The sequence below is a fragment of the Schistocerca piceifrons genome, chromosome 8 (assembly GCF_021461385.2).
Source record: "Schistocerca piceifrons isolate TAMUIC-IGC-003096 chromosome 8, iqSchPice1.1, whole genome shotgun sequence".
In the NCBI taxonomy this organism is placed as follows: Eukaryota; Metazoa; Arthropoda; class Insecta; order Orthoptera; family Acrididae; genus Schistocerca; species Schistocerca piceifrons.
Window position 1 is genome coordinate 404,303,904 of NC_060145.1, and position 72,089 is coordinate 404,375,992.

General features: G+C 42.4%; 1 protein-coding gene across 1 annotated transcript; it reads right to left on the reverse strand.

The window, feature by feature from the left end:
• Nucleotides 1-13,726: 13,726 nt before the first annotated feature.
• Nucleotides 13,727-43,856, reverse strand: LOC124711916. The gene is made up of 4 exons (XM_047242170.1): nt 43,790-43,856; nt 23,742-24,035; nt 17,254-17,454; nt 13,727-14,572 (listed from the first exon to the last, which is right to left on the reverse strand). Exons 1-4 carry the CDS (start codon nt 43,835-43,837, stop codon nt 14,318-14,320), a joined length of 798 nt encoding a protein of 265 aa, XP_047098126.1. The 5' UTR covers nt 43,838-43,856; the 3' UTR covers nt 13,727-14,317.
• Nucleotides 43,857-72,089: the final 28,233 nt, after the last annotated feature.

The window sequence follows — 72,089 nt, forward strand, 5'->3', positions numbered from 1 at the left end:
CGTGGGCAGAGGACATTATCATACCTACCTAACTTCGAGGGTGCAGCTGATCTGTAATGGTGGGTGTATGTCAGATATTCTGAAAGTGGTTAGTTGTTTATTGTTTTCTGTGACTCTTCAACCCACCATTTTTAAACCTTTCTCTTTCTAGGCAAGCTAACAATGCAATAAACAGCTCAACACATTTGATTAAAATCATCCAGTATATCATTAACTAAACAAAAACTGCTACAAGACTGACTTGCAAAACCTGTCACAAGACTATGACTGAAACAATATGGCTACCACCATATTGGTCATATTTTACTTTTTACTTTACATGTGGCAAGGGCCTTATCGACCATACGCCTGCTCTATGAGCCTCTTCCACTTCTGCCTGTCCAATACCCCCAACCGTGTGGGGTTTTGTAGTCCCCCATCGGGCACCTTCCCAGGTGGTGGATAAGGGAAAGCTGTCTAGATATAGAGAATACCGGGGAAATAAAATACCTGGGGTTTACCAAAACCAGCACGGGCAGGAGAAGCTTGCTCAGCCGCAGTGAAGGCATTCCTCTTAGGGGTAGAGTACCCCAAAATCAAGACTCCTCGTCCTCCAGGTTGGGGTTTGTGCTGAGGGCTACCAACCCACTCATGTAAAAATACTCAACGCCAGCCTCGGAAACAGGACAGGATTTACTGGAACAAAAACTGGCAAAGCTACAAGGAATTCTCTTTTGGATATTGCTTATATAACAATTTAAAAGTAGCATTTATAATTTAGTACTGAAAAATAGGCATTTATGTTGTGATATGCATGTTGAAAATTGTAGAAAGAGATAAACAATATCTTTAATTGTCTTTCATGTTACTTATGTGAATGAAACATACAAAATTACACAAAGTTCAATTCATTGACAATGGCTTTTGTTTAGTATACAAATTACTGAAAAATGATACTGAGCTAAGATAAGTAGCAGAACTCCTTAATTTCATAATCAAGCTGACTGTGTGGTACAAAATTATTAGAGACACAAAAAAGTTAGTTGGTGTTTACAATAAGTCGATACAATGTGCGACATGAGTACTGAGTAGTTTGGTATTGAAATGTTGTTGTATTAAATGCTTTTCATATAACTAATAACTTTCATAGAGTAAAATCGTGATGTCTTTATTCTAGGAATACTTGTGCTATGAAAATTACCTAAATGTTTTTATAATCAATTAATTTCATAATCAAGCTGGCAGTGTGGTACAAAATTATTAGAGTCACAAAAATGTTAATTGGTGTTTACAATAAGTTTGAATAATATGTGGCATGACTACCAAGTAGTCTGTTATTGAGTATTTTAGAGTAATTAGATATAAATGTGTGGTTCGACTCTGCCACATTACAATGAGGGGAGACAACAACATCTTCTTCTTGCTTTTTTTCTTTCCTTTTTTCAGCATTCTGTTGCAGCACAACATCTCAAACACTTTGATTCTATTCTGTCCTGGTTTTTCCATTGTCCACATTTTGCAATCATACAGTGCTGTGCTCTAAACATGCGTTCTCAGAAATTTGTTCATCAAACAATGGCCTATGTTTAACTCTAGTAGAATTCTCTTGACTAGGAAAGCCCTTGTTGCCAGTGCTAGTCTGTTTCTTTATGTACTCCTTGCTCCACCCGTAATGGGTTATTTTCCTTCCTAAGTAGCAGAATACTTCAGTTTCATCTACTTTTCTTATGTCCATACTGGTAGCATTGTACAATATCCTCATTCCAAATGCTATGCTATTTAATTCATTTGCAAGATACTGTATATATTATCCCCATGATAGATTTTTATCTAGTTGCATTCTGAGGAATTTCACACAGCTAGCTTCCTGCAAATCCTGGTTTCTGCGACTCACCTGAATATCATTTAATTTTGCTTGTTTTGTTTTAAACTGCATTAACTGAGTCTTTTCCAAGTTTAATTTGAACCCATTTAAATCAAACCAGGTATGTAATTTTTCTAAAGTGTTTAGTACAGTGTGTGGAATTTGGTCAGTACTGTTACTTTCATTGATTACAGAGGTGTTATCTGCAAAAAAGGCTGATTGACATTCAATATTATGCGACAGATCATTTACGTAAAACAGAATCAGAATGAGACCTAAGACAGAAACTTGGGGTACTCCATGTGAAATGGTCTTCCATTTTGAAGTATAAATTCCTATCTCTGATGATATAACCACTCTTTGTCTTTGGTTGGTTGGATAAAACGTAAATCATTCTAATACCGTGCCCCCAAATTCCATACTTTTCCTGTAGCAAGGAGTGATTCACACTATCAGAGGCCTTTGATAGGTCACAAAAAATTCCTGTGGCATGCAGTGAATTGTCTAGAGATGGGCTAATTTTATCAATGATATGTAGCAGATACTGTGGTTTTGCCTTTTTGAAATCCAAGCTGATTTTTTGAGATTATTTTAAATTTTTCTATGATATTTTGAATTTGTATGGCCATTACCTTTTCAAATATTTTTGGTAGTGATAGAAGAAGAGAGACTGGGTGATAGTTTGCCATATGTTCTTTTGTGCTCTTTTTGCACAGTGGCTTAACTACTGTGTACTCCAGTGTGTCTTGAAAATAACATTCTTGAGGAGACTGGTTAACTATTGTAGTTAGCGGTTGTGCAATTATTTTACAGACCGTTTTTACACTTTTTTTGGTATCCCATCCCATTGTTCTGGTGTTTTATTTTTCAATGATAGTATCACATTTTCTATATCTATTACAGTAGTTCTGGTAAATTTACTGAAAAATTAATGTTCAAATTGCTCTCTGTTGAAGAAATTTACCTTGTCTGGGTAACAGTCTACAGTGATGTTTCATTTGTTTGCATTTATAAAGAATTCATTAAATAATTAAAAAATCTGAGCAGGATTTACAATAGTTTTATCCTCTATCTTGCATTCAGAAATATCATGGCCTCTACCTGTGGCACTTGTTTCAGCTTCGATCACTGACCATAATGCCATTGATTCGTTTCCCATATCCAATATAAATCTGTTATTTTCCAGTTCTTTGCCTGCCTTTAAAACTTTTTTAAAAATACTTTGGTAATTTTTTACATAGGTAACAAAATCGGGACTTTTCTTATGTTTTAGTTCCCTATGTAGCCGTCTTTTTCTTGCACTTGAGATTTTTATTCCTTCAGTAATCCACTTTACATTATTTCCTACTTTTTTATGACGTAAAACAGTGGGGGAAGCATCATTAAAAACATGAAGGAAGTTTTCCAAGAATGTACAGTAGCAAAATTTTCAGAGCATGAAATACTATGATCTACAGTCCACTCCACCTTATTTAATCTATGATGGAGTAAGTTCCTATTTTCTTTGCTGAAATGGTTTTGATGTAGGTTTTTTTCGAGGAAGGTTCTATTGTTCTTGGCACTCCGTAAACAGAGCACAATGATCAGAAAGTCCTAAATCTAAACGAAACTTATTTGCCTCACTATTAATGTAACTGGTTTAAAATATTATCTATAAGTGTTGCAGACATTTCGTTTACTCGAGTAAAATCAGTGAATTTTGCACGGGAACCCGAAAAGTGAATCATATTTTTTTGAGTTGATGGCTTTACTGACAAATTTTTACAATACACACTGGAATTTCCACAAAAAATGTTTCGTTATTTCTGCTTTTGGAATTCCATACACAGATAAAAAATTACAATATTTTGCCCCAAATCTACACAGCAGCTTTCAAATATATGTTCTTCATTAAGGGAATTGAAACCGAATCTGGCTCTGTATTCCATTGATCTTTCCACAAGTATGCACGATCCTCCTAATGTTAAATTACTCCTACAAAAGCTGCTGGCAATGTAAAAATTATCAAGGTTATTTAAGATTTTGATACTCTCCTTTGTAAGCCAGTGTTCATTGAAGCATATAACCTTGATGTTTGGTATTTCTGACAAAATGATTTACAAGTCGTTTGAGTTTTATTTCTCTGTCATTTGTATAGTTTGAACTTAACCCATTTATGTTGAAGTGCATTACGAATGCATTGTTATTTTTTGAGGTATTCGTAACAGCATCTGTTTTGAAACACTGTTCATGTATTTTTGTTTTAACTTTGTTGCTAATTTTTACACTCCCATCTCTGCATGCTACTGTCTCTTACTAAGTATGAGCTTACAAATATCACTATACATATTGCTGAATGCTGCCGATCCTAGAGTGTTTAGATGCAGCCCATCTTGTTCTACACATTTATCGCTGATAAATTTATTCGAATCTACGAAAATTGCTCCAAGTCTGTTGCATGCGCTCTGATGTGATTGTTTATCCTGTCTATGTATGTATCACTTACCGTATCAATCTTCTGTGCAGGATACTACTGATGATTAGCTTTGATGCTGGGTACACGTTTCTTTGCCGTCCAGATTAGATTTCGTGCTTCGTGTACGATCTCTTCTTCACTGCTGTTTTTCACTGAGTTCATCCCCACATGGATGAATACACCTTTATAGTTTTCATTGTGATGTACCAGTAGTAATGCATGTTCTTGACGTGATTTTTTTAACTGATGTATACCTTTCCCTGGGCGGACACCAATTTTCGTATTCACCATTATTCGTGCAAACAAAATTGACACTCGGCGTGCAGGCTGAGGGGAGTGACTGTAAATGGGAAATGCCTTTGCAGTCGCTCCCATCAGCCAGCGCCGAGGGGCAACTTTGTTTGTATGTATAATACTGTAACGTTTTTAATTAATGAATCACCAATTATTAAAGATCATTTCCGGTGCTTTGTCTGCCATATTCTTGTAGCTTCCTACCTTTGCATTTGTACGTTATTGCCACCCACTTATATTTAATTGTAGGTTCGACGTATTTTTTACTTCTTTCTACGCAGCCTTCGTCATTATCATCACTTTTTTCGGCTCGCAAGTCACTTTTAACATTTTGAGTTAAATGTTTTTCATTTCATCGTTTCGCATTTTCTTGTTTCAAGATTACAGTTTCTTTTCTGAGAGTCTCAATGTCACTATTTACGAACTTGATAACTTCGTCTTTTGTGTCCATCGGGTTGAGAAAATCTTCACATTCATCACTAACACAGTTACAACATGACCACCTAATATTGTCATTTATGAACTTGAGGTTCACATTTGCACACTTTTCGTGTAACCAGAAGTTACATTTCACACAGAGGATGCCTTTAATCACATTTTTTTGCATTCTTCACAAGTTGAGTTGTTATGAAACAACTTTTTAGCTGAGACTGAAGTGTCGCTGCACTGTTCTATTGGCACCATCTTGAGAAGCTGCTTTGAGTTAGTAATAAGGTATGGAATTGTATTTTGAGGTAACTCAAACCATATGTGTCGAATAATACAACTTCAGAAAACCACCATTAGAAATATGCACAATGTAGGGCGAAGAAATCAAGTTGCTCACTCCTTAAAAATCCAAGTATATTAGGCTAAATGTCTCCTCAGCTCATCAACACACATATATGACCTGATCTTTGTACACAGTAACACTGTTTTATTTGTAGCAAATCATTTTAAATATGAGTAGACCACCAGAAATCAAAGTAAGTTTGTGCTGCCTTCCCACCATTTCCAACTTTATGCTCAAACTCCATATTATATGGGTATGAATATTTATAACAAAGTGAAAGGAAGAGAACTGCTCAGAATAAGTTCAGAAACACTGAAAAATACCTTATATGAGAAACTAGTGCAGAAATGTTACTGTTCAGCAGAAGAATTTATAAATGACAAACTGAAAATTTTAGCAGGAAGGAGCAAGTATTAAGGATTGTTAATTCTTAAAAGTTTGTTACCTTTGAAGAAAAATTATTAATTGATAAAATAAATAACTATTCAGTGCCATATATTATATTACTGATATTGTAAGGAAAATTGTAAACCAGCTTTTGTATTTTGATGAGTCTCCTGTACATTAAGTCAATGGTTTTTAAATTGTGTACTATGAGACAAACTTCTATTCTATTATATACTTCGTGATCACGAATTCTGGTGTTAAGTTTATAGCTGTTCTCATTTCTGCTACATCTTTTTACTTTCCTCTTTCTTTGATTTACTCTAAATTCGTATTCTGCACTCGTTACACTGTCCATTGCGTTCAACAACCCTGTAATTCTTCTTCACTTTAACTGAGGACAGCAATGTCATCAGCAAATCATATCATTTAACCTTGAATTTAAATCCTACTCTTGAACCTTTCTTTTATTTCCATCATTGTTTTTTCGATCCATAGACTGAGCAATAATGGTGAAAGACTACACGTCTGTCTTCCATCCTTTTTGATCCAAGCACTTCATTCTTGGTCTTCCAGCCTTACTGTTCCCTCTTGGTTCATGTACATTTTTTGTATTACCCATCTTTCCTTATAATTTACCCCCATTTTTCTCAGAATTTTGAACATTTTGCACTGTCAAACACATTTTCAAAGTCAACAAATCATGCGACCGTGTCTTTATTCTTCTTCAGTCTTTCTTCCATTATCAGCCATATCATAAGAACTAGACAGGTGCCATAACCTTTCCTAAAGTCTATCAGATCATCATCTAATAGGTCCTAAATTTTCTTTTCCAGTCTTCTGTATATGATTCTGGGCTGCAACTTGGATGCATGAGCTATTAGGCTGATTGTCTGATAATGCTTATACTTCTTTGGCTCAAATGGCTCTGAGCACTATGAGACTTAACTTCTGAGGTCAAATTAAACCTAACTAACCTAAGGACATCACACACATCCATGCCCAAGGCAGGATTCGAACCTGCGACCGTAGGGGTCGCTCGGTTCCAGACTGTAGCGCCCAGAACTGCACTGCCACTCCGGCTGACTATACTTCTTTGCTCATGCTATTTTGAACTGTGTAGATGATGTTTCTCTGTAAGTCTGATGGTATATCGTCATTATCATACAGACTACACACCCAACATAAATATTCGTTTTGTTGCCACATCTCACAGTGATTCCAGTGGAATGATATCTATCCCTTCTGCCTTATTTGATCTTAAGTCTTCTGAAGCTCTTTTAAATACAAATTCTGATTCTAATACAGGATCCCCTACCTCTTCCTTGTCAACTCTTGTTTCTTCTTCTGTCACAACATCTGACAAGTCCTCCCTCTCACAGAGGCTTTCATCGTACCCTTTCCCCCTATGTGCTGTCTCATTAACAGCAGAGTTCCTGTTGTGCTTTTAATATTTACCATCCTTGCTTTTAATTTACCTGAGGACTGTTTTGACTTTTCTATATCCTGAGTCAGTCTTTACAATATTTGTTTCATTTTTGATTTCTTTGCGTTTTTGATGCAGCCATTTCACTTTAGCTTCCGTGTACTTCCTAAGTGACTAGCATTTGTGTATTTCTGAATTTCCCTCAAAACTTTTGTAATCCCTTCTTTTGTCAATCATCTGTTCAGTACATTGCTAATAATATCTGTTATGATAAAAAAATTTAATTATTTTCGAATTTTCAGTTTGAATTACATGTTGCCAATAGTGCGTGAACATCCTCACTGAACATATTATGTACAAGGTCAGTCCATGTGTCTGCCAGAATTCCATGTCTATGTTGCTTCCTAGAAGGTGCTTATCACAGCAATAAACAACGATTAATATACTTTAAACATCCCTGAATTAGTATGTGGATGAATGAACGTCTCATGAAGTGATTAACTGCAGAATGTAACTTGACAGTCAGCCGACTGAAGAAACGGCAGAGGCTTACTGAATCGTATTTTTATCTACAGCTACATCTACAGGATTACTCTTGAATTCACAATTAAGTGCCTGGCAGAGGGTTCCTCGGAGCATCTTCAAACTGATTCTCTACCGTTCCACTCTCTATCACCGTGCGGGTAAAAACGAAGACTGAAATATTTCCGTGCTGGCTGTTATTTCTGTTATTTATTATGATGATCATTTCTTTCTATGTAGGTGGGTGCCAACAAACATTTTCCCACTCTGAGGAGAAAGTTGATGATCGAAATTTCATGAGCAGATCATGCCGCAACGAAAGACGCCTTAGTTTTAATTATTACTACCTCAATACGCGTATCATATCCGTGAAATCCTCTCCCACGTTTCAGGTAATTACAAAACGAGCTGCCCTTCCTGGAACCTTTCCGTTGTCCTCCGTCAGTTCTATCTGATGCGGATCTCACGCAGCACAGCAATATTCTAGAAGAGGGTGGACAAGCGTACTGCAAAGAGACCCTTTAGTAGACGCCAACAAATTGCAGTCTTTGATTTGGTTTCCTCACAACGTTATCTATGTGATAATTGCAGTTCAAGTTCTTCCTAATAGTAATCCCTAATTTCTGTTCCTCTTCGAAATTCACAGTGGTGTAGACATTGGCGCTCTGGTTGATGCCGTGCTCGTTGATTTCAGGAAGGCATTTGACACCGTCCCACACTGTCGTTTAGTGAAAAAAATACATGCTTATCTAGTAAACATAATTTACGGTGTACGCCAAGGAAGTGTGATAGGACCGTTACTGTTAACAATATATATATAAATGATCTAGTAAAAAGCGTCGGATGTTCTCTAAGGCTGTTCGCAGAAACGCCAGAAGGTAGTAATGATTTCCAGAATGACCTCCAGAGAATTGATGAATGGTGCAGGCTCTGGCAGTTAACTCTGAATGTAAATAAATGTAACATATTGCGAATACATAGGAAAAGAAATCCACTACTGTGTAGCTAAACTATTGATAACAAACGGCTGGACTCAGTATCCGCAAAAAATATCTATGAATAATTATCCATAGCGACCTTAAGTGGAATGACCATATAAAATATACAGTGGGAAAAGCAGGTGCCAGATTCAGATTCATGGGATGAATCTTAAGGAAATTTTAAGGAAATGAGTGTTCTTGAGTATTATTCATCTATCTGAGATCCCTACCAGATAGGGTTGATAGAAGAGACAGAGAAGATCCAACAAAGAGGGGCACGTTTCGCCAGAGGATTGTTTAGTCGGAACGCGAGTGTTACGGAAATGCTCAACAAACTCCATAGGCAGACATTACAGGAGAGGCGTTGTGCATCATGGAGAGATTTGTTACTGAAATTTCGAGAGAGCACTTTTTGGGAACAGTCGGACAACACACGAGGGCTATTCGGAAAGTGAGGGACGATCGGTCGCGAAATGGAAACCACTGTGAAAATCCGACGAGGCTTTTCACAGACGTTTAGTCAGTGTCTCTAGTATGCTGATCCATCGCATCAAGACGCTCTTTTCAATTGTGAGAGCACTGTGAGTGAGCAAAGGTGCCTAGAACAACAATGTCTCCCGCCAAGTAGAAGGGCCTGCTGAGAGGCTTCGCCTTAATGAATGCATCCCACCTAACACAACTGCCACGCACTTCCTTCTTCATGGCAATTCTTAGCCGCACTCTGCAGGGGCAGTGAAGACGCTCCTGCAGCCTTTTCAGTGAGAAGTATTCGATCACCCACAAGACAGTCCTAATTGACTCGTCCTGAGTATCATCTCTGTTCACATGAAACGCTGGATACGAAGACAACACTTGGGCGCAGGCTACGCGCTATAGACCAGCATAGAGAATTATTGGAAAGCAGAGGCGGCTGCCTTCTATGACGATGGTGTTGGAAATTTGGTATAACGCTCAGACAAATGTCTAAGTCAGAGCGACGACTATGTAGAAAAGTACGTGGAGGGTGTAGCTAAAGGTGCAAAGTAAACAGTTTTGATTTTCACTATGGTTTCCATTTAGCGGCCGATCGTTCCTTACTTTCCGAGCAACCCTCGTATTACTTCCTTCTACATACGTCTCGCGGAATGACCATGAGGAGAAAATTCAAGAAGTTTGGACCAGTAAAGAGGGTTACTGATAATTATTCTACCCACTCGCTATTCACGATTGGAACAGGGTTGGAGGTCTCAGTTAGTGGAACAGAAAGTACCCTTCGCCACACACCATCAGGTGGTTTGCGGAGTATGGTGTAGATATAAATTAAGTATTTAGTTGAATTTAAAGCTTTATGTTTGCATGTTTCATCCTATAACTGAAATTTAGCAGATTCCTTTTAGAACATACATGGATGACTTCACATTTATCATTATTTAGAGTCAGTTGCCACTTTTCGTTCCGTACTGGTATCTTGTCTAAATCATTTTATAATTTGTTTTGAAGAGAATAGAAGCTTTCGAAATGTGGTGCTATAGAAGAATGCTGAAGATTAGATTGGTAGATCACATAACTAATGAGGAAGTATTGAATAGGATTGGGGAGAAGAGAAGTTTGTGGCACAACTTGACCAGAAGAAGGGATCGGTTGGTAGGACATGTTCTGAGGCATCAAGGGATCACCAATTTAGTATTGGAGGGCAGCGTGGAGGGTAAAAATCGTAGAGGGAGACCAAGAGATGAATACACAAAGCAGATTCAGAAGGATGTAGGTTGCAGTAGGTACTGGGAGATGAAAAAGCTTGCACAGGATAGAGTAGCATGGAGAGCTGCATCAAACCAGTCTCAGGACTGAAGACCACAACAACAACAACAACAATTTGTTTTGATCATTTGGTGACTCTGTAAAACAGTAAATGACAGCATCATCTACAAACAATCTAAGACGGCTTCTCGGATTGTCTTCTAACTCGTTTAAATAGATCAGGAACAGCAGGTGGCCTTTAACACTTCCTTGGGGGACGCCAGATAATACTTCTGTTTTACTCGATCACTTTCCGTCACTTACTACGAATTGTGACCTTTCTGGCAGGGAATCACGAACCCAGTCACACAACTGCGACTATTATTCTTTGGCACGCAATTTGATTAGGAATCGCTTGTGAGGAACGGTGTCAAAAGCCTTCCAGAAATCTATCGAATCAATTTGTTGTCCTCTGTCCATAGCACTCATTACTTCCTGAGAATAAAGAGTTAGTTGTTTTTCACAAGAACAATATCTTCTGAATCCATGTTAGCTGTTTGTCACTAAATGGTTTTCTTCGAGGTGGCCCATAATGTTCGGTCATAGTATATGTTCCAAAATCCTATTGCAAATCGGCGTTAGCGATACGCGTCTGTAATTCAGCGGGTTACTCATATTTCCTTTCTTGGGTATTGGTGTGCAACTTGCTACTTTTTAGGTACGGATCTTCCGACGAGCGGTTACATACGATTACTAAGGGTGAAGCTGTTGTATCAGCCTACTATGAAAGGAATCTGACTGTTATACAATCGGGGCCAGAGGCCTTGCCTTTATTAAGTGATTTGAGCTGCTTTTCTTCACCGAGGATATCTACTTCTAAGTTACACATGTTGGAAGTTGGAATTCTGGAATATTTACTTCGTCTTCTTTGGTGAAGGCATTTCGGAAAACGGAGACAGAGTTTTGTTGCGGAAACTATTAAATATCACCAATAAGTCTCATTTGTGATTGATATATGATAAAATGAGCTTAAATGAGTACGGATACAGAAAATTCCTGGCAGATGAAAACGGTATGCCGGACAGAGACTCCAACTCGGGACTTTTACCTTTCGCGAGCAAGTGCTCTGCCGAGTGAGCTACCCAAGCACGACTCACGACCAGTCCTAACAGCCTTGATTCTGCCAGTACCTCGTTGGCAACGTTCCAAACTTCACCGAAGCTCTCCTGTGAGCCTTGAAGAACTAGCACTCCAGGAAGAACTGGTACACAGTTTTAATCTGCTAGGAAGTTTCATATCAGCGCACATTCCGCTGCAGAGTGAATATTTCATTCTGGAAAATCCACCAGGCTATGGCTAGGTCTGATATTCTTTCTTCCAGGAGTGCTAGTTCTGCAAGGTTCGCAGGAGAGCTTCTGTGAAGTTTGGAAGGTTGGAAACGAGGTATTGGCAGAATTAAAGCTGCGAGGACGAGTCATGAGTCGGGCCTGGGTAGGTCAGTCGTTAGAACACTTGCCCGAAAAAGGTAAAGGTTCCGAGTTCCAGTCGCTGTCCAGCACACAGTTCAAATCTGCCAGGAAGTTTCATACCAGCGCACACATGTCTGGCTATGGGTGCATTTTTCACAAATACGTGATGGCACCTATGCGTATAAGGAGCAAATAGTGTCCTTTGGTATAGGCATTCATGCTGCATTCGCCTGGTTCCAAAGTTCATCTGTGGTGGTTGGCAATGGGTCATAGGGCTGTACCCGTCATTCCACCATATCCTACATATTTTCGATTGGCGACACGTCTGGTGTTCTGTCAGGTCATGGCAAAATGCTGACGTCCTGTGACACCAAGAGGGTACATGTTCATGCAGCAGCATGTGGTCGTGCATTGTATTGCTGAAAAATGGCATCTGGTGTGTTATGCAGAAAGGGTATGGCTTGGGTCCCAGGACGTCATTTACGTAAGGCACACTGGTCACTGTGCCCTGGACACGCACCAACTATGATTTGCGGTTGTACCCAATAACACACCACACCATAAGACCTTGAGTTGACGCAGACCTTGAGTTGACGCTGCATATCTCGTGCGAATTCAGTCACTGTGATACCGCTCCCTCTGTCGACGGCGACCGAGAATGCGACCACCGTTTTCAAACTAACACAACCTGGACTCATCTGAATGCCACTCCTGTACCCAGTGACGTCTTTGAATACACCATTGCCGTGTAATATGTTTCTGCACATTCATCAAAGGCAGGCGGAGAAGTGGACGGCGGTGCGCACGTAACCCACGCCGTAATGAGCGGCGACGGACTGTCAGCCCTGATAGTGTACGATGTGTTCCACTGTTACCTCAAGAGTTGAGGAGGATGCAGTTCTCTCGTGTACTGCCATGCGGATGAGGTGTCGATCTTCTCAGGGGTGGTCGGCGGGGAGGGAACCGACCCACCTCATCGTGTTCTACGGCCTTCCGGAACCATTCTGCACACACCCGTTGCACTGCGAAACACTTCGTCCTACACGAGCAGCAATTTCCTGAATAGATGCATGATATTCTCTCATGCCAATAATGAGCCCTCTATTAAACTCACTGCACGTCTGCTCAAATGGCTCTGAGCACTATGGGACTTAATATCTGTGGTCATCAGTCCCCTAGAACTTAGAACGACTTAAACCCAACTAACCTAAGGACATCACACACATACATGCCCGAGGCAGGATTCGAACCTGCGACCGTAGCAGTCGCGCGGTTCCGGACTGAAGCGTCTAAAACCGCTAGACCACCGCGACCGACGTACGTCTGCTCCAGTCAAACTGATCCATTACCTTCGGTTTATTGCGACGACGAGAGCCGCTGGCACATTTTACTCGTAGGTGGTGGTGCGTTGCGATATCGATATTGACCATGAGCCCCCATGAAGACATGGTTCAAAAGCTACTCATTTCTGCAGAACATACCAATGTACACCTCCTGTGAATATGAATGTCGTATCACTAGTCGTTCAGGGTGCTCTGTTTTTTTTTTTCTGAACATGGGTGCATGTTACCTATAAAGTCAATAGTGTTAGAGTCGAACATTTCGCATATGAACAGCTCTACACTCCTGTAAAAAATACAAGGACGATTGCAGTATGCTTTCGATAAGAGGAAGAAGTAAAAAAGATTAGATCTGCTCAACTGAGCCGGCCGGTGTGGCGGAGCGGTTCTAGGCGCTTCAGTCTGGAACCGCGCGGCCTCTACGGTCGCAGATTCGAATCTTGCCTCGGGCATCAATTAACTCAAAAATCTTGCAACGACAAATCACCATAACCCAAGAGTAATTGAGACAATGTCAACATTAAGTAACTCGGAGCATTACGGACCATTTTAATAGCATCAAAAAAGAATTACACATGCTATTAATTAAACAGAGGCAGTATTTAGAGTTAATGGCAATGTGAGACCAGAGGACAAAACGTGTTGTTTAAGCCAGTTTCCATAATTTTAGTTGCTAGTGCTGATTTCGCACCATTCCTTACATTTGTCGGTACAATACTTAGGGATCTAAGTACAGTAACTTAATGAGAAATCACGGCAGGAAATAGTGTTTTGCAAGTTTGAGATGCTGATCATTCCTGTAAAAGTATGGTGAGAGTCCAGACTGTGTCCTTTGTTTATGTTGAGCAAAACGTTGGTGTTCCTACTGTGCATTGTAGTCTCCAGTCCGCGCGCGTGCTCTGCGTGCGTGTGTGTGTAAACTTTGACAAACTAGAGGAACAGCACTCCGTGTTGAGAACACTTTTACAGACACTGCCTTTTTTGAAACATTTTTCCATGATCTTCATTGCGTATACCCATATATTTGCTCATATACTTTGCGTGTCTAATAACTGCACAAATTTTGCCTGAGTGGCACAGATACTGCACTATGACGAGAGGCGTGCCTACAGGTGGTTAGAGGTCCTCGCGGGGCGTGTCCCGGCGCCCCTCTGCGGCAGCCACGGCGCTGGCCGTGCAACGCCCCATGTCCGTCAGCAGGTCCTGCACCTCGAGGTCCAGCGGAGACCCGGCCGGCAGGCACTTCTGCACGAGCGCTTCCACTTGGTCCGCCACGGCGTCGGCATCTTCCGCGGCTGCCTCTTTCAGCTCTGCAGTGCGCGACAGCAGCTCTGGACCGAGCTCCACTAACAGCTGCGAGCGGCATTGAATCTGCAGCACACAGACCCACACAACAACGTGTAACTACTGCTGTTTTCTGATATATGTCAAAAATAGTCATCTGAGTTCGTCATATTATATATTCTGTACAAATGAAGACAGATACTTGGGGTGAACTGTAACGTACGCATAGGACTATTGTCTCCTACCTTCCAAACTTTACAGAAGCTCTCCTGCGAACCTTGCAGAACTAGCACTCCTGAAAGAAAGGATATTGCGGAGACATGGCTTAGCCACAGCCTAGGGGATGTTTCCAGAATGAGATTTTCACTCTGCAGCGGAGTGTGTGAGGTACTGGCAGAAATAAAGCTGTGAGGACGGGGCGTGAGTCGTGCTTGGGTAGCTCAGTTGGTAGAGCACTTGCCCGCGAAAGGCAAAGGTCCCGAGTTCGAGTCTCGGTCCGGCCCACAGTTTTAATCTGCCAGGAAGTTTCAAGTTGTAACTTAATTGTGCCTGTTATAACGGAGAACGCAACACGTCTTTTGTTGCTGTGTCTCTGCCACCTTCTCTCGGCGCACATTAGCTAGTGAAACAGCGGCGGGCTATCACTCCCAGAGGGAGCGCCACCGACAAGCAGTTGAACCTAAACTTACAACAGGTGCCAAAGTAATCTTTTAGTTTCGATGCGTAAGTTTCTGTCTCCTTTCATGGGGGAGGTATAGTCTACTGGCGCTGGACATCAGAAGAAACACTTTAACTTAGGCGTATATTTTAATGTTGAAAATGGAGTGACACATAAAAAAGCGCGTAAATTTAATGATAGGATCATTCAAGGGATGAGCAGAATCCTTTAAACCAATGGCAGAAATGTAACGTGAAATCCACCACTACTCCAGCACAATAATAATAATAATAAACTGTCGTCGATATGAAAGTAACAAGTGATATAGCTAAAATGAGTAAATATGAACAAACAAACAAACAAACACGGCAGTTAAAATAAGAAAATGAGTCACAGGTGAATTACGCTCTACTCACAGCAACGGAAGGGAGCTGCAACTACTTTAGGGTTTGAATAAGAAACTAGAATCACAGAATTATATCGTAACTAAAGCAGAAAAGAGTGCCACGGTAGTCATAATAGATCGCACCTCGGCAAGAACAGTGACACAATTGAAAAATACGATACTTGAGAAAATTCGACTTCAAGAATTAAGTCTATAAAATATAGTGAAATTGTGTGAGCTTCCTTTAAAGCTGGAGTAAGTATTGTTGACACTAAATTTCATCATATTTTTCGCTGAGACACTTCACACGTATTTTTCAGAGAGAAAAAAAGGCGTTTTGGAGGGGCACATTGGTGTTATTCCTGGTGCCATGTTGCGGGGACCCATTGGGTATGACGTCAGGTCTCGGCTGGCAGTGATTGACGCAGCTCTGACGGCACTGTGATACTTCACAGATATCCTGCATCCTCATGCGTTACGTCTTACGTAGCAGTATTTTGGTGCCATTTTTCAACAAGATAATGCTCGTCCACAAACGCTAGGTGTCTCTCTGAACTGTATGCATGATGTTGTTGTAATCCTGTAGCCAACAAGGTCGTCAGATCTGTTCCCGATAAAACATGTGTGAAACCTTCTCGGACGTCAACTCCATCCCATTGGCAGTATCCAGAATATAAAGCATCACTTACAACAGTTGTGGGCTAGCTTGACTAAGAAGGGAATGCAACGGCCTTGCGACACCATTTCCAACCAGGCAAGTATATGCTTCGAGGCCAGAGGAGGTGTAACGTCATTCTGATAATCAATCTGCCAACTTCTTTGTAAATTTGCTAATCACTGAAATAGTGTCACATACTCTCACAGCCGGTGGGGTTTGATTTCCTTTTCTTCTACCCTTTTGGGTACTTCACTTTTCTTGTCAAGCGGTGTAATTCTGTTAGTTTTAGTGTGTACTGGCGGAAGATAAGATGGAGACAAATTGTAGGGTAACAGTGGTAGTGAATGGTGAAGTACGGTAGTTGATGCAGTCTTAATTAACAATAGAAAGTTATGGTGAGGGAAAATAGAAATCTGTTAGCTATATTAGTGCATTTTCTATTTATCATTAAATGCCACAATACAGAAAAAACTGTCTGATGACGGTAATATTTTGAGTACGAATGAACACAACTTGTGTTTAAATTGTAGGTAACAGGCTACAGCGTAATAAATAAGTAAATAAATACATAAATTTGCCTCAAACACAAGTCGCACCAGCTACCACTGAACAATGTGGATTATTCAAGGACTCGAAACCGGAATGTTGCCTTCCACAGGAACTCCTCTTACCAACTGAGCTATTTAGGCACGATGCACGTCCAGCTCTCAGAACTTGACTCTCCTGCCTTCCAAACTTCAAGGCAGCTCTCCTGCATACCTTGCTGGACTACCACTGCTGAAAGAAAGAAGAGACGTTCTGGAGGAAGTCACGCTGTGAGGATGGTCCGTGAGCTGTGCCTGGATACCTCAGTCGGTGTGAGTTTGGGTCGTGAAAGGCAAGGTTCCAAGTTCGAGTTCCGGTCCAGCATATAGCTATAATTTGCCAGGAAGTTTCAGAACATGCACGGTCTGCTGCAGAGTGGAAGATTGCTTCTGGATGCAGGATAACCATTTCGGGTGCTACGTAACACCATTGGATGAGTGTTATAACAGCTACTCATATGACTCGTTAGACATGTTGCTTACCTTGACGAGCGTGTCGTCTAGTTTGGAGCAGCTTTTGGCATCCGCGATGAGTCCCCGGGCCGTGCCGTTGAGTTCCTTGATGGCAGCCAGCAGCCTTACGCCACCCATCAGGCAGCTAAGGGTTTCGCTGCCCAGCACAGCCTCCAGTTCTGCCAGGTGCTCACGTTCCTCCACCAGGCACGACGTGAAGTTCGTAGCTGTCTGCAAACAGTCGCGTCCCAAGGTTCGAGAAGTAGCAGGAAATTAACAGCTTGTAAGCCCCTTATGCATTATTTCCCTTATGGTTCATTTACATTTAGGTATTGGACTGATTGATGAGTAGCAGTTCTCATCTATAAACTGCACTTGAATCAATTAATTCCAGAACAGCACACATTCACCATATTTACTTCTGAGAAAATCAATAATTTTTGTATATCTCTGAAAATATTTAGTTTATTACACCGATATTTTGTGTGCGGCTAGGTAACGTATGTGTATATAACCTTGTTTAATATAAGTGAAGTCAGATGAAACATTTAAGTACAAAAACATAAAAAGTCTGGTTTTGGTGCTGATTCTGGAAGTCACAGCCCAAATTAAGTTATCTAGGAAAAAATAAAATTTATTGTGAATTAAATGTGTGTACAATAGCGTGAATAATACATTCGCCATTCTAATCTGAGTCCCTGACTTCAGGCTTCACTTCCTGAATCAGCATGTTTCTTCTTTTGCGTTTCACATTCCTGCATCAGTTCTTAAGAATTCCCAGTGTCTACCTTAGGAGCTTTTATTGCTATGTCATCTTCATAAGTACAACAGATAAACATCCGATGATTAAGAATCTGTTTCTGTCGGAACTGAAATGAATCGGTGACCAGGCCACTAGCGGTATTGCTTACCATCACACAGTCCTTACGGCGCTCGATGATTTCACACGTCCCCGCTTTCGACTTCCATTGACGGTGACCAATATTTTATACAGGGTGATTCGGCAACCCCTACCCATGAGTTTTATGCAACTTGCAAGGCCTTCAAATACCACATGCAAGATTTTCATGTTTTCTTCAGCTTAGCGCAACCTATTGGTCCTACAGAAAAAAATGAACGGGACCATTTTGTAGGAAATTGGATGTAGCGAAGTGTTGTGTTGGATACGTTATCGCTAGAGGATGTAGTTTTCTAATTATTCAAGAAAAGAATACAGAAGTTACCTCCAAACCCGTGTTTCTTTAATAACTCAAAAACCATGGTTTCCAACAAAAACGCATCCTAAAACAAAATTTAACTACATCAAATTTTCTACATAAACTTCCTGTTTATTTTTTCTGTAGCATTAATAGTTGGTGCGTGGCGAGTGACAGAATACGAAAATCTCGTGCGTGATTTTTGAAAGTTTGCGGGCTACATAAAACCTATCGGTTGGGGCAGCTAAATCACTCTGTGCGTTATTTTTCAGAGGAATGGCTTCTTTTAAACTGGAGGAAAAGGCTTTGCAAGCTTTGAACGTAGATTGCTCAGAATCAACAACGCTTATGTTACTAGCAATTTCCTTCATAATTTTATCCATTTATTTGCTGTGTAGACAGTATTCCCCTTTCTTTTTTCAGCTGTATACAGGCAGAATTACAGTCACAAGGCAGGGAAGTGGCCTAGTTCATGGACCTGTGTTGTTGTATCACTGCCTCCACTTTTGTTGTAATTACTTGAGAATTTTTTGCTGTTTTGTCAGTAATTTGACTAGTGTGGGATGAATACACTGACGCCAGTAACTCGAATAGTGGCAAAAGGTGGATTTCTGCTGTTTTGGAATGGCTTCTTTCGTTGGTAACGATGATCATGTGCCTTAAACGCGAGCGTGGTTGTATTTCATGTTTTAAAAGTTGAGAGACAAACCTGAAATGAGAAGAGTTTTACAGTAGAATTTATGTCATGAGTTTATTTTGAAAATAGTTATATCTATCTGTTCGAAGTCCCATCCAGTCTAAATATCACGATACTTTTTGGCAGAGTCGAATAATCAGAATGTTAGTCATCTGAAAGTTAATTTAGCAGAGCCTGGTTATCTGCCCGTATGACTCAAAATCACAAAACTTCATAGTCAATGTTTTAAATATGTTCAACAGTCACCGTACGACCCTTCAGATGCAAGCAGCCATCGATGAGGAGCTTCAATTAAGTTGGCATGTTGTTATTGATGATGATGATGATAATTTGAAGTTCAGGGCGACGGCAGGTTTGATACAGCACACAAAGTTAGCCTATTCTCTGCAAATCTCTTTATCTCTTCATAATTACTGCAAACTACATCTCTTTGAGCCCACTTATTGTGTGCAAATAGTTTTACATCACCATCCTTTCATGCCACATTTCCCTCCATTACAAGATTAAGTGGGTATTGTTTTGATACTTTAGGATGCATGCTCTTGACTTATCCCTTCGGTTACTTTTGTTGTACCATAAAGCCAGTTTCCTCGTAATTTGAATCAGTGCCTCGTCTTTAGTTAGTCAATCCAGCCTTCAGTACACTTCCGTAACACCAAGGAACAAAAGTTTCTATTTTCATCTTGTCTGTGTTTTTTACCGTGTACGTTTCACTTCTGTACAAGGCTGCCCGTCATATAAATACCTTCAGGAAAGACTTTCTAAAATTTAAATTTACATATTCGACACTTAGAAATTTCTCTTTTAAAAAGCCCTTTCCCTGCCACCATCAGTTAGAATTCGATAGCCTGTACTGCGGCCATGATCAGTTATTTTGCTGCTCAAATAGCTAAGCTCTCAACTACTTCTACCGTCTCAATCGCTAATCCAATTCCCTCAGCTTCACCTAATTTAATTCGACTGCATTCCATTATCTTTGTTTTACTTCTGCCGATCAGCTTATAATCTCTGTCTGTTGAATTAAACTATTCTGCCTAGTCTTTAGCTGCTTCTGACAAAATTACGTCGTCAGCGGACATCAGAAGCTTTTGTTTTTGCTTCTTGGACTTAAATATCCGCCTCATATTTTCCTTGCTTCCCTTCTCATTGTACACTGGCTTCAGTCCTGTGTCTCTTCCTTCTCAACCACTGCTTTTCTTTCACATAAATGAAATATATTCGCAGTTGCGAGTAGGGACTGCCATTAGCTGTATCATGGAATAACGACAATTAAAATTTGTGCTACACCGAGACTCGAACCCGATTTCACCACTGATTGCCATCAGTCTATCCGAGTATGCTTCACGGACAGCCCCAAACGTTGATATGTCGTCAATCACGCGTATACCACCTGCACTCGTAAATCCATTATGTATATTCCCGTACGGGGGAGACATTTTAATTGAAAGCCTTCTGCAGCGATATTGCACTGCAACACCGTACGCAACTCTTTCATGTCTTTCGACTCTTGTAACAGCAGTGTGGATTCTGTACAGGTTGCAGATAACTCTCTGTTCCCTGTTTTTTTTTTATCTTTGTTAATGGAATATAATTTTTATTTGCCTATGTTTATTAACTAATCCTCTTACTGATTTGACCAAATTACAACCATCGTTGCAATATCAGGCTATAGAGTGGTGAGGTGTTGACAGATGTGAAAGCCGGCCGCGGTGGTCTAGCGGTTCTAGGCGCTCAATCCGGAACCGCGCGACTGCTACGATCGCAGGTTCGAATCCTGCCTCGGGCATAGATGTGTGTGATGTCCTTAGGTTAGTTAGGTTTAAGTAGTTCTAAGTTCTAGGGGACTGATGACCACAGATGTTAAGTCCCATAGTGCTCAGAGCCATTTGAACCATTTGAACAGATGTGAAAATTACCGAACTATCAGTTTAATAAGTCACGGCTGCAAAATAGTAACGAGAATTCTTTATAGACGAATGGAAAAACTGCTAGAAGCCGACCTCGGGGAAGATCAGTTTGGGTTCCGTAGAAACGTTGGAATATTTGAGGCAATACTGACCCTACGACTTATCTTACAAGATAGATTAAGGAGAGGCAAAACTACGTTTCTAGCATTTGTAGACTTAGAGAAAGCTTTTGACGATGTTGACTGGAATACTGTCTTTCAAATTCTGAAGGTGGCAGGAGTAAAATACAGGGAGCGAAAGGCTATTTACAATTTGTACAGCAACCAGATGGCAGTTATAAGAGTCGAGGGGCATGAAAGGGAAGCAGTAGTTGGGAAGGGATTGAGACAGGGTTGTAGCTTCTTCCCGATGTTATTCAATCTGTATATTGAGCAAGCAGTAAAGGAAACAAAAGAAAAATTCGGAGTAGGTATTAAAATCCATGGAGAAGAAATAAAAACTTTGAGGTTCGACGATGACACTGTAATTCTGTCAGAGACAGCAAAGGACTTGGAAGAGCAGTTGAACGGAATGGACATTGTCTTGAAAAGAGGATATAAGATGAACATCAACAAAAGAAAAACGAGGATAATGGAATGTAGTCGAATTAAGCCGGGTGATGCTGGGGGAATTAGACTACTGGCCATTCAAATTGCTACACCAAGAAGAAATGCAGATGATAAACGGGTATTAATTGGACAAATATATTATACTGGAACTGACATGTGATTACATTTTCACGCAATTTGGGTGCATAGATCCTGAGAAATCAGTACCCAGAACAACCACCTCTGGCCGTAATGACGGTCTTGATACGCCTGGGCATTGAGCCAAACAGAGCTTGGATGTCGTGTACAGGTACAGCTGCCCATGCAGCTTCAACACGATACCACAGTTCGTCAAGAATAGTGACTGGCGTATTGTGACGAGTCAATTGCTCGGCTACCATTGACCAGACGTTTTCAATTGGTGAGAGGTCTGGAGAATGTGCTGGCCAGGGCAGCAGTCGAACATTTGCTATATCCAGATAACACGTACAGGACCTGCAACATGCGGTTGTGCATTATCCTGCTGAAATGTAGGGTTTCGCAGTTATCGAATGAAGGGTAGAGTCACGGGTCGTAACACACCTGAAATGTAACGTCCACTGTTCAAAGTGCCGTCAATGCGAACAAGAGGTGACCGAGACGTGTAACCAATGGCACCCCATACTATTACGCTGGGTGATACGCCAGTATGGGGATGACGAATACACGCTTCCAATGTGCGTTCACCGCGATGTCGCCAAACGCGGATGCGACCATCATGATGCTGTAAACAGAACCTGGATTCATCTAAAAAAATGACGTTTTGCCATTCGTGCACCCAGGTTCGTCGTTGAGTACGCCATTGCAGGCGCTCCTGTCTGCGATGCAGCATCAAGGGTACCGCAGCCATGGTCTCCGAACTGATAGTCCATGCTACTGCAAACGTCATCGAACTGTTCGTGCAAATGGTTGTTGTCTTGCAAACGTCCCCATCTGTTGACTCAGGGATCGAGACGTGGCTGCACGATCCGTTACAGCCATGCGGATGAGATGCCTGTCATCTCGACTGCTAGTGATACGAGGCCGTTGGGATCCAGCACGGCGTTCCGTATTACCCTCCTGAACCCACCGATTCCATATTCTGCTAACAGTCATTGAATCTCGACCAACGCGAGCAGCAATGTCGCGAAACGATAAACCGCAATCGCCATAGGCTACAATCCGTCCCTTATCAAAGTCAGAAACGTGATGGTACGCATTTCTCCTCCTTACACGGGGCATCACAACAACGTTTCACCAGGCAACGCCGTTCAACTGCTGTTTGTGTATGAGAAATCGGTTGGTATCGTTCCTCATGAGAGCACGTTGTAGGTGTCGCCACCGGCGTCAACCTTGTGTGAATGCTCTGAAAAGCTAATCATTTACATGCCACAGCATCTTCTTCCTGTCGGTCAATTTTCACGTCTGTAGTACGTCATCTTCGTGGTGTAGCAATTTTGATGGCCAGTAGTGTAGCTTAGCAAATGAGACACGTAAAGTAGTAAAGGAGTTTTCCTATTTGGAGAGCAAAATAACTAATGATGGTTGAAGTAGAGAGGAGATGAAATGTAGACTGAAAATGGCAAGGAAAGCGTTTCTGAAGAACAGAAATTGATTAACGTCGAGTTTAGATTTAAGTGCCAGGAAGTCATATCTGAAAGTATTTGTATGGAGTGCAGCCATGTATGGAAGTGATACATGGACGATAAGTAGTTTGGACAAGAAGAGAATTGAAGCTTTCGAAATGTGGTGCTACAGAAGAATGCTGAAGATTAGATGGGTAGAGCACATAACTAATGAGGAGTTATTGAATAGAATTGGGGAGAAGAGGAGTTTGTGGCACAACTTGACTAGAAGAAGGGATCGGTTGGTAGGACATGTTCTGAGACATCGAGGGATCACCAATTTAGTACTGGAGGGCAGCGTGGAGGGTAAAAATCGTAGAGGGAGACCAAGAGATGAATACACTAAGCAGATTCAGGATGGGAGATGAAGAAGCTTGCTCAGGGTAAAGTAGCATGGAGAGGTGCACCAAACCAGTCTCAGGACTGAAGACCACAACAACAACAACAACAACAACAACAACAGAGTGGTGAGGTTCAAAATTGGCTACCTGCTTGGCGATGAGCGTGAGCTCCTTCGCGAGCTTCTGGAGAGCGTCGTCGGCCTGCTGCACCAGCCCCCCGCCACGGTCCAGAGCCGCCTGCAGGGCGGCAGTGGGTGTGGCCTTGCGGTCGCCGCCATGCGCCCTAGCGGCGCGCCGCATCTCGTCGAAGACGGCGCGCATCGCCATCTGGATGGCGTCGCCCCTGTCCGGCGCCGCCGCCACCACCTGCCGCAGGATCTCCATCTTCTCCGGGTCCATGCCCTCGATGGGCACGTCCTGGCCGACGGCAGCCTCAGGCACCTGCAACAACGCTCTGTCTCAGCTCTGCAGAGGTCGTGCTCACCATATGAAGGGGCAGAGACTCCTTTGGCACAGACTGGATTGAGGAATATCTAGCAAGCACAATACACCATATTAATATCAGATGTAATTTTCAGACGTAAAAATATTAGCTTCGTACATAAGTTCCTAGCGTCGTTCTATAAAATAAACATAGCAGATACACATAACAGATACCTCAGTCATGAATAATATAAGGGGCGTTAAAAAATAATCGAGCCGGAGTCTGGAATCCACAAACCGGTGACAGGAGGGTAATATCGTGGCGTGTGTAACGCGGTGTGGTCCCGACCAGGGTGCCTATTCTGTATCTTTCCGCCATTGTGCCGATCGTTTCGGTACTCAAGAGCACCGAACGGGTTCCCAGGTAGACGCCCTGTTTCTTGACTTCCGCAAGGCGTTCAATACAGTTCCCCACAGTCGCTTAATGAACAAAGTAAGAGCATATGGACTATCAGACCAATTGTGTGATTGGATTGAAGAGTTCCTAGATAATAGAACGCAGCATGTCATTCTCAATGGAGAGGAGTCTTCCGAAGTAAGATTGATTTCAGGTGTGCCGCAGGGGAGTGTCGTAGGACCGTTGCTATTCACAATATACATAAATGACCTTGTGGATGACATCGGAAGTTCACAATGGAAACTTGTACTGAAATGCAGGAGGATCTGCAGCGAATTGACGCATGGTGCAGGGAATGCCAACTGAATCTCAATGTAGACAAGTGTAATGTGCTGCGAATACATAGAAAGAAAGATCCCTTATCATTTAGCTACAATATAGCAGGTCAGCAACTGGAAGCAGTTAATTACATAAATTATCTAGGAGTTCACATTAGGAGTGATTTAAAATGGAATGATCATATAAAGTTGATCGTCGGTAAAGCAGATGCCAGACTGAGATTCATTGGAAGAATCCTAAGGAAATGCAATCCGAAAACAAAGAAAGTAGGTTACAGTACGCTTGTTCGCCCACTGCTTGAATACTGCTCAGCAGTGTGGAATCCGTACCAGATAGGGTTGGTAGAAGAGATAGAGAAGATCCAACAGAGAGCAGCGCGCTTCGTTACAGGATCATTTAGTAATCACGAAAGCGTTACGGAGATGATCAACTCCAGTGGAAAACTCGGCAAGAGAGACATTCAGTAGCTCGTTACGGGCTTTTGTTGAAGTTTCGAGAACATACCTTCACCGAGGAGTCAAGCAGTATATTGCTCCCTCCTTCGTATATCTCGCGAAGAGACCATGAGGATAAAATCAGAGAGATTAGAGCCCACACAGAGGCATACCGTCAATCCTTCTTTCCACGAACAATACGAGACTGGAATAGAAGGGAGAACCGATAGAGGTACTCAAGGTACCCTCCGCCACACACCGTCAGGTGGATTGCGGAGTTTGGATGTAGACGTACTCGAATTAGAGTCCCATCTTTATTCAGTATGCATTTCGGTAGCGATACAGTTCGGGTCTAGAGAACCGAAGCGCTGCTGTCGGTTCGCGTCGCGCAAGCCAATCAAAAGCAAGCGGCCGCACATCCGCGCATGCGCACTGCAGCGCGCACAGCGCCACAAACACAAAGTGGCTAGCTGACGACACAGGCGCGCTATTCTTCGCAGTATCGAACTTGCGTTTTCGCAGTACAAAGTGTTGCTAAAATACCAGCGGAAATGTCGGACGAAAATTATTCTCAGCTGAAATGCATAGAAATTTTTAAGGTTTCCTGACCGCATGTTTCCATGCATGCATAATAACGATAGTGTTTTTGACTGTATTCTGCAGATTGTAAATTCCGCATTATGTCATCTTATTCTCATTCACACTGACATCGTGTTTTGGATTCTACGTTTCGGAAAATGAGTTAGGAATAGTGTGTAGTACCATATTGCACTGATACATCTATAAAAACACCCGGAAAATTGATTGAGAGTTTCAAAGAATAAGAAGATAAACAGAATGTAGTTGTAACTCGCTCCTAGAGATCCAGATGATTAAGTAGCCCATTTCCCTATAAGATACGTCAATGATTTTGGTCTTAAAAACAAAATTTTAAAAACGCGTTTTCGAGAGCTCCTGCAGTTCATCGAAGTTTGTAAGATGCATCTCATGAATGAAAATGTTTCGTATATGGTGCTACAGTCTAAAAATATTCCGGCGGAGATCTTTCATCTCTGTTTACTGTTGTTGAGGATTCGATCGCAGATAAAGACTTGTGACAAGCACGATTATGAAGATGACTGCTGCTAGTTACATTCCCAGTAATTTAAGTTGTGCTCTTAGATTCCTGTCTAACCGCATACTCGGAAATCGCTACATATTCGGAAAAAATTGTGAATTATTTCTGACAAGAAAAAATATAAAGGTCACTGTCAGTTGTTTCACTCACAGCAATTTCATCTCCAACAATTTCATATTTCGTATTTTAAACACACAGAAATCACGAAATCATTACTGAGGAAGTGCGCTATTACATGTAAGTAACATTGCAGAATTACACGAATAACAATGTCTCAGAACGTGTTGCATATATGAAGAGAAAAAAAAATTTTGAATCCATCCGTGCGCGAACCCGTGTTCTTACGCGCAAAAAAAAAAAAAAAAAAAAAAAAATGGTTCAAATGGCTCTGGGCACTATGGGACTTAACTTCTGAGGTCATCAATCCCCTAGAACTTAGAACTACTTAAACCTAACTAACCTAAGGACATCACATACACCCTTGCCCAAGGCAGGATTCGAACCTGCGACCGTAGCGGTCGCGCGGTTCCAGACTGTAGCGCCTAGAACCGCTCGGCTACACCGGCCGGCTCTTACGTGCAATCCCGCGCGCTAACCACTTCGCTGTGCTAAACAACAGCTACGTGCGGCTGAATTCTTGTACTATTACTAGGCTGAATCCATTGCCAAACGATGCTGCGCAAGTCAGAAATGCGTAATAGTTTGAAAGGTTTCTAATATCAGGCTTCACATAATTGCTTTTCATTATTACTTGAAAGTTATAAACACGTTTCCATAATTACTAACTAAACCATTTGTGGGAAAAAGTACACAACGTCACTAGTAACGTCAGTTCACACTCATGTAATATACGTAAGCAGAGCCGATGTCTTGCTATTTAATGATCTATAAACTCTTATTTGCATTAAAATAACACGTATTTTGAGAGAATATTGACCGAAAACGTTTTCTTTTTGGATGTAATCATTCACAGTAACAACATAACCTAACCATATTTCTAACACAGGAAAATAGTCTATTGTGAACTCACTTTCCAACTGGATGCGTCCTCTGGTGATTCTTTAGTAACACAATCACTAAATCCAAAGCTAAAACCGCTAAATATGTTTAAAATAACAAATTATAAGTGTACATAAACCACAGCTCACCGATCGACATGGCCACACCGAAATCCAAAACCTCTCGGTACAATTGTCGTAAAATCGGTGGGAGGACCGTTCGGTAACAGGTTCAGAAGCTTACTGAATAGGATATTTTGATAAAGAACCGAAAATGACGTCACTACCGAAACAAACCAACTACACCGATCGATATGATCGATACAGAATAGGGCCCCCGAGCGCGGAAGTTCACAGCCCGTCGCTAAAGAGCACGAGTGCACGTCACGTGACCATACAGAGCTAGCACCAGGATGCATCAATCGTCCAACTCCGCCAGTCGCATTGCAAACAGTGACATAGAGACGTCAAAAGAAGAGCAAAGAGAGGTTGTTCGTTTTCTGACAGCGGAAGGAGTAGGAGGAACGGACATTCATTGGCGAATGCCACAAGTGTACAGCGAACACTGCACGTCCCTTGCAAGGGTCAAGGCGTGATACAAGCGCTTCAGGAAGGACAGGTGTCGTCAGCCGATGATTCACGGCCTGGAGCACCACACTGCATTACCGACGACATCGTCCAGCTGGTGGATGCACTCATTACCCAGGTCCGCTGAGTGACAGTGAAAGCCATAGTCGCCGTGATCGGATTGAGTGTCGGAAGTGTTCACAGCATCATGAAGGAACGACTGCACATGCAGTGTGTGCTCAACGGGTGCCCCACATTCTTCAACCACACAAGGAAGCATGTCGAATGGCCCACTGTCTTGCTCGTCTGCAGCGCTATTCTCGGAAAGGGAATTCGTTCCTGGCACGAGTGGTGGTTGGAGATGAGTCATGGTGTCATCACTTCGAACCGGAATCAAAACGACAAAGTCTCTAGTGGAAGCATCCAGGATCACCACCACAAAAAAAAGCCAAGGCCATCCATACGAGTGCAGTGAAGGTTATGCTGACGTTCTTCTTTGACCAAGATGGCCCCCTTCTGATTCACTTCCTGCAGCAAGGGACAACAGTGAATGCACAGCGTTACTCGCAAACCTTAACCACCCTTCGCCAAGCGATCAAATCAAAACGACCTGGCAATCTCACCCGTGGGATCATTCTGTTCCACGACATTTCAAAGCCTCATACGGCCAACAGAGTCGCGGCACTCCTGCAGAAATTCAAATGGGAGGTTCTCGGCCACCCTGTGATTACGCCAGTTTTAGTCCCCTTAACAAGGTTCTGAGAGGCAAACGATTCACCTCGGACGACGAACGTCCAACTACGCGCGGAACTGGTTAACATCACAGCACTGGTGTCACAGTGGAACAAGTGTCTTAACAGCCGGGGTCAATACTTCAAACATACAGGTACTGGTTTCTGTAATTATGCCTCCGGCTCGTTTCTTTATGAACGCCCCTTACATATTCTCCTTCTCTATTTACAAGAGTCTGCCATCGATGGGATAACTGTAGAAATCACGTAGTTCTGACGCAAAAAACACGCCGAGCCATGTTCGGAGAGCATTTTCATCCGGAAAGGAAGTTCCTTGAAAGTTGTTCGACAGAGAACAGAGAAGGTGAAAATCTGAGGGTGCAAGATCAGGTAGGTGCAGAATGACTTCGCAACCCAACTCCTGTGTTGTGTTGTTTGTCAGTCAAGCAGAATGCCGGCCGTCGTTGCGGTGGCGTAGCATCACTTCAAGCAGTCTACCAGGTCGTCGGTCTTGGATTGTGCCTGAAAAATATCTAGGTTGTTGACAATAAATGTCAACAATGTTGGTTACACCTCGGGGAACAATTTGTAGTAGTGAGGGAGGACAAGTCACTATCACAAATTTTCATATTCAAGGTTATTCTTTAATGTTGTTATCACACCTCAGACATAATTTTCTGTGGTACGACAGGAAGTTATCAACGTGAGGAGGAGTTGATGGGAGAATGTACAGTGTTAATGTATGTGGGATCTTTATGGAAGCTCTCCTTCGAATAGTATTTTCTGGAGTTGAGAAGCAGCAGGCGGTTTGGTTATTTAACCGTAAATCTTGCAATGGGCATTCGGGGATTGCAAACTGCGAGGGAGAGGAACATCTCAAAGCACTTACCGGAGAAAGAATGCTGGTCCCAAGAATTTCTCGCACCATTGTGCGAGCAATGCTTTTGGTCAAAGAGGCGAAAAGCAGCCTACCCCGGATCTACCTGACAGGCGTTTTTGGCCAAGGCAGGGACAGGGGCGCAGAACAGAAACCAGGTCGTCTGCCTGAAGCGTTTCGATAGTGTCGCAAGCGCCCATTGTGTATGGAACAGGCGTCCATAAAATCTGCAAGTTTTCATGTCCTTGGGTCACATGTTATAGACGGAGCCCTCGGATGATTTGGCCACGGAGCATGCTCGGATAGCCTCATGGTAATGCGACCGCTGATAACAAGCGGAAAGTCGGGTTCGAGTCGTTATTTCATTATACCGCTGATGATTGTCCTTATTCGCAACTGCGAATACATTTCGTGTATATGAAAGAAAAGCAGTGATTGAGAAGGGAGAGAGGGTCCTGAAGCCTGCCCTTAAATTAATTCAGTCTGTAAAATGAGAGAGGAACCAGGGAAAATTTGGTGCAGAAATTATAGTTCAAGGAGAAAAAAAAATCTTTGTTTGCTGGCGACGTAATTCTGTCAGAGGCACTAAAATACTTGGAAGAACAGTTGAATTTAACGGATGGAGGTTAAAACATCATCAACGGAACTAAAGCAAGGATAATGAAATGTAGTCAAATTAGGGGACGCTGAGGAAGTTAGATTAGCAAATGAGACAGTAAAAGTGGTCGACAGCTTAGCTATTTGGGCAGCGAAATGACAGATCATGGTCGTAGTAGTGGCTATCAAATGCAAACCGACGGTAGCAAGGAAAGAGGTTTTGTAAAAGAGAAATTTCTTAGCATCGAATTTATAAATTTAAATGATAGAAAGTATTTTCTGAAGTTATTTTCATGGAGAGAGGCGTTGTACAGAAGTGAAACGTGCATGGTAAACAATATAGACAGAATCGTCCCTATACGTGCCCAGTTTTTTGGGAACATCACGCCTTCGGAAGAATTTTAGGATGGAACGCAACATTTACGGCGGCTGTGAAATGATCTATGTTGGGACACAAAAGCACTTCGCTTAGCTTAGCCAAGGCCTCTGGCCAGACACTCTGTAACATTTGGCCCATCAAGACAATGATCTCTGTGATAAATGTGGGAAATGATAAGACAAATAAACCTTAGTCTTTGCCAACCAAACGCCACCCAGTCGAGTACTAATTATGTAATACTTCTCTTTGTGCTGGCAACAGTTCATGATTTATTTGTCATTCCCTTAACTTGTGTTGTCTTTCCTACTTTATGATTAATAAACTCTTGCCATGTTAATAGAAACTTATAACCATGTTGATACACTTTAACAACACATCACTAATTGGGTACAATTATGACAGAGTCACCTTTTTATTAATTCTCCTCAGCATTCAATTTTTATTTAAGAATCTGAGAAAAGTGATAACCTCCAATGCTGCCTAGTAGCAGCAACCAATGTCAAAGGGCTGGTTTAATTTAGCAGACGCATGGCCAGGTAGACAAGTGGAAGTTTGCAAGTTAAGGCGATTGCTGTTAGGACGTGAACTTGCAGTCGCCAGTAGGGGGTTGGATTGTTTGGGGGAGGAGGCCAGACAGCGAGGTCATCGGTCTCACCGGATTAGGGAAGGAAGGGGAAGAAAGTCGGCCATGCCCTTTCAAAGGAACCATCCCGGCATTTGCCTGGAGGGATTTAGGGAAATCACTGAAAACCTACATCAGGATGGCCGGACGCGGGATTGAACCGTCGTCCTCCCGAATGCGAGTCCAGTGTAGTCGCCAGTAGTCTTTCAAATCAGACTGCAAGACCAGAGTAACCTTGCTGTACACCACACCGTCGCTGTTTCACCATATACATGACATTACCATTTGTGTAAGCCCACTAGTCTTTGTACGTATGGTTACTGCTTTGTTTGGGCTCAACTATTCGTTCCTTTTCCTTATGTTGGCATGGCAACATCATTTCTCGTCAGCAGTAACGCTACAGAGCCACTTGACAACGAGGAAGTAGAGATGCACAAACGGCCATCCACTGATTTTTGTGATTTTGGCTTAGAGCATGCGGTACCCATACACCCGATTCATGAACCTTCCCCACTGCATACAAGTGTCGCACGATGGTGGAATGATCGCAGCTGATCACTTTTACCAGTTCTCGACTACACTGACTTGCATCGTTATGGATTAATGCGTTTAAATGATCTTCATCAAACCCCGAGTCCGCTCCCGGTAACTGAGTGGTCAGCGCGACACAATGTCAATCCTAAGGGCCCGGATTCGATTCCCGGCTGTGTCGGAGATTTTCTCCGCTCAGAGACTGGGTGTTGCGTTGTCCTACTCATCATCATTTCATTCCCATCGACGCGCAAGTCACCGCAGTGGCGTCAAATCGAAAGACTTGCACCTAGCGAACGGTCGACCCGACGGGAGGCCCTAGTCACACGACATCTTCATCTATCAAACCCCGGAAATCTTCATGAAAGTGGAGAGTCATTAATGTCAAATCGAGCCTCCTTAAAACGAGAAAACAATTTTCTTGCCATGCTCTGCCTTATACACGCCGCAGATGTGTCTGGCTGCCTCCGCTGCTGTCACCCCTATATTGAACTCAAACGGAAGAAAACGTCGTAAATGTTTCGATTTCTCCACTTTGCACTCCATTTTCTAGCATCCACATCTCCACTCACTGTCTCCAAATGACAAGATCACAATATACACTATGTGACCAAAAGTATCCGGACACATCCAAAAACAGACGTTTTTCATGTTAGGTGGATTGTGCTGCCACCTACTGCCAGGTACTCCATATCAGCGACATCATTAGTCATTAGACGTCTTGAGAGAGCAGCTCCGCGGAACTCACGGACTTCGAACATGGGCAGGTGATCAGGTGCCACTGTCTGTACGCGAGAGTTCCAGACTCTTAAACATCCCTAGGTCCACTGTTTCCGATGTGATAGTGAAGTGGAAACGTACACGTACACGTACAGCACAAAAGCGTACAGGTCGACCTCGCCTGTTGGCTGACAGAGACAGTCGACAATAGAAGAAGGTCGTAATGTGTAACACACAGACATCTATCCAGACAATCACACAGGAACTTCATTAGGATCCACTGTAAGTACTATGACAGTTGGGAGGGAGGTGATAAAACTTGGATTTCATGGTCGAGCGGCTGCTCATTAGCCACACATCACGCCCGTAAATGCCAAACGACGTCTCGCTTGGTGTAAGGAGCGTAAACGTTGGACAATTGAACAGTGGAGAAACGTTGTGTGGAGTGACGAATCACGGTACACAATGTGACGATCCGATGGCAGGGTGTGGGTATAGCGAATGCCCGGTGAACGTCGTCTGCCAGCGTGTGTAGTGCCAACAGTAAAATACGGAAGTGGTGGTGTTATGGTGTGGTCATGTTTTTCAAGGAGGGGGCTTGCACCTCTTGTTGTTTTGCGTGGCACTATCACAACTTACGCCTACGTTGATGTTTCTTGATTCCCACTGTTGAAGGCCAATTCGAGGGTGCCGACTGCATCTTTCAACACGATCGTGTACCTGTTCGTAATGCACCGCCTGTGGCGGAGTGCTTACACGACCATAATAACTCTCGCGTAACGGACTGGCCTACACAGATTCCTGACCTGAATCCTTTGGGATGTTTTGGAACGCCGAATTCGTGCGAGGCCTCCCCGACCGTCATCGGTACTTCTCCTCAGTGCAGCACTACTTGAAGAATGGGCTGCCATTCCCCAAGAAACCTTCCAGTACCTGATTGAGCGTATGCCTGCGAGAATGGACGGAACGTAACAAGTAGCCTCAGACCGCGTAGCTATCTTCGTTGTCCTTAGGTGCATTATGTGTTGGTGGCAGTAGACTCGTTCGGCAATCAGTTTCAAATGCCGGTTCTCTAAATTTTTTCAACACTGTTTCTCTAAAAGAACGTCGCCTTCTCTCCAAAGATTCCCATTTGGGTTCCCGAAGCATCTCCGCAACACTTATGTGTTGTTCAAACCACAAATCTAGCAGCCCGCCTCTGCCGATACGGATCCCTATCACACTTCCCTGGGGCACTCCTGACGATACCCTTGTCTCCAGTAAACACTCGCCGTCGAGGGCAGAATACTGGGTTCTGTTATTGAAGAAGTCTCCGAGCCACTCACGTATCTTTGAGCTTGTTCCATGTACTCGTAACCTTCGTTAACAGCCCGCAGTGGGGCATCGTGTCAAATGCTTCCCGGAAATCTAGAAGGATGGAATGTGCCTGTTGTCCTTCATCCATAGTTCGCAGTATATCGTGTGAGAAAAGAGCAAGCTCAGTTTCCGCAGCTTTGTTTGTCTTATGAACTGGATTTCCAACGACCGTTCCTTTCGGAACACATGCAAGAACATCGTAATAACGCGAACATGTTCCAAAAATACAACTGACCGACGTAGAGATATAGGCGTATAGTTTTGTGCCTTTGTTCGACGACCTCTCCTGAAAAAGGAAATGATCTGTGCTTTTTTCAGTCATTAGGAACGAGGAACGCTTTACTGCTCTAGAGATATACTGCTGCTTTGTAGAATCGAATTGGTTCTCCGATCAGGTCAGTGTACTTGCGTCTCTTGAGCGATTTCAACTTATTTTTTGTCACTGTGTCACTTATTTCAATATCTGCCATTTTGTCGTTCGTGAGACTATTTGAAGGAGGAACTTATAGCGGCCCCCTGCCTTAATATGATGAAAATTCAGTTTTATGTTAGTAAATAAAATGTCACATGATTTAGGAGAATATAACTTCTCATCAAAACATTTCAATGATGTTCGCAGGGTGGTCGTCACAACGGTGAATAATACTGTTTCAAAGATAAAGTTTATGGCTATTCACTTTTGTTGTCTAGGGTATTATATAAGAGGTCCAGATTTTTAAAAAAGGTATGGCTGGAGACATCTAGTAGTTTTATAAAAGTCATCACACGTTTTTATTCCTCTTTAAAAAACACACCTAAAGTTTACATGGTGTCTCTGACAAAACAGTTACATCTTGTACCTCAACCTCTTTGGTTCTGCGAACCACGCGTTTATATACAACGGAATTAGCCGGCACTAAAACCACTGACCGACGTGACTTTCACAACTACACTGAGCCAACTGCCTGCTGGTCTTAGACAGTGCTCGTATTTATAACCTTCGAAAGAGATCAATAAATTATCTCTTTTTTTAGAGTCAATTAAATTGTTTTAAATGGATTATTTACATCAAATAGTTACGAATGATTCTGGTGCTCAGGTGTTTACATTAAAAACATAAATGGTGCATTTTACAAGTAATTACAAGTGTCAACCAAGCGAAATACCTGGATTAAAAAGTGTTAAATTTGGCCTTTCTCATTTGCATAATATTGGAGTTAAAAAGTGAAAATCTGTAAATTACGTGAGTATACAGAACAAAAGTATTATTAAACTTATTTGTTTTTCATACTGAGTGTAGTGGATAATCAGGTTTTCCTGGCCAAATTTTATAATGAGCAATTTCGTAGTCACATATGTTGACACTATGAATAACCCTATGTGAGCAAAATATAACAGTTCCTAATGAAATATTCCTGTAAAACGGTTTAAATAAATGTACCTTGCTTTTGCAATCTCTTTTGGATCGAAATATTATATATTAATGACACTGAAAAACATTGCATCATAATTGCATCCATACGAAATTTAACTAATTTGAGTTTAATTTTCTGAAAAATCCTAATTTATCCTCAGTATCGCATACTTCCATACTTCTTTTCCCTCCTATCGAGATCATTACAAATTACAATCCGATCTTCCTCTGTAAAACAGTTTTAGTCGTCAGGCTCATTTTTTCTGATGTTCCAGCAGATAGTTGCAATCTCGTTTGTGAAATATTAAGCAGTAAAGGAAACCTAAGAAATATTGGGGGATGAATTATTCAGGGAGACGAAATAACAACTTTGAGGGTTGTGTATGGCATTGCAGTTCTGCCAGTGACAGCAAAAGACTTGGGACAGCAGTTGAAAGGAGGATATAAGGTGGATTTCAACAAAAGCAAAATAACGATAATAGAACGTAGTCGAATTAAAGTAGGTTAGGCTGAGGGAATAACTAAATAGCTGGAGCGTTTGGTATTTTACGGTGAGCTGTCCTGCTCAAAACACTGAAATATATCGACTGTCTCAGGTATTTCTACAACAGCCTACGAGATTATTGCATAAACAGGCAGCTGAAATGGGAATATCCCAGGAAGAAAATTAGAAAATTGAATGGGAATATTGAGAAAACCCATACGTCCAAGAAATAAACTTTTCAGGAGATACAAAAAAGGATATTAGAGATTCGTGGGTCTTTGAAAATATCCATGTGCGAAGCATACAACAGCTACCACCGTCACAACTTAGCAAAAGATGTCGCAGAGAACCGGAGAAACTTCTGCTCTTATGCAAAATCAGTAAGCGAGTCTAAGGCTTCCATTCATTCCCTTGTTGACCTGTCTGGTGTGGAAAGTGAAGATAGCCAAACGAAAGCCGAAGTTTTTAATTTCACTTTCAAGAAATCGTTCACATAGGAGACATTCGGACAGACTCCCGTATGGGTAATAATAGTAATAAGCATCCCCGTCATAGAGAAACAAGTTAAAGGTTTGAAGGAAAATAAATCACCAGGTGCGGATGAGATCCCAGTTCTATTTTACAAAGAGTACTCTACGGCATAGTCTCCATACCTGGCTTGCATCTGTCGTGAATCTCTCGTTCAGCACCAAGTCCGAAGCGACTGGAAAAAAGTGCAACTGATTCAGTATATAAAACGGGTAAAAGAACGGATCCGCAAAATTACAGACCAATATCTCTTCTGTTTGCTGCAGAATCCTTGAACATATTCTCAGTTCGACTGTAATAAACTTTCTTCAGACTGAGAAGCTTATGTCCACTAATCAACATGATTTTGGAAAGCATCGCTCGTGCGAAACCCAGTTTGCCCTTTTCTCACATCATACACTGAGAACTATGGGTGAAGGGCAACAGGCAGATTCTATATTTCTTTATTTCCGGAAAGCATTTGACACGGTGCCCCATTGCAGGCTGTTAACGTAAGTATGGGCATATGGAATAAGTTCACAGATATGTGAGTGGCTCTTCTTAAATAATAGAAATCAGTGTGTTGTTCTCGACAGCGAGTGCTCGTCAGAGAAAAGGGTATCGTCAGGAGTGTCCCAGGGAAGTGTGATAGGACCGCTGTTCTTCTCTGTATACATAAATGATTTGGTGGACAGAGTAGGCAGCAATCTGCGGTTGTTTGCTGATGACGGCATGGTGTACGGTAACGTGTCGAAATTGAGTGACTGTAGGAAGATACACGACGACTTACACAACATTTCCAGTTGGTGTGATGAAAGGCAGCTAGCCGTAAATGTGAAAAAAAAATTAATGCAGATGAGTAGGAAGATCAAACCTGTAATACTCGGATACAGGTTACTAGTGTCCTACCTGACACAGTCGAGTCATTTAAATATCCGGGTGTAACGTTGGTGTAGATGTAGCGTCTTTTATTCATTATCAAAAACGTTTTCGGTCCCGGGTTCGAATCCCGCCACTGCTTAAATTTTGATTAATAAACAGCGTCGGTGGCTGAAGACTTACGACGTATGAAGTCACCCTCATTCTGCCGACGGGCTTGTCAAAGAGGGCGTAGGAGCGGACATAGGTTCAGGGCACTCTCTTGTCCTGTGGGTGGGAAACTGCATATGGATAACAGACTAAAAGAACATAGCTAAATAAATAAATAAAGGCATCGAGATAGGTCAGGACAGCATGGGCGAAATGTTGTCATGTGTTACCTTGTTGAAAGATGTCAAGGAGACCTTGAAGATAGGGAACAGCCACCTGCTATGCAGATTACCATTGATGTCATTCACATATTATGACGTTGTGTACCCAGTGGCACACCATACCATCACAAGCCAGTCCTGCATGGAAATGACGGATGCAGTCTGGCAACGTTCTCTCACCTTGGAGCATCTATACATGGGTACACCAGATCATGATGCTGTAACCAGAAGTTGGACTCATCTGAAAGACGACATGGTGCCGTTTGAATCCAGCTGTGTTTGCACAGCGGTGTCAGCGTCCCTCTTTCTGCTGCCGCCTTAAGGAAGCTGCAAGAATAGTCGCCGTGCTGGCAGTCTGTGTCGCTCCAGACGCCGCCGCAGAGTCCGTGCAGATACTTGTATTGCGGTAAACAACCGCTTTTCTTGACCTGAGGAGTGTGTTTTGCCTGCACAACTCTGCACGGTCGAGCAAACAACATACCAGTCCTCTCAGACTCTAGATGGGCAGCGTCGTTAAGATTCAACATGGTGTTGAGTATGAACCTACTGAACCTGTCGATTCCATTTCTGCATGGCAGTTGTGGAATCTTGACAAAAGCGAGCAGCAACTCCTCGGAACGGTAAACCGCATTCCCAGTAAAATTCCGACGCAGTCTGATAGCCTTTACTCCTCCTTACGTCGCTGTAACATCGGAACCACATGCTTCCATTAGACTGCTATGCATTCCTGTATAAGCAAATTGTGAACTTTAATTTTACGTCGTGGAGGAAGAGAAGGATTGAAAAGAATTTCAGATGCCGGTGACATTTAGTGACTGATTATAATATGCAATAATAATTAACATTTCTTGCATATTGAAATACTGTATTTTTAGATAGGGCTGCTAAAGACTCTTTCCTTCTAAATATTTTATTACTCTCACAACATTGAAATATTAGACAACCCCTATATTATACCCTGTGTTAAATAGGCTATTGGACTACACGCTCCACATACTGTAGATTAATCGCCTCTTTGAGCAGTCAGTTACTCGATGGCTTGCGTCATCTGGAGAGACCAAATCGACATTGGTTTGACCACCATAAATACGAGCAGTCAAGATCTGTCATGTCTCTGTGTTGTTTGTCCCTATGAATATATTTAGCTTTTATGTGCTGGTGTGAACAATGGCCTTTTGTAAGGTACCCAACTGCAGTCGTATTCTGCATGCGGTTGTCTTCACAATTTATGCCCAGGAAATTGGTTGAGATGGACCTCTATTCACTAGCAGCAGCAATTCCTATTGGGCATGAAACCGTTTGTCATAGAGGACGTATTGCATTAGTTACCAGTCTCTGTCGGTTAGGAATTTTTTTAACACCACTGTTCTTAGTCGTTTTACATGGCTGCGAATGGTACACCATTTCCCAGTAGACAATTATTCACCAACAGATCAGCCAACTTTATTCACAGAGGGGTCACAGACACATCCTATCACAATCCTTCTTTATGCCGTTCTGTTACGTGACCATATCTATCCATATTACTGGGTTGATTTCATACAACTGACTGCTGCGCACACACTTGGACACACACTCACACATACTCTCACACACTCACTCTCACTCATACACACAAACAGGCACACACACACACACACACACACACACACACACACACACACACACACACAGCATTTCACTGCTGTGTCTTACAAGTGAAGGTCATTAAGCCTGTTCTACACCAGTAAGCAGGCTTCAAAGCGACCAGTATACTCTTTTGCGAGAGTGTACAATATTTTCTCCAGTCAGCACATACAGTCGCATTAAGATTACGAGTTCTGTTATCGTAATCGTCAGATGATATGAAAAGAATTAAGGAAGCACATATTTTTGTACTAGGTCGCACTATTGCTTACCCTGTGACACACCCTGATTTATGTAGTAGTCTTAGATCATCAGAGCTACCAATAAAGTACTACCTTTATACAGAAATTTCAGAAAGAATCAAAATTTTTCTATAACCTGTCCAGTTTCTTATACCCGACTACACCTAAATCGCTTATGGCCTATAAAAGTGATCACTGATTGAGTGGAAAAAGTGACATATGGTAAAAAATATGTACAGTCTCATTTGCTATAAGCGTAGGCCCAGTATAGTGTTCTTCATATACAGGAAGAGTCACCTAACATTACCGCTGGATATATTTCGTAAAACAACATCAAATACTGACGAATCGATTCCACAGACCGAACGTGAGGAGAGGGGCTAGTGTAATTGGTTATTACAAACCATACAAAAATGCACGAAAGTATGTTTTTTAACAGAAATCTACGTTTTTTTTAAATGGAACCCCGTTAGTTTTGTTAGCACATCTGAACATATAATCAAATACGTAATCAGTGCCGTTTGTTGCATTGTAAAATGTTAATTACATCCGGAGATATTGTAACCTAAAGTTGACGCTTGAGTACCACTCCTCCGCTGTTCGATCGTGTGTATCGGAGAGCACCGAATTACTTAGGGATCCAAAGGGAACGGTGATGGACCTTAGGTACAGAAGAGACTGGAACAGCACATTACGTCCACATGGTAACACCTTTTTATTGGTCTTTTTCACTGACGCACATGTACATTACCATGAGGGGTGAGGTACACGTACACACGTGGTTTCCGGTTTCCATTACGGAGCGGAATAGAGTGTGTCCCGACATGTCAGGCCAATAGATGTTCAATGTGGTGGCCATCATTTGCTGCACACAATTGCAATCTCTGGCGTAATGAATGTCGTACACGCCGCAGTACATCTGGTGTAATGTTGCCGCAGGTTGCCACAATACGTTGTTTCATATCCTCTGGGAGTGTAGGCACATCACGGTACACATTCTCCTTTAAAGTACCCCACAGAAAGAAGTCCAGAGGTGTAAGATCAGGAGAACGGGCTGGCCGATTTATGCGTCCTCCACGTCCTATGAAACGCCCGTCGAACATCCTGTCAAGGGTCAGCCTAGTGTTAATTGCGGAATGTGCAGGTGCACCATCATGCTGATACCACATACGTCGACGCGTTTCCAGTGGGACATTTTCGAGCAACGTTGGCAGATCATTCTGTAGAAACGCGATGTATGTTGCAGCTGTTTGGGCCCCTGCAATGAAGTGAGGACCAATGAGGTGGTCGCCAATGATTCCGCACCATACATTTACAGTCCACGGTCGCTGTCGCTCTACCTGTCTGCGCCAGCGAGGATTGTCCACGGACCAGTAATGCATGTTCCGTAGATTCACTGCCCCGTGGTTTGTGAAACCCGCTTCATCGGTAAACAGGTACAACTGCAACGCATTCTCTGTTAATGCCGATGGCAGAATTGCACTCGATGATTAAAGTCATCACCATGTAATTGCTGATGTAGCGACACATGAAACGGGTGAAAGCGGTGACGATGCAGTATGCGCATGACACTACTTTGACTCAGTCCACCGGCTCTCTCAATGTCCCGTGTACTCATGTGTGGGTTCATGGCAACAGCAGCTAACACACCAACTGCACCCGCTTCTCCTGAGACGGGTCTGTTACGGACCCGTTTGCGTGCTGCGACCATACCCGTTGCATACAGTTGGCGGTAGATGTTTTGCAATGTGCGGCACGTTGGATGCTCTCTGTCTGGGTACCTGCCGGCCGCGGTGGTCTCGCGGATCTAGGCGCGCAGTCCGGAACCGCGCGACTGCTACGGTCGCAGGTTCGAATCCTGCCTCGGGCATGGATGCGTGTGATGTCCTTAGGTAGTTAGGTTTAAGTAGTTCTAAGTTCTAGGGGAGTGATGACCACAGCTGTTAAGTCCCATAGTGCTCAGAGCCATTTGAACCATTTGTCTGGGTACCGTTCTGCATACACCCTGCAGGCTTCAGCTGCATTTCGTCGACACTCGCCATAGATGAGTATCATCTCCGCCTTTTCAGAGTTCGAATACAGCATGGTCACAGTTCCTACAACACTACACTATCACAGACGTCTGGTAACACTGTGTACTACAGTTGGTCTGCGTGCGGAGACGAATCCAGAATAACAATAGCAGCAAGCGCTACATGCGGACACTGCGACATCTAGACCAAACCACAACAGTGCACTACAGCCACACTCGTAAACACGGTCGTCATCGTAAACATGTCCCTGCAGATGCTGCTCGCCGACCGTGGCCCGTGTTTGTTACAACACGCAACTAAACGTCGGAGGTTTCAAGCGTCAACTTTAGGTTACAATATCTCCGGATGTAATTAACATTTTACAATGCAACAAACGGCACTGGTTACGTATTTGTTTATATGTTCAGATGTGCTAACAAAACTAACGTGGTTCCATTTAAAAAAACGTAGGTTTGTGTTAAAAAACATACTTCCGTACCGAGCGAGGTGGCGCCGTGGTTAGACACTGGACTCGCATTCGGGAGGACGACGGTTCAATCCCGCGTCCGGCCATCCTGATTTAGGTTTTCCGTGATTTCCCTAAATCGCTCCGCCGGCCGAAGTGGCCGCGCGGTTCTGGCGCTGCAGTCTGGAACCGCGGGACTGCTACGGTCGCAGGTTCGAATCCTGCCTCGGGCATGGATGTGTGTGATGTCCTTAGGTTAGTTAGGTTTAACTAGTTCTAAGTTCTAGGGGACTAATGACCTCAGCAGTTGAGCCCCATAGTGCTCAGAGCCATTTGAACCTAAATCGCTCCAGGCAAATGCCGGGATGGTTCCTTTCAAAGGGCACGGCCGACTTCCTTCCCCATCCTTCCCTAATCCGATGAGAGCGATGACCTCGCTGTCTGGTCTCCTTCCCTAAAAAACCAACCAACCAACCACCCATAATTCCGTGCATTTTTGTATGGTTTGTATTAAACAATTACACTAGCCCCTCTCCTCACGTTCGGTCTGTGGAATCGGTTCGTCAGTATTTGATGTGGTTTACGAAATACATCCAGCGGTAACGTTGGGTGACTCACCCTGTATATCAGTTACAATTGTAATCACTGTCAGTGTATGGTATAACCGTGAAGTTTGTGTGAGAATATTTCAAGTTAGTTGTTCCTGACATGCAGCCCAATTTCCATTTTAAATACACTCTACTATAGATGTTAAAGCTCGGAAACACATAAAAAGATGTTGCTAGACGGAAATCATAAGACAAGGATCAAGGAGAAAGCAGATGATGTAAATAAGTATGGTGAAACATACATAATCCCATTACTTTATGCAGACCGCCATAGCCATTGGTGCGATACTGTAATGGAATCAATGACAACAAAGGAAAATAATTTTTAAATGCTTTTGATAGACTCCTCAATTTGTGATGAATGATAAGTGATACCTTCAACGGCCGATGCCTTTATCTGTCAGGATCAGTTTTAGGTTTGGAAGCGGACGCGTGACATGTAAGAAATTGGCTCAATTACTAGAATATCGTGGCTTTAGGGTTCAACAGGAAACATCTTAACACCAGATTGGAGGCATTTCTTTATTATAAAAAAAAATAGTACCTATTCCTGGGTACTGAGGAATATTGTATCATCTCTAAATTCAAGACCTGCAGTTTTAGTAAAATGACTCGACTACATTAATCGACAGCATTGAATAATTTCTAACAGGTGTGGGAATAGTTGCAGGAAAAGTTTTTAAAATTTCCTAAGTTCAGTACTAGAATTCGGGCGTAAGTCGTAAGGAGCTGAACAAAATGCATAAGGCGATCAAAGTTACGTCCTTATATCACTTTTTGCTGAAAGCCGCGAATGCAGACTGGATCCTGAAAGATAGTTTTGTCGAACGAAAACGTTGGACTAGTGCCGGCGAGAAAGAAAACAAAAAGGAAAAAAAAAATGTCAAGCGATAAACACTTGAGTTGGTGAGCTTACCAGAAGCGTTAATGTAGTTGGATCTTGACAGTATATGAGAACATTGCATATAAATCTTTAATATAGAGCAGATTTAGTTTATGAAACCGTGGTGTAACAATTTCGGGACAGGGAACTTTACCTACCAAGAGGTTTCATATCGCGAATTCTGCCAACTTTCTATTGGACAATAGGCGGAAAGGAGGCCAAGGTGCGGTTTCAGCTTGTATTTTCATCCTTACGCAGAATATTTTTCTTACGAAATATTTTAGGTTTTCAGAATATTATCTGGATACGCCTTTCCTTCAGTCTGTATAAAGATTTTGAATTTCATGACGGAATTGTAGCATTCACAAAGGCGTACATTTTCAGGAACATTGGCGTAATTGTGAGAGACGGCTGTGGGATTAAGACGGTAGCATATATCCGAGTCGTGATCTAACTTGTCAGTTTTAAACTTCAGCTGGATTTGGTAGCAAGTAAGACAGACGAAGTGCCAATACAAACGCCATCTGACAAATATCATACGAATACCAATAGTTATCTCCTAGTCACGAAATCACGTACAGAAGAATTAAGACACGCAGTATTCTGACAACAGCTTTCCCTACAAAACCCACTAACCTGAAAGAGGGCCAGTGCACCCAGTAGAACGATGAGTACGCTTGGCATCTCCGTTGTGGACTGGCGAGTCACTTAAGCGGGCGACATATGTTGACGCTCAATGCACCACTTGTATCAACACGCGACCTGCCATGTGTCTGTGTACGATACGCCATGGATCGACAGCCAATATCATCTGCCACCGCACTACTGATAACAGAACCATATCTTTCTCAGATAATATGTCTCTCTATGTTTAGGTTTAAACGTCTCAATCTTGACTGTCTTATCTATATACTACGCGCCATTTGATAACGGCACAAGAGACGGATTCATTCTCGTTTACGGCATTCATTTTTGTAAACAGTTTCGTATGTCCATCTTCTATTTCGGTTGCAAAGTGGAACAACAGTTAGTCAGAAAACACGAATTAATGGTAAAACCTTTAAACACACCGCTTTCTCCTATTCTAAATAATAACGATGGCATCTCTAAATACTGGTTCTCGAAGACAGGAATTACAGAAGCAGTTCGTCCAAGATTGGTGCTTCAGGAGGAGCAGTACGAATAAATATTTCAAGCGTCGGTGATATGGAATATTTCGAGATAAAAAATTCATAGAAAATCCAGATCGGATATTCTGTACGAGTAAAATAGCAACTGATTGAACATTAAGCATAAGACAAACCTCACAATAATTATGAAGACTGATAAGTAACTGGTTGCTCTTCCTGATAAAGAGGGAAACGAAGTAATCACAAAAATTTACGTTAACATTTTAAAACTCAAACTTCATACTACGCAGCTCTCTCGGCGACATCACGTGTAGCTCTTCCAAAGCTCTTGGTCTACCTCTACGAGACTAATTTTCATCGGTAGGTTTCACTCATCATTGATCGGCACACCTCCGATAACCATGATGGGTAATGTGTAATTCAGCGCACACTCTGCTGCAGAGTGAAAATCTCATTCCGTTGAAAAATTGTCTACAGGCAAGCTGCAGCTAGCAGTTAAGTAAATTCCCATCCCTATACCCTAGATATTTATAGATCTCTAATTCTTCCAAAATGTCTGTCCAACGTCCTTTGATTTCTCTGTGAAGAATAGGTGTGTCTCCAAATTTTTCGGAGTGTGCTTGACAACCAGAGTGCAGCAAACTTAGAGTTATGTATGTTTGCTCCTTTTTTAGGTCTTTTCCTCATAGCTCTGCCTCTTTATCGACGCATGCGCCTGGTATCCACGCTCTTCACTTTCCCTCAGTCAAGATGTAGCTCTTAACGTGGTACGGAATTTTATGTGGTTGATTTTTACTGATGTGACAAGCCCCTGATTTTAGGGGTGTTAACTTTTACATATGGATGTACAGACCGTCGCAGATACATTTCATGTGGAGATGCTAGATCGCTCTACTAACAGACTGTTTGCTAATGTGAAGTTTATAAGTACTCCTTTCCTATGTAAGTCTATATCATGTCGTCCGTGACACGCCTGCACCTGATATTGGTAGTAGATTCTGTATATTGGCCTTTATGTACTGATTGCAATTTATGTTGTCGCGCTGCATGCGGGTTTCTTGTCCCCCTGAAGAAGGCGGATTTAAACCTGTTGAAACTATCGTTAATGTTAATAGAATATCACCAATTATTACAACTGGTTGACTGTCTTATTCACCTGCTATTCTGTAACCGTTCCTGAAGTGGAGCCATGTTCAAAATACTCTACTTTTCCCTTTTTTCATCACTTGGTATCTTAGAAAAGTCACTCATTTGTTCTTTAGCAAAATGTATGATTCTGTATTCCTTTTATTGTGTTATGCTACATATTTATTATTAACAGTTTCATTTTTGGGTGTCCATTATTTTTATTTCTTGAGAGTCTTTGTTGAAACTTTATCAAATGTAATGAGCATAATTAACTGCTGTATGAGAGAGAGAGAGAGATCGAATGATAAACCAGTAGTCAGAGATTCGAACAGAGTATTTTCGTGCGAGTTTCCGCGTGAACCCAGAGATTGTAGCAGGTCGGTGTCACGTCAAGTAATGCGAGGGATTTAAAATTAGAGTACTGTGTGGACTTAATACTGCCATGAACATTGCGTTGAGAGAGAATCACATCGATTCGAATAGTGTGAGCCTCGTGAAATACTGTGGGCTACATTGACACTGTATACCAAAGTAAGTTAAGACTGGCAGTGGGCTCATTTGATACGGTGAAACAGTGATCGCAGTATCTTCGCGGCAGACACCTTCATCTATTTTCTCTCCTGCGCTGGTTTCCTGTGGGAGGAAATTTGCATCATGAAAAACGTTCGGGTGAAGTAGAATTATTCCACATGTCTTGAAACCATTTATAGCGGTTTGCATATTTGTGGCTCGCACATAGGCTTTCCCTAACATTTTCCTAACTTCAGCCATAGTCACAGCTTGAAATGGGTGGCTGTCAAGGCAGAGAGCAATTTCTTGTGATTAGACCCTTCTGAATGGCCCCATGAAGCTGACGTCTAGTGGGTGTAGCTTTGGGTACTACGGGGTGGTAGGTATACGAATGTTACTCTGTGCTGTCTCCCCAACTGAATAATGGCCAGATTTCTTGTATGCATGTAGTAGGCATCTAAAATGAGCACAACTGGATTCTGGGAGGATGATTTCACAGTTTCGATGAAATGCTGCAGGGCTAGTGTGAAGATGTGAGCTTGTATTAATCCAGATGGCTGGCAGGCCATTACAGACCCTTGTTATGTGCCTTTCAAAATGTCGGGCTTCAACCTCACTCGTGGAAATACGATAAGTAGTAGAACGAAAGTCCCTACAACATTCATACAGGTTGTTGTTGTTGTTTTTGTGGTCTTCAGTCCTGAGACTGGTTTGATGCAGCTCTCCATGCTACTCTGTCCTGTGCAAGCTTCTTCATCTCCCAGTACCTACTGCAACCTACATCCTTCTGAATCTACTATTAACAATTGTAATCAAGGGGTCCTGGCGGAAGTTCGAGTCCTCCCTCGGGCAAGGATTTAGGTTAAGTAGTGTGTAAGCTTAGGGACTGATGACCTTAGCAGTTAAGTCCCATAGGATTTCACACACATTTGAACTTTTTTTTTTTTTGTAATCAAGGAGCCTCTCTCTCCTGAGGATAGTTCAACAACTTGCTTTTTACCTTTCACACTCACTACTTTAGATCGAATTCCCTCAACTACACATGTATTGGTATCACCCATATTGTAAACCTTTGAAGGGACGAAGTTCACTTTTTGTAGTTCAGGTTGCGAAATATCAAAGAATGCAGAAAATTTTTTTCCGGTGAAACACTCTGCTCTGGCTGTAGAGATAAGCTACGTTTTCTAAAAAAAAAAAATGCATTGGATGTCTTTTTAAAAGACCCCGCAACCGTTTTCCAGCAATGTGCTTGTCTGGAACAAAAGGACGTTTAAGATTATTTCGGACATCTAGTTGATACGCTAAAGTTCGTTTATCTCTGCTCTGTAGCCCACAAAATCTCTCATCCATTAATTGGCAATACTTCTCAGGTTCACTTCCTTCAAAGTTCCCTGTCCTTACGTAATCTAAAAGTGTAGATTTCGGAACTTGAAACACTTTGGACACCTTTAAAGATCCCATTTCTTTATTTCTAATACCTGCCTCATATTTTCTGCTGCCCAACACTTCCTTTTCTTCCCAACCTTCTCCTAAAAATAAATAAAAAGCGAAATCTATAAAGGGGCACGTTTGCCGGATGGTTGAAGTTACTAAACAAACACGGCTGAATTATCGAAGCATGTAATGAATTATTCAATTTAAAAGCTTCTCATAAATTTCATTAAATATAGTATATCACCAATAAATAAACCTAAAATATCAAACAGCTTATAGTGCAGCTGTGACGCTTACGTTGTGTCCGCAAATTATTATATTCATATTTAAACTATTTTTTCTTTCTCCTGATAACGACATCCTCTTGAGTAGTCCCCGCCCGGAGATCCGAATGGGGGACTATTTTACCTCCGGAATATTTTACCCAAGAGGATGCCATCATCATTTAATCATACAGTAAAGCTGCATGCCCTCGGGAAAAATTACGGCTGTAGTTTCCCCTTGCTTTCAGCCGTTCGCAGTCCCAGCACAGCAAGGCCGTTTTGGTTATTGTTACAAGGCCAGATCAGTCAATCATCCAGACTGTTGCCCTTGCAACTACTGAAAAGGCTGCTGCCCCTCTTCAGGAACCACACGTTTGTCTGGTCTCTCAACAGATACCCCTCCGTTGTGGTTGCACCTACGGTACGGCTATCTGTATCGCTGAGGCACGCAAGCATCCCCACCAATGGCAAGGTCCATGGTTATCAGGAGAAAGAAAACTGGCGTTCTACGGATCGGAGCGTGGAATGTCAGATCCCTTAATCGGGCAGGTAGGTTAGAAAATTTAAAAACGGAAATGGATAGGTTGAAGTCAGATATAGTGGGAATTAATGAAGTTCGGTGGCAGGAGGAACAAGACTTCTGGTCAGGTGACTACAGGGTTATAAACACAAAATCAAATAGGGGTAATGCAGGAGTAGGTTTAATAATGAATAGGAAAATAGGAATGCGGGTAAGCTACTACAAACAGCATAGTGAACGCATTATTGTGGCCAAGATAGATACGAAGCCCACGCCTACTACAGTAGTACAAGTTTATATGCCAACTAGCTCAGCAGATGACGAAGAAATTGAAGAAATGTATGATGAAATAAAAGAAATTATTCAGATTGTGAAGGGAGACGAAAATTTAATAGTCATGGGTGACTGGAATTCGAGTGTAGGAAAAGGGAGAGAAGGAAACATAGTAGGTGAATATGGATTGGGGGACAGAAATGAAAGAGGAAGCCGCCTGGTCGAATTTTGCACAGAGCACAACATAATCATAACTAACACTTGGTTTAAGAATCATGAAAGAAGGTTGTATACATGGAAGAACCCTGGAGATACTAAAAGGTATCAGATAGATTATATAATGGTAAGACAGAGATTTAGAAACCAGGTTTTAAATTGTAAGACATTTCCAGGGGCAGATGTGGACTCTGACCACAATCTATTGGTTATGACCTGTAGATTAAAACTGAAGAAACTGCAAAAAGGTGGGAATTTAAGGAGATGGGACCTGGATAAACTAAAAGAACTAGAGGTTGTACAGAGATTCAGGGAGAGCATAAGGGAGCAATTGACAGGAATGGGGGAAATAAATACAGTAGAAGAAGAATGGGTAGCTTTGAGGGATGAAGTAGTGAAGGCAGCAGAGGATCAAGTAGGTAAAAAGACGAGGGCTAGTAGAAATCCTTGGGTAACAAATGAAATATTGAATTTAATTGATGAAAGGAGAAAATATAAAAATGCAGTAAGTGAAACAGGCAAAAAGGAATACAAACGTCTCAAAAATGAGATCGACAGGAAGTGCAAAATGGCTAAGCAGGGATGGCTAGAGGACAAATGTAAGGATGTAGAGGCCTATCTCACTAGGGGTAAGATAGATACCGCCTACAGGAAAATTAAAGAGACCTTTGGAGATAAGAGAATGACTTGTATGAATATCAAGAGCTCAGATGGAAACCCAGTTCTAAGCAAAGAAGGGAAAGCAGAAAGGTGGAAGGAGTATATAGAGGGTCTATACAAGGACGATGTACTTGAGGACAATATTATGGAAATGGAAGAGGATGTAGATGAAGATGAAATGGGAGATATGATACTGCGTGAAGAGTTTGACAGAGCACTGAAAGACCTGAGTCGAAACAAGGCCCCCGGAGTAGACAATATTCCATTGGAACTACTGACGGCCGTGGGAGAGCCAGTCCTGACAAAAGTCTACCATCTGGTGAGCAAGATGTATGAAACAGGCGAAATACCCTCAGACTTCAAGAAGAATATAATAATTCCAATCCCAAAGAAAGCAGGTGTTGACAGATGTGAAAATTACCGAACTATCAGCTTAATAAGTCACAGCTGCAAAATACTAACACGAATTCTTTACAGACGAATGGAAAAACTAGTAGAAGCCAACCTCGGGGAAGATCAGTTTGGATTCCGTAGAAACACTGGAACACGTGAGGCAATACTGACCTTACGACTTATCTTAGAAGAAAGATTAAGGAAAGGCAAACCTACGTTTCTAACATTTGTAGACTTAGAGAAAGCTTTTGACAATGTTGACTGGAATACTCTCTTTCAAATTCTAAAGGTGGCAGGGGTAAAATACAGGGAGCGAAAGGCTATTTACAATTTGTACAGAAACCAGATGGCAATTATAAGAGTCGAGTGACATGAAAGGGAAGCAGTGGTTGGGAAGGGAGTAAGACAGGGTTGTAGCCTCTCCCCGATGTTGTTCAATCTGTATATTGAGCAAGCAGTAAAGGAAACAAAAGAAAAATTCGGAGTAGGTATTAAAATTCATGGAGAAGAAATAAAAACTTTGAGGTTCGCCGATGACATTGTAATTCTGTCAGAGACAGCAAAGGACTTGGAAGAGCAGTTGAATGGAATGGACAGTGTCTTGAAAGGAGGATATAAGATGAACATCAACAAAAGCAAAACAAGGATAATGGAATGTAGTCTAATTAAGTCGGGTGATGCTGAGGGAATTAGATTAGGAAATGAGGCACTTAAAGTAGTAAAGGAGTTTTGCTATTTGGGGAGCAAAATAACTGATGATGGTCGAAGCAGAGAGGATATAAAATGTAGGCTGGCAATGGCAAGGAAAGCGTTTCTGAAGAAGAGAAATTTGTTAACATCCAGTATTGATTTAAGTGTCAGGAAGTCATTTCTGAAAGTATTCGTATGGAGTGTAGCCATGTATGGAAGTGAAACATGGACGATAAATAGTTTGGACAAGAAGAGAATAGAAGCTTTCGAAATGTGGTGCTACAGAAGAATGCTGAAGATTAGATGGGTAGATCACATAACTAATGAGGAAGTATTGAATAGGATTGGGGAGAAGAGAAGTTTGTGGCACAACTTGACCAGAAGAAGGGATCGGTTGGTAGGACATGTTCTGAGGCATCAAGGGATCACCAATTTAGTATTGGAGGGCAGCGTGGAGGGTAAAAATCGTAGAGGGAGACCAAGAGATGAATACACTAAGCAGATTCAGAAGGATGTAGGTTGCGGTAGGTACTGGGAGATGAAAAAGCTTGCACAGGATAGAGTAGCATGGAGAGCTGCATCAAACCAGTCTCAGGACTGAAGACCACAACAACAACAACATTTAAACTATTCAGAAAAACTCAACTGCGAGCATGGAACGCGACTGATGCACTTGGCGGTTAACAGGACACTAAAATGGCGGAACGACAAGATCAGCTAGTTTCTGCAGCTGTAGCACTGTCCAGGGAACAAATACCCACCTATCCGGGCCACCATCCAAAAATAGGGCATCTAACGATACATATTATATTTGGTGAAATGTTCTCATTGGTGGGTGGTCTAAATAAAGTGAAATTTTAAATGTGACAGCTATAAGATGATGGGAACCTACGTTTACGGCATATTTCACAATTCCCGAAGTCGTGAGTAAAATTACTTTTTCAGTTATCGTTGACCAGTATTACGGTTTGCTGGCTTGTTTTCATTTATTAATTTTTTATAATGATTTCCATAATTTGTATTTGTTGGTGGATTTGTTTATTAATAACGAATATGACTTACAGTAACATTGGTATTAGAATGTGGTTTTCCAACCCTAAAGCGATTAAATGTTACGGTCCTGATATAAATATTTAGAAACATTCAAGGTCAATAATTCACCCGTCTAGATAGTCGTGCGTGTTAAAGACGCCGCTCATGGGTCGAATCTGCCTGCGTCTTAACGACGAGGATCGTTGTGCGGCGAGACTAGATCTGCTTTTAGGCGGTTTCCCACATCCCACTAGGTGAATACCAGGTTGCTACTCTTGTATTGTCTCAGTTACATGATTCGCAAACATTTAGGAAACTTTCGCGATTTTTCACATGAAGAACAACTATACGGAGCTGGCTGGAGTACACATGTACCGCCCGGATAAGTAACAGAGTGATGGCGACAGTAAAGGTATATAGCTACACCTTGAACTAAGCGTACCATGTCCGTTCATAACCCTGCCGACCCAGCGCCGATACGGCACAAAGGCATAAGAAAAAAGATTCATGGCCAATAATTCGTTAGTTTAATAACCACAGGTCACATTAATAATGAGGAAAGGAAACAGGAGTAATACGCTAAATTACAGACCCATATCACACATGTCGACTTGCAGTAGCATTTTGGAACATAATCTGTCTTCGAACATTATGAATTACCTCGAAAAATCTATCTACTGACACATAGGCAGAAAAGAATCGGAAAATATCGTTCTTGTGAAACAAAACTAGCTCTTTATTCACACGAAGCAGTGAGTGATATCAACAGGTGATCTCGAACTGAGAATTCTAGATTTCCAGAAGACTTCTGACACCGTTTCTCACAAGTGGCTTCTGTTACGTCCAGACTCGTCGTCAAATATGTGCTGTCTAGGAAACCTGCTTCCTCGGTTCGTTAGACAAACATTCAAACAGATCGTATTAATGAGTTTTATTACAAAAAGAAAACTCCAATACTGAACTTTTGCTATTACACAGATGTGTCGCAAGCAAAGGGAAATATACGAAATAATTCAGTATAAACAATTCCAAGTATGTGTTACATAGAGAGAACAAGCGAAGCAACTAGCATAGAGGCTGCCTAATATTGAAGCTGCTATTCAACTGGGCCTACCAGTTTTTTTTCCTTTATTGTACTTCAATTCCCCATTGGTGCTGGCTGGCAGCAGCATATGTGCTGCTCTTCAGCCAAAAGACATAGAACAAACAATAGAAGACATTTAAAAATAACAATGGAGAAAACATGGTGAACATAGATAGAAAAAATGGGGAACATTACAGAAGACAATAGGCAAAAAAGGGACGACTGTAAAATGGAGATAAAAACCGTAAAAAAGTAGCACACACAAAAAGAACCACACTCTGGGACAGTTAAAAGAACACAAGGCACAGTATGACCAGAGCATAAAAGTATCGATGGATGGCGTAGCACATAACAAAGGCCAGCACACAATTAAAATCACACCTCTCGACGCTGATGTGACACACTGACGATGATCAAAACGGAGGATCCGCCAGGCGCAAGGAGATGGAGAACGGATGAAGGGAGGGAGGGGAAGAGAGGGGGGAGATGGGCGGGGAGCGCGCCAAAGAGGGCCAGGTAGGGAGGGATGTGGGAGGGAAAGAGGCAAGGATTGGGTGCAGGAGCTCAGGGGGGGGAGGAGGAAAATCCGCTCTGGGAGAAGGAGGGGAGAGGAAAGAGGGGGCCCTGGGGAGGGGGGCAACAAGGCCAAGCTATAGTTGGAAGGAAGGGTATATGTCACGGTGAAGTACATCATCCGGGAGGGGGAGGCGCTAGAAATTGCCCTGATGAGGGTGTGGAGGTGGAGAGAGGGAGGGATGCAGCAATAGAGGCGTGACAACAGGCGGGGGGTGGAGAGGAAGGAGGAAACCCGAGGGTGGGGGGGATCAAGCCTGCGGACAATGTAAAGGATGCGTTCGAGGATTTGGAGGGCCTTGTAAAAGTGGCTGGGTGCGAAGATCCAGAGGATAGGACGGATGAGGGATTTTTAGGTGTGGAGGATGGTGGAAGGATGCAATCCCCATATACGGCCAGACAGGAGTTTCAGGAGGTGGAGGCAGAAATGGGTCTGGAGGTGAGAGGTCAAGGTGAGGTGACGGTTGAGGGTGAGGCCAAGGTATTTCAGGGTGGGGGTGAGCTGGATGGGACGATCATAAAGGGTGAGGTAGAAATCATGGAGATGAAAGGAGCAGGCCTATGATGATTGCCTGGGTTTTGGAGGGGTTGAGATGAAGGAACCACTGGTTACACCAAGTGGTGAACTGGTTAAGGTCAGTTTGGAGGGTGTGTTGGGACCGTTGAAGGGTAGGATAAAGAGTCAGGAAGGTGATGTCATCAGCATACTGGAGAAGGTGGACAGGTGAGTGTGGCTTGGGCATATCAGCCGTATACAAGAGATAAAAGAGAGGGGAGAGGACAGAGCTGTGGGGAACTCCAGCAGTCGGATAAAAGATACGGGACTTGGTGTTGCGGACGGTGACATAGGAAGGACGGTGCGAGAGGAAGGAAGCGACTAGACAGACAAAATTCATAGGCAGGGCGTAGGTTTGGAGTTTAAAGAGGAGACAGTCATTGGCATTTTGGAGGTCAAGGTAAACAAAAATGGTGGAGCGACGGGAGTTGAGCTGGAGGGAGAGAAGGTGAACGAGGTTAAGGAGTTGGTCTTCAGTGGAAAATCAAATGGCTCTCAGCACTATGGGACTTAACATCTTAGGTCATCAGTCCCCTAGAACTTAGAACTACTTAAACCTAACTAACCTAAAGACATCACACACATCCATGCCCAAGGCAGGATTCGAACCTGCGACCGTAGCAGTCGCGCGGTTCAGGACTGAGACGCCTAGAACCGCATGGTCACCGCGGCCTGCTGGTCTTCAGTGGAGAAGGAGAGTTGGAAGCCAGACTGGGTCAGGGGGAGGAGGTGGCGCTGGTTAAGGTGCTGAAGGATATGGCAGGAGAGGATGGATTCGAAGGCCTTACTGAAGATGGAGGTGAGGCAGATGGGACGATAGGAAGGGGTGGCAGAAGGAGGTTTGTTGGGTTTGAGGAATAAGAGAACGCGGGAAGTCTTCCACAGGTCAGCGTAGAAGCCAGTAGAGAGGATGACGTTTTAGAGATGAGTAAAGACAATCAGGAAGGAATAGGGGCTTTCTCTAACGTGGCAGTAGGTGACACAGTAGTGACCAGGGGCCGTGTTGCGTTTGGACCAGAGGAGAAGTTTAATGTCTTGTGCTGTGATTGGAGTGTTGATGTTGGAGGAGGGCAACTGCAGCAAGTACTGGAGACTAGGAGCAAATGGAGCGACCGATGTATCAGCACGTTCCATGACGGTGGGGAAATGAGAATAATCAAAGTGGGGATCATTTGGGATGGAGAAGACACCAGAAAAGTAGGAAGCGGAGTGGTTGGCCTTACTGAGGTTGTCAGGAAGGGGGCGAACGTTATGGAGAAGGGGGTAGTGGGGAGCAGAATGGGAACCAGTAAGGAGATGGAAGGCAGATCAGTGCTTGGAGGAGTTGATAGGGAGGGTGGCGTTGAGTCATGTGCAGGTCTGGCGCCAGTCTCGGCGTTTCGTTGCTGTAATGAGGTTCCACATGAGTCGCTGTATTTGCCGGTTCCGTTGGAGTGTATCCCTGTCACGAGTGCGCAGGAAGGAGCGATAGAGGCAGTGGGATTCACGGAGAAGGAGAACAGCCCTTGGAGGGAGAGTGGGATGGTGGGGGTGGATGGTTTTAGTAGGAACATGGGCCTCCACGGCGTCAGTAATTACCTTCTGAAGGAAGGACGTGGCGTGGATGATGTCATCAGGATGGTGATAGGTAAGAGGGTAGCTTTCGACCTGGGTGGTGATGGATTCCTGGTAGGCATCCCAGTTGGCATGGTGGTAGTAATGGATGACCTTGGGAGGGGGTGCAGGGTGGGGAGCCAGAGGGGGATGGTGAGCAGACGTTATGGTGAGAAGGACAGGGAGGTGATCACTACCTGTGGGGTCGAGGATGGCGACGGTGATATGCCCAAGGAGGCAGGCAGAGGCAATCTGAGGTGGTGTCTCTTTCAGGTCGGGTGTGCTGGGGAAGGGGGGGAACAAGGGCACCTTGGATCGTGGAGAGGAACTGATGGTGGCACAGGTAATGGTGGAGGGGAAGAAGACGCTGAGGATAAGGTGTTCTGTAGGGTCATTGAGGAGAGGTTGTGGCCGGACAGGGATATGCTTAAGGTGGCCAATCGCAACTCCACTGTGTGCCCAAGAACCAGGAGCATCAGTGAGGTGAAGGATATAGGGAGAGGTGTGGATAGAATGGTGGGGCTGGAGAAAGGTTTCGTTCAAGAGGAAGGTGTTGACCTAGTGGCGGGAGAGAGTGTGCATGAGTAGGTATTTGTTGGAGTGGAAGGAGCGAATGTTCTGGAAGAGGATGTGATACTTGTGCCTCACCATGGCAGAAAGAGAGGGGGGGGGGGGAAGAGAGGGAAGGGAAGAGGCTTAAACTAGGGTGTCAAGGCGGGTGAAGGTGAAGTGGGCTTGGTTGTGGGAGTAACTGGCAAAGGTGTTCAGGTGGAAAAAGGAGCGGGTGGCAAGGGAGATTTGTTGGAAGGTGTGGGGGCGATGAAAAGGGTGAATGTTTTGGAGTACAACAGCAAGGAACCAGATGATGTCCTCGGCTGTTGGGGTTGGACAGGGGGGTGTTACAGGAAGGAGGGGCACTTTTTAAGAAAGTGGGAGGCCTTCCGATGGGGACAGGTGAGGGAGTTTTTGCAGTTGGGGATCAGGTGGTCATTGTACATGAGGCATTGCTGGCAGTGGTAGGATTGGGGAGGGGATTTGGAGGATTCAACAGGGTGGTGAGGGTGGTAAATCAGGGCACCCTGGGTGAGATGGTCAGTGGAGAGGGCAGACTCCGAAAAGACCTGCATGAGGTAGGTGGGACCAGAGGCATTGTGGATATGGTGGGCAGAGTGGATTTCCAGGTCCGGGTGGGAGTTTAGTCCCACCAACACCTTATCCTCCGTGATCACCGGGCTGAGCTGGGTGATCACAGCGGTGCAGGTGGGGGTGCGACAGGGAGGCTGGGGCTGACAAGGAGTGGAAGAGGAAAGGAAGGGTGTCAGAGATGCATGGGGGCCAAACATAACTTGTGGGCGTTTACAGAGGAGGTCCGTGTGAAAGGAGGGCAACGGGGACTTGATAAGGACAGAGTCCCTGTGGGGAATGAGTTGGGAGCACCAGGTAAATACTTTTGTATTTCCACAGTGAGGGTACGGGCATCAAGGAACTTAAGATTGGGATTTGACAGGACAAAGGCATGGAGGGTGGGGGCGGGGGTATGAGTGGCTGGAGGAGGGCTGGTGTCCATCCAGACGACAGGAGGAGGGGGAGGTGGTGCTGACTTTTTGTGGGAAGTGGTGGGAGCAGAGTCGGTAATGACTTGCTTTTGGGGGTTTTTGGAGACTGGAGAGGGGCAGGGAGGAGAGGGAGGTGGCGGATAGCAGATCCCTGTGGCGTAGTGGAGGTGCCTGGAGAAGCAGCCGGTTCAGTGGTGGCGACGGTGGCTCAGCGTGACGTGATGCATGCGGGGGATGCAGATGATGAAGTGACAGGGTGAATGAGAGAGGGGAAGCCGACCACCTGAGGGGTGGCAGCAGAGGTGGCAACACAGGCGTATGTGGGGCGGGGGTAGTAGTGGGAGCTGTTGAGGGTGTGGAGGCTGGGGGAAGGGTGTTGAGGTGGGGGTGCACAGCAGGGGAGGATATAGGGGAATGGGAATGTGGGGGAAGGGGAGGTGAGGTGTAAGGAGGGAGGCCAGGGGCGGTACTCCAGGAAGTGACTGTGGGAGAGGAGGAGGGGGAGGTGTAGATGACAGTGGAGGTGGGAGTACTCATGGTGGACGAACGGCGACGAACAGATAGCAGGCAGCGGGCAGCAGCGACGACGGCGGAAGGCAAGCAGGCAGGCAGGCAGGCAGGCGGACGGACAGACAGACAGACAGCAACAGCAGCAGGCGACAGACAGGCACCAAACGTAACAGCAACAGCAACTAGCACTTCGAAGACGTAGATTACACTCTGAGGGTAGCCCAGGCTCGGGAATCTTGTGCCCTTGTGCCTTCGAAGGAGGGAATCCAACCCTCTAGGCCGCTACCAGTCGGTCGCGGCGCTTATATCCTCTTCAGACAGGGGCCGCTGCTGTTTGATGCGCCCCATGGTTACTCTGCAAGGTCGCATTACCATCACAGATTTCGTGACCATTTCGACTGATCAGCTCCATCCGATAGTACAGTGTTTGATCCCACAGGTGATGCTGTGTTCCTAGACAACAGGGCCCCTGTTCACATAGGTCGAAACGCCCAGGGTTGGTTTTGTAAGCATAGGCGTGGGTTGTCGCATCTCCCCTGCCCACCCCGTCACATGATGTCAGTATTATTGAGCCTTTGGGCCTACTTTAGAGAGAAGAGTGCGTAATCGCTATCTCCCTCCATTATCATTACCTGAAGCTGCCACTATTTTGCCAGAAAAATGGTTTAAGATTCCCTTGAAAAGCATGCAGGACCTATACTTACCCACTCGGAGGCGACTGAAAGCTATTCTGAATGCCTACGTTTTCCCTACATCGCATTAGCATTGGTGATGTGTCTTTGGTGTTGTGTACCCACATACGTACTCCACAAGCCACCATACGGTGCGTGGTGGAGGGGTGTAACGTTTATGTCTTAAGCAAGATGTGATGTTTATGTCTAAAAAGGAACAGCTAGCTATATTTATAAATCAAGTGGTGCGCTGACTGCTTATGAGATTACGTGAATATGTCTATTTACCTGACCCTATTTTAAACAATCTGTCTACTAGCAAGAAAGCAATACAAGTAAACCCAAACTAATTAAAACCTGTTCGCGATCTTACTACGCTGTAAATCTGTGTAAGTTCAAAAAGTGGCCCCTGTGCGAAAATCCATAAACTGTGTGAAATGAATTTCTTACCTCGTATTAGTGCCACCTTGGATAACGCGTTGTTCTGCTCTTAGCACTACTAAATTAACTACTCTTGCAAAAGCCAAAATGCTAGGTATTTGACTGAGACACATTTAGAATTTGTTTACATAAAAACGACTTAAAATTGGGAGGTGGAACATGACTTGAAAATCTTACTGTATTGTGAAACTGACTTGCAGTTGTTAAGACATAGCATAAAAATTACATTTATGCAAACAAATGATCTTTTAAAATAAAAAGCTTGGAGTGACATACAAAGGTGGTCTCATTCAAATTCGTTCTACAGCAAAAGCACATAAAGACATAAATCTTGGTTAAAGTATTGTAGATCGATGTAACAATATGTAGAAAGATTCATCAAAATTTAAAAATAATATTTGCTGCATTTTCTTAATTAATTTTACCTCAAATCTTATTTCTTCCATAAATCATTAATACACAACACTCAAATTATTACGCTGAATATTTAATACTATGCGACTGCCCACTCCTGAGCATCGCAACAGACACTGCCAGCCTCTGGCACGCTACTCCAATTCCCCCTGAGCGACTACCTACCACTGTGCGACGTAACATAAGCTCTTTGTTACACGTACTCTGCTTCGGTGATAGCTGCCTCGCAGCATTCTTCCAAACGTACATCTTTGTAATCTTGATATCGCTTATGCCCTTGGATAATACATTAAAGCCGGTCGAAGTGGCCGAGTGGTTCTAGGTGCTTCAGTCTGGAACCGCGCGACCGCTACGGTCGCAGGTTCGAATCCTGCCTCGGGCATGGATGTGTGTGATGTCCTTAGGTTAGTTAGGATTACGTAGTTCTAAGTTCTAGGGGACCGATGTTAAGTCCCACAGTGCTCAGAGCCATTTTAACCATTTAATACATTAAAATGTTGCAATTTTCATTATTTGTTCCTACTTCATGGTTCCTTGTACCACTACTAGTTACTTCCTTTCCTGTTCCATTTGCAGACAGAGAGGGAGAGAGAAAAACGACTGTCGATATGCCTCCGTATGAGTCCTAATTTCTCGGAGCTCATCTTCGTGGTCCTTACACAAAATGTATGTTGGCGGCAGTAGAATCGTTCTGCAGTCAGCTTCAAATTTCATTTCTCTAAATTTTCTCAATAATGTTCCTTGAAATGAATGTCGCCTTTGTTCGAACCTGCCGGTAACAAATCTAGCAGCCTGCCTCTGAAATACTGCGATGTCTTTCTTTAATCAGAACTGATGTGAATCCCAAACAGTCGAGCAATACTGAAGCACAGGTCGCGCTATCTTCTCCACTGCGGTGTCCTTTCCGGATGAACAATACTTTCAGAAAATTCCCTCAATAAATGGAAGTCGACAATTAACCTTCCCTACCACAATCTCAAATGCCCATTCCATTTCATGTCGCTTTGCAACGTTTTTCCCAGATATTTAAAAGACGTGATTGTGTCGAGCAGCACACTGCGCTGTATCCGAACATTACAGGTTCGTTTTCCCTGCCCATCCGCATTAGTTTACATTTACCTACATCTAGAGCTGGCTGCCATTCATCACATCAACTAAAAATTTTGTCTAAACTATCTTGTATCCTCATACAGTCATTCAACTGCGATACCTTCCTGTACACCACAGCATCAGGAATAAAGTACTGCAGATTTCTCCGCACCCTGTCCGTCCAATCATTTATGTACACGGGAAACAATAGCAGTTTTGTCACATTTCCCTGGGGTAGTGTCAACAAGTCAACGATAGCCACGTCTCTGATGATCACTAGCCGTCGATGACAATATATTTGGTTCTGTTACTTAGGAAGAGGAAGTCTTCGAGCCACACTCATATCTGGGAACCGATTCCTTGTGCTCGTCCCTTCGTTAACAGTCTGCAGTGAGACACCGTGCCAAATGCTTTTCTAAAATATAGACATATGGAACCTACATATGGAACCCTAACTCGCAGTATATCATGTTTCTCTATATTTGTCTATCCAATTACGCGAATCCAATGCTAACACCCGTATGCCATTAACGATTCATGCAGTGGGCAGAAGAAACTAAGAGATAGAAAGAAACATATGTGTAACCATTGTAAGCTGATCTGATTTTCCACGTCAAACTACATCTGTTTACCTAATTTCTCTTCGTCATTCGTTAGCGCGTTCCTAACGTACGCCTGTCAGGCAGGCAATGCTTCCGACTTATCGGCACTGCCAATTGCCTACATATTCGCTCGCAGGCGCACACTTATATTCATGACGGTTCTGGGAGAGACGGCGCTTTATACACGGCCGAGACCCGTTTGCATAGTTATTATAATAGTCATTTTTCAGTAATTTATCTTAAATGTCCAGATACGCATGACAAAATCCCGTAATTTTTGAAGCTGTAGCATAGTGCTGAAGATTAAAGAGTTCCCTTGTGATTTTGGGCTGACCCGGGGTACAATGATTCTGAAATATTCTTACGTATTCAGCCGGATGATGTCGTTTGATTCTCTCTCCCTCTCTCTTTCTTTCTTTTACGAATAATCAGTTTTCTTAATGGTTTGATGCGGCCTGCCACAATTTCCTCTCCTGTGTCAACCTCCTCACCTCAATTATTTGTTAGAAGTACTTCTGCCTCTAAGTTATTCCCTTTCGTCTTAACACATGTCCTATGATCCTGTCACTTCTCCTTGTCAGTGATTTCCATATGTTCTTTCCTTCGCCGATAATGCAGAGAACTTCCGCATTCCTGATGTTATCGGTCCAAATAATTTTCTGTATCTTTCTATGGCACCTTATCCCAGACGCTTAGCTTCTCATCTTTTTCTTTTTTTCCCACAGTCTATGATTCACTACCATACAGTGCTGTGCTCAGCATGTACATTCTCAGGAATTTCTTCCTCAAATTAAGGCCTATTGTTCATAGTATGAAATACTTTTAGACAGGGAAGCTAATTTGCCTGTGCTGGTCTTCTTTTATGTCCTCCTCATTCTATCCGTCATATTTAATTTGGGTTCCTAGGAAACATAATTCCTTAGCGTCATCTATTTCGTGGTCTCCAATTTTGATAAGTTTGTCGCTAATGTCATTCTCTAGCTATTTTCGTCTTTTCCGTTTACGCTCAATTCATATTCTGTACGCATCAGACTGTTCATTCCATTCAGCAGGTCCTTAAAACTGGTCTGTCCAATTCTTGTTATTATCCTTTCCCATTCTTTTTCAAATGAACTGTCTACTGTGGAAGCCATTTTCGCAGCATCTACAGCCTTAGAGATCCTCAAACCCATCTCATCACATCTCAGCATTTCAGAATCGCTTTTCTCTCAACACTGATTCCGTCTGATGGTTCTGTTAAATGCCAGTCTAATCATCGCAATTCATCCGAGTCTGTATTAGGGTAAACCCTGTGATACGATATCTGATTACGGGGTTTCTGTGTCATCATGATGGAACCTAGCTCGAGTCTTCCGCTGTCTTCAGGGCTTTTATAACTATGTCTCCTGATTTCTGAAATGTTTTCGCTATTACTGGTTGACATTTATTTCAGGATTCTCCCAGTAGGTACAGTAAATAGTTCAGAATCATTATACGCACTTCTCAATTTAAACATACCACGCTCTGTTCAGTTCACTTCAAATGAAAGTGTCTCGACTCATACACTACAATCATATACACTAGCGCTACGTTGACATTTTCGCACGCCAAGAAGTTCGAAGTACAGATTGAATGAAACAAAACAGGACTACCTAGCGATACTTGAACTGCTTAGGATTAAGTTTCTTTAAGTTTAAAAAGTTAATTACTCATCGCCGAGAAAATTCTCCAAGAATAAACTATGTTTCCAAATGGCTCTAAGCACTATGGGACTTAACATCTGAGGTCATCATTCCCCAAACTATGTTTCTAAATAAACGTCGTAGTTACCTGAGTGGTATCATCTGTCCCGTCGTGTACCTCACGTTTAAATCCTGTAGAATGTCAGGAGAAATATGTGACAAACAAGTTCAGTAGCACTCCTTAGGTACTGCAATCCTCTCATACACGGAACTGGTTTTAATCTTCCCCCGTGAACTATTTGTATCTGTTTTTAATTTTTTGGTTTCGAATAGTCGTCAGTTTGCTCTACCACTATTCGTCTGATGATTCTAAACACTTTCTTAAACTTACGTTGATGAATGCTTCCTCCGGTTCCATAAATATTGGTTTCCCTTCCTGCATCTATTAGCTGGAGTATTTTCTGAATTATATCTAGATTTTTCACTACGCATGTTTTATTCACTCTTAACTTCTTTTTTCATTGCCAACTGTTTTACGTTGATAAGTTGATGCTATTGCTATTTGCTTATAGAAAATTTCACTTCTCTTCCAGCTTATCTTTATTAACGCTTGCTTCATCTAACTTTATCGAGCTGTTCTCTCTCTCTCTCTCTCTCTCTCTCTCTCTCTCTCTCTCTCTCTTTAGATATTTAGTCGGTCCTGAAAATATAGAAGGTTCCAATATCACTTGCCCAGATTCATTGAACGTTAGACTTCTCCGTATCTCCCGATAACTTCGTCGTGGCAGTCCCATTGCCAATACGCAAGAGCGGCTAATTTATTCCCAGACGTGTTAGCCAGTGGAATATTTTATGAACCAGCATGTGCTATGGCTGTATATTTTATGTCCTTCATTTCTATTGACTTCTGCAGTCTCATGCCACTGAAGATTGTTGATTTTTATCCCATGTAGACCAGGAATGGCCTTTTTTCCAGTACTATTGTGTCTTTAATGTCTTCCTTGCACCGTCCGTCATGGCTTATTTTACGGCCCAAGTAGCACAAATCCTTAACTTCATCAACTTCTTGATCACCAGTCCTGTTATTAAGTTGCTTGCAGTTCTCGTTTATACTACTGCTTTTTACTTTCGTCTTTCTTCGGTTTAACCTCAGTCCATATTGTGTAGTTATTAGACTGTTCATTCCATTCAGCAGATTCTGTAATTCTTCTTCATTTTCACAGAAGATAGCAATGTCATCAGCAAATTTTATCACTGAAATCCTTTCAAACTGAATTTTCATTTTTTCATTCCACTCTTGAGCATTCCATTTATTTCCGTAATTGCTTCCTTCATGTACAGACTGAACAGTATGGCCGAAAGACTTAATTCCTGTCTTACATCGTTTCTAATCAGAACACTTCGTTCTTGGTCTTCAACTATCATTGTTTCCTCTTGGTTCTTGGACATATTGTGTATTATCCGTCTTTCCCTGTAGCTTACCTGTATTTTCTTCAGAATTTCGAACATCACGCACCACTTAACATTGTCGAACGCTTTTTCCAGCTCGACAGATCCTATGTATGTGTGTTGATTTTTCTTCAGTCTTGCTTCCATTATCAACCACAGCGTCGGAATTGCCTCTCTTGTGCCTTTACTTTTTCTACAGACAAACTGGCCGTCATCTAAAACATCCTAAATTTTATTTTCTATTCTCCTGTATATTATTCCTGTCAGAAACTTGGATGTATGAGCTGTTAGCTGATTGTGCGTAATTCTCGCAGCCTTCGGAATTGCGTGGATGATGTTTTTCCGTAAGTCAGATGGTATATTGCCAGACTCATACATTCTACCACCAACGAGAATAGTTGTTTTGTTGCCACTTCCCCCCAATGATTTTAGAAATTTTGATGTGTTATTTATACCTTCTGCCATATTTTGATTTTAAGCTCTTTTAAATTCTGATTCTAATACTGCATCCCCTATCTCTTCTATATCGAATCCTGTGTCTTCTTTTGTCACGTCATCAGACAGGTTCTCCCCCCCACAGAGGCCTTTAACGTACACTTTCCACCTATCCGCTCTCTCCTCTGCATTTAACAGTGGAATTCCCATTGCACTCTTAATGTTACCGCCCTTGCTTTTAGTTTCACCGAAGGTTGTTTTCACTTTTCTGTGTCGAGTCACTTCTTCCGGTCATCATTTTCTTTTCGATTTCTTCACGTTTTTCGTGCAGCCATTTCGCCTAACCTTTCTTGCACTTTCTATGTATACAATTCCTAAGCGACGTGTATTTCTGTCTTGCTAAATTTCCCTGAACGTTATTGTACTTCTTTCATCGATCAGTTGAAGTATTTCCACTGTTACCCGTGATTTCTTTGCAATTACTTTCTTTGTACCTGAGGTTTTCTTTCCCACTTCTGTGATTGCCCGTGTTAGAGATGTCCATTCCTCTTCAAGTGAACTACCTACTGAACTATTCCTTATCGCAGTATCTATAGCCTCAGAAAACTTAAAGTGTATCTCTTCGTTCCTAAGTACTCCCGTATCTCACTTCTTTGCGCATTGATTCGTCCTGACAAGTGTCTTAAACTTTAAACTGCTCTTCATCACTACTATGTTGTGATCTGAGTATACGTGAGTTGGGACTTTAACAGTCGCAACTATTTATTTACATCTCGTACAAAGTAGATACGTGTTTCAAAGTTTTGCTGACCTTCAAAGTAATCATCAGCATTGTGTGTAACCCGTTGTCAGCGATGTGGAAGTCGTAGGATACTCTTAGCAGTGCCAGTTGTGTTGACAGTTCGAGCGGCGTGGTCTATTGCACGATGAATTTGTAGCAGTTCTGAAGCGAATGGCGTGAAGTGTTTCCTTCAGTTTAGAAATCGAGTTGAACTCACGAGGCCGTAATTCAGGGGAGTACAGTAGGTGGTGTAGCACTTAGCAGCCCCCATCACTCAAACAAATCAGTAACAGCTTGCACTGTACGTGCTTGAGCATTGTCCTGCAAAATGATGGTCAGGTCGTGCAGAAAGTGTCATCACTTCTGTCTCTAAGCTGGTAGTATGTTGTGTTCCAGAAATGAACATCATAGAGACAAAAGTGATGACACGTTCTGCAGGACCTGACCATCATTTTGCAGGACAATGCTCAAGCACGTACAGTGCAAGCTGTTACTGATTTGTTTGAGTGATGGGGCTGCTAAGTGCTATACCACCTACTGCACTCCACTGACTTAAGCCCTCGTGAGTTCAACTAGGTTTCTAAACTGAAGGAAACACTTCACGGCATTCGCTTCAGAACTGCTAGAAATCCGTCGGGCAATATACTGCGTAGCTCAAACTGTCAACACAATTGGCACTGCTAAGAATATCCCGCGACTTCCACATCGCTGGCAACGGGTTATACACAATGCTGGTGACTACTATGAAGGTCAGTAAAACTTTGAAACACGTATCTATTTTGTACGAGATGTAAATAAATAGTTGCCACTATTAAAGTTCCAACCCTCGTATATCTCCTCCTCGGTATGCCTTACTATCCAGTATCTGATTGTAAGACGTACCCAGCAGCAGTATAGACACAGGTCGCAGTTTAGTAATGATGAAGAGTAGGTGAAAGTTTAAAGAGACTAGTCAAGAAGAATTAAATTAGTAGTCAAAGATACTGGCTATTAGAATATGATGCCTGGACCTGGACCTTCAAGTATTACTAATGTGTATTCCTGAGCTTGTTAAACTAATTTTCTCTCATTAGCCCGGTTACTGGAATTGATTATCAACTGCCTAAAGTTTTTCTTAAACGAAAATCAGTTAGTAAGTTACTGAGGTGCCGGATATAGACGGCGCACCGTATTACGTGTTGGATAAAATAGTAATAGCATTCTTACCAAGAACAAAGAGTACAAATTATATAAAGCTTGACATAGTCAAGGATATGGAATACCGATCGTAACGTATAATATAATCTTTACTTGTCTATATAAGTACTGGACTGTACGAAATGCTTTGTACTACACAGGGTAACAAAATTTATTATTTGAGAATGATTGCTAGCACGGTCTAAACTAGTCGTTTAATTTTAGAAACCCATAATCTAGACAAAAAAGGGAATTCTAGTACAAATTATAGTGAAATAGAAATTCTAGAGGCACGACTGATCCAGCTTCCCAATGGGAGAAAACTCCAATGGAAAACAATCCGGAGGGGAGATTGGTCTCTTAAGCCCAGATCAGATATCTACCTAGGAGAAGATATGCTGCTTTAAAACATGAAAGCATCTAACGACAAGTATTTAATGATGGGACACTGCGGAAAGTTTGTAATAAAATGAAAATGGTTTAGTTTAGACATTCCTAACGGGATGAACTTTGAACATTGAAATGTAACCAACCTTGTCGCAGAAAAGCTCACTCACAGTAGCTACACATTACGTGTCGAGATTGTGTTCCCGTCTAATTTATTTCACTGCACGCAACAAGGAAACATTCTTCCACATCTATACTTAGGGCTCGATTACGTCTTACCTGCAGTGGACGCTCGGTTCCGTTTTGTTTTGGCGTAGCTCCCAATAACAATGCTGTTGCGACATAATAAGCTATAGGAGAAAAGTGCTGCGCTGCTTCTGTAATTTACCGCTTGACAAGAAAGACAACACCATATACACTCATCGTTCTGTTCATTTGCTAACAGTGATCTTAGTACCCACTGCATTCAAAATGGTTCAAATGGCTCTGAGCACTACGGGACTTAACTTCTGAGGTTATCAGTCCCCTATAACTTAGAACTACTTAAACCTAACTAACCTAAGGACACCACACACATCCATGCCCGAGGCAGGATTCGAACCTGCGACCGTAGCGGTCGCGCAATTCCAAACTGTAGCGCCTAGAACCGCTCGGCTTCCACTGCATTCAAAAGTATTCAAATTGCATGTTATACAAGAAAAGAGAGAGTATGATTAGAAATGAAAAATGAAATGAAATCAGAACTTATTTAGTTTTCTCAGAATTTCAAATCAAACATTTAAACTCCCTTTGACAAAAATACTCATTCTTTTTAACCCTATCACAGAAGCCAAGCATTCTTGAAGAACAAAATTGCTAATAGTTTTACTTTAAAATCATTAAATCAAAATCTCCTTTTAACTAACACAAGTAGATGGAACTTGCCAATACGTTCTACATATGACATAAATCATCTGCTTTACCTAACACCCGAATTCACTGAACGATGAAAATTAACAAATTACTATAAACGCTAAATGCACGCAAAGCAATGCGACAAATACGTTTTGGTTGCTACGTGGTCTGCGCCAAAATCAAATTCCGAAAGTCTTTCTTCCAATGATATTCGGTTCGTAGCTTACTCTCCACTTCTCAACATTTCTCAATTTCGAAAGGGAACGACTTGCTTAGTCAGAGCTCCTCAGCTAAGCCAACCGATCACCATCGTATCTCGCCCAAGATTCCACTGCGACTGGCTCTCCCCACTACTGCTGTTCTGCCTGCAGTGCGCTGTTTTGCTCAACAATGCTTTTCTTAATACTCGAAGACGATGTATCCTTTCACGTGTCCAAGCTTTATAAATGTAGCTGTAGAAGTTAAAGTATTTGCTATCGATCTGTTGTACAAATGACAAACTCGTGTCATGGAAAATTATATCTCAGTAAATCAATACATTACAAATACAGCAAACAAATTATTTCTATAAATAAAATTTATTCATGGTATAAGTGGCAGACAATGTATTTCTGTAAGATTCCTCTACAATAAAAGTGAAGCTTACCTATAAAATGTTCCTATATCATGCACCACAGGGTGGGGGCTGTGTGATTGACCAGTTACCCATCTATATACAAAACTACAACCCCTAAGTCTCTAAGGAATAAGCCGGATAGTTCTCAAAGACAATGGCATGCCGTGATAAAGGTAAATAAGTTAAAGACAGTTTATGTATTGGTACCTGGAATATAATAGTGGGCTTTAATACAAAGAAATCAGAGCTTATAGAATATTTAAGGCTAAGAAATACAAATAATGCCAGAATAACAGAAACAAAGAAGCAACTGACAGCAACAAACAGAAACAATGAAGGAACTGAAAGTAACCAAAGATTTAGATAGTTACGCATTTGTATTCAGTGGAATTGAACAAACGCAACGAGTATGAGTGGGGTAGATATTCTTACGGAAGAAAAATCGAAAAGAAAGATAAATTTTTATGACTACACAAATGGAAGGGCAATAACTGCTTTATTTAGAACTAATGAAGGACATTTTTGTGTCATAAGAGAAAATGTACCTGAAGAAGGGAAAGGGAAGATTCTGAGGTATTTTATGAAAAACTATAAAGTACTAGGAGACTTAAATGCAAGCATAGGAAAAGTGCCAGTAATGAATACAGTGGGCATATTTGGTGAAATAATTTTAGATGAAAATTGTAAGACCATAAGAACTTTTGCTACATTTAAGTAGATAAAAACTGCAAACAGCTTCTTTAGAATAAAGACACCTGGAATGCAAGAGGTTATGCTCAACAATTCATTACTTCACACACAATACAAAAATAAGCTCCCAAAATTCAGAGACACTTTCATTTACAGGCATGGCCTAATTGTACAGGTACTGATCATTTTCTGTTTACTTCAGAGATTGAAACGTCAATACGATGGAGGACACAAACAAATGTGAAGAAAACACAAAGACAAAATTCTAAGCGTATAGTTAAACTTCTACTCGAAGAAAGTGTGAGGAATTCATATCCATAATACTGGCCTAAATGGAATTAATGATGAATTAACGAAATAGAGAGGAATCATTTCAGAATTTGGCTTTTACCGTTTCTTAAGTATGCGGTGGAAGAACCGTTTCATACCTAAGTAATGGAACACAGCCAATAATGGAAAGATGTGGGAATTGTACAGTACTAAGTTTACCAAATGCAGGATATAAAATTTATGGAAAAACTCTTAATTAAAGACTGCAAACTATCAATGATGCAAGAATTCTAGAGGAACAGTTGGGTTTAAGGAAGGGATGTTCATGTAATAATATTACATTTATAGGTGATAAACAATTGAGAAATGCCAGCAATTTGACTTTTGAGACACATTTAGCATTTATAGATTATGAGAAAGCCTTTGATAAGATAAGAAGACACCTTTTATTGAAAAAATTGGAGATGAAAGGTTTTCTTAAACGCCTTATTTTAATACAATAAAGAGTCGAAATGTAAATATGAAAACAGTTGTAAGTTCAGACTGAAGAATTGTGGGATGAAATTTTAATCACCCAAGGTATTCGACAAGGGTGCAGTCTATCATCCACTCTATTTAATTTATATACTGACGACCTAAATATGAAGTGGAATGATGACATACCGATAGGAATGAGAACAGAATGTGGCATGCCATCAAATACTCTATCATACACGGAAGGCCAGACAATTATACAGGAAACAGATGATAATTTACAAAGAGCAATGTACTACAGTTTAAGTATATCTGTGAATAAGAAAAATACAATGGCTTTCAAAGGAAAGCGTCCAGTCAGATCGGAAATAATAATAAATAATTTTAGAGTAGATAATTTAGAACAAGTATCCCATTTCTATTATCTAGGATATACCTATAACAAACCTACCTACATCAAAGAATCTAAGAAGAAAGTTAATAAATTTAGAGCTATATAAGGGACAGTAATAAAACGATTAAAATAAGGGATGAAACAATAAGATCAGATTTAAAAATATTCAGAATGAAATGTGTGGGGATGGGAGAATGATGTAAAATACGTTACCTAAAATAATAATGAATTAATTGTTTACTGGAAAAAGAGAACTAGAAAGACTTTGTAAGAGGTGGAAGGATGATAGAGACTGGAACATGAGTCTATATATCTAATCCTTGGAAGGAGATGATGAGGAAACTAGCTGGGTTTCAGTATAGAGAACAAAATGTTATTAGGAACTTGTACAGAAGCCGGATTGCTATTATGAGTCAGAGAACAAGGAAGGGAAGAACTGACTAATCTGCATATTAACAAGCTATAAAGGAAATGAAACCAAGGAGGCGTTTTGAACATTAATGAATGTCCATGCAGAAGTTTGTTAAGACAACTGGACTGCTGGAGGAATGGAACGCCCATCCATAAGAACTCCTTCCCAGCCCTGTGGTCAGCATGAGAGCACGTGGTTGAGCGTGCACTGTCGACCGTGGTGATCACTAAACCTCTTAAGAACTATGAGCTCTCCATTTGCAACGGGGACCAATGTGAACCACTGTGGCTTCGAATAAAAGTGTCCCTATTGTTCATCTCGTTGAGTATTTCTTCCCATTACAATTTTTGTACTGTAGCATTTCATTTTGTGTACTGTGCAAGTTTCATCTAGCAATAGTACTTCGCCGTAACACATCATGCGAAAGTTACTTTCGTCCTTAATCTTTTTGAACGCCAGCGTGTCTATAACATCGAAAAGTAATTTCTTTGTTTCTTTCACTGGTGCCGTGTCCCGCACTGACGCAGGGTCGGCATTGTTGGAACGGATTTGGTAAGTTTAGGATGAAGGGGTGGCCATATGCCCTTCCTGCCGCCACCCCATAACCCCAGGGATGGAATCAGTGTACCCCAGCTGTCTGCGTCTAATGTAATTCATGGAATAGTGCGAACTTGTTCAAATGTCGGCGAGTCGTGTAACTGAGTCGGAACGTGGGGACCATCCCGGTAGTCACCTAACGGGATGTGGAAAACCGCCTAAAAACCACATCCAGGCTGGCCGACACACCGGCCCTCGTCGTTAATCGACCGGGCGGATTCGATCCGGGGCCGGCGCGCCTACCCGAGTCAAGGATGCAGCGCGTTAGCGCTCTCGGCTATCCTGGCGGGTCCAACTTCGGCAAATAATATGTGTTATAAAATCACTGACTCTATCAACGCTTGTACTAAATACATCGAAAAGTGCAAAATGCAACGCTTATTATATTGCGAATTGTAGCACTTCAATATGATTTAACAATATGGTCAGTTAACGTACATTTGATTAATGAATTACATACTGACATTTAACAATATGCAAGATGTGACGAGAACTTGTGACACGAATTTTCCAATGTTGAGAAGGTACGATGCGGAAAATTTGACAAAATCCTTTTCAGTAATTAAAACAGAATGTTATAACATAACGAATATGTTATGTGAACCAGCCAATGCTCCGAAGCTGCTAAATGTGTATGGGAATTGTACATATGTCCTACTCTACATCTCCTCCTCCTCCCCCTCCCCCCCCCCCCACTTCTCTTTGTCCATCTCCTCCTTTTTCTTTCTCTGTCCATCTCCTCCTCACCCTTCTGCCCAATTTCATTGTCCGTCACCTGCTGCTCCCTCTCTCTCTCTTTCGCTATCCTCCTTTGTCCACTTCCTTCTTACCCTCTCTGTGTTCGCTCTCTCGCCACACCCCTCGCTCTCTGTCCCCATCTGTTTCCTCCCTCTTTCCGACTATACATCTTGTCGGAAAGGAAATCTTGATTGAGAACTGAAGTCGCTCGAAATGACTGGGTAAATCGGTTGCTGTCTCTGGTATACAAGGTATGAGTGAGACGTCTCCTGCTCTGGATCTGTGAGGTTGATACTTTATGTGGCAGTATTCCGCACGGTTCTAATCTGTGAATGGATAGGCTTACAAAGTTTCGGTCGACTGATATTCAATAACAGTTTTCCAATCATATACCATTATGCCATAAGTACACATTTCTGTTAAAACCAGCTGCGAGGTGTAAGAGAAAACAGGACCCTGTTGTGCATATTATATTTTACACATATTCATATATATAATATAACTATCCAAATTTTAGTAGCGCATGGTCTGAAAATCTAAAGTTGATTGGTAAAGAAATTTTCGAGAATTTTGTTAAAATCTTTTCCCATTGTACTATACATATGTAGAAAAATATGTAGACTG

What these genes read in the sequence shown, in the direction of transcription:
- LOC124711916 (XM_047242170.1), bottom strand. Translation starts at nt 43,837, where the DNA reads ATGCCAAGCGTACTCATCGTTCTACTGGGTGCACTGGCCCTCTTTCAG. An exon ending in GTGCACTGGCCCTCTTTCAG is followed by an intron (nt 24,036 to 43,789) that starts GTTAGTGGGTTT and finishes GCGTTGTTGCAG; the next exon opens with GTGCCTGAGGCTGCCGTCGG. An exon ending in TAGACGACACGCTCGTCAAG is followed by an intron (nt 14,573 to 17,253) that starts GTAAGCAACATG and finishes TGTGTGCTGCAG; the next exon opens with ATTCAATGCCGCTCGCAGCT.